Source organism: Pelophylax lessonae, assembly GCF_965119305.1.
Source record: "Pelophylax lessonae genome assembly, chromosome: 5".
NCBI lineage: Eukaryota > Metazoa > Chordata > Amphibia > Anura > Ranidae > Pelophylax > Pelophylax lessonae.
This window is the reverse complement of record NC_138772.1, coordinates 542,728,553-542,800,641: the sequence shown is the minus strand read 5'-3', so window position 1 is coordinate 542,800,641 and position 72,089 is coordinate 542,728,553. Positions and strand designations below refer to the sequence as shown.

The window sequence follows — 72,089 nt, the reverse complement described above, 5'->3', positions numbered from 1 at the left end:
CACCAGTGGCACGGGTAATAGCACTGTCCAGTTTATTACCAAAGAGGGAAGAACCCTCAAAGGGAATTTTTCACCAGGCCTGTTTAGAGGCAGGGTCGGCCAACCAGGGACGCAACCACAAGGCGCGTTTGGCTGTGACAGAGGACAGCTTGACCCGCGCCGCCAAGCGGATGATATCAATGGATGCCTCACCCAAGAAAGCCGTTGCCAGTCTCAACTCCTGAATGGCTGAACTCCTGGCCACCTCTTCGGAGACACTCTGAAGTGTAGCCTCCACGCTGTCTACCCAGGCTTCCATTGCCTTGGATGTGGCTGCCAAAGTCAGAGCCGGCTTACACGCCATACCTGCGGAGAGATAAATCTTCTTAAGATCTGTGTCAATCCGCCTATCAAGAGCATCTTTGAATGAGACTGAGTCTTCCAATGGCAAGGTCATGTGTTTCACCAACCTCATCAAGGCCGCATCCACCGTGGGAGCGGAATCTAGATGTTTCACCTTATCCTTAAAGGGATACATTCTGGAGACCTTAGATGACAAAGAGTTTCTCTCTTTTCAACTCCCTGCCACTCGTCTGTAATAATTTCTCCCAATTCCCCAAGGAGGGGAAAATGGGAACGCTCTTTTTTAAGAAGAAGTATTTCTTCTGTTTGGCTGGGGACTCAGCTGGATCTTCCCATTTTAATGCTTCCTTAAACGCCTTAACTAGCGGTGGGATCATAGCAAGTTCAAAACCCACATTCTGGTCTGCCAAATCATCTTCACTGTCTGTAGAATCTTCTGACAGACGACTTGGTTGTGAAGTACCTGGCTCCACTTCATCCCTTGGGAGAAAACCAGGAGCCTCTGAAGAGTGACCCGAAAGCCTGCTGGGATCCCAATCTCTAAGGGATTTTTGTACAATCCGCCTGACCATAGACTCCACTGGTTGTACAGTGTCTTGCTTTTCCCTTAAAACCCTGGAATAACAGGTATCACATAGGGATCTATCCTCAGGGATACGGGCTCGACAGCCCCAGCATAATTTCCCTGAACTGCGGTCAGAATGGCGGGATTGTCGCGGTGCGACTGAACTGGAAGTGTGCTCATGTTGTTTAGATCTGGAGCTAGACCTATGACCAGACTTAGATGAAGAATGCAGATGGGCTGAAGGAGAACGATCCTTTGATCCAGAAATGGGGCGTTGGTCAGACCTAAAAGGGCTGAATAGGGAAAGAAAGACACACTTAGGCTCCATTCCACCAGCCAACGCAAGCAGGTAAGGGTTAAGAAAACTAGCTTACCTGTTGCGCAGGGACTGGCCACTGGGGGGTGGTGAAGCATCCATTTGCAGATAGAAGCAAAAGCCTGCACAGGAAGAAAGTAAGCATACATGTACTAACTTTCGTTTTCACACCATCCCTTTTACCCCAAATGGCACCTGGTTCAAAGCATGACTCACCGCTGAGGAGCAGAGAAACAGCACGGGGAAGCCACCGCAACGCCCGCAGACATCCCATTGTAAACAGGAATGACAGCTGCTTAAATCTCTCGGGCGCCGCAAAGCCACGCCCCAAACGACGCAATAGCGTCATAGGAGATCGGGAGCGGTGCGCGCGCATGCACAGACGAAACCAGAGCCAAGCCTCATCCTGGACAACCAATTGAAGGTCCAGCGAGGCAGGGGGAGGAGCCTAAGCGACGATCTGGAACGCAGGAGCGCTCCCCTGCACAAACAGGAAATGCAATGAAACCAAAGAAAGTTTTATACTTTACCACCATGACGATAACCGAACAGTCTCAGGCCTGGATGATTTCATGCGTGTGTGACAGTGCATCAGGGCCTATCCGCTCAATAGCAAGGACATATTGGCCATCAATGCAGCCCACCTCTCATTCAGGATTTACGGCATCTTCAGCATTTAAAATAATATTGCCCGGGTCCACCCGATAAATATCGAGATTCCTGGACATAAAACAGGAGGCATCCGACATCAGTAAGGTCCACACGCCACCAGCTCGCCTGAAACCGATAGACGTCCTATAAGGTAAGACTTCCTTCTTGCAGGAGGAGGACAAAAAAGGAACACGGCTCCAGGTATGGAGCAAAGATTTATGGGAGTGGGGTCCTATAGGGTAGGAGAGGAGGCGGAGCCTACCCATACGTGTGCTGCCATGGAGTCTGTCAGGAAATATTTTTTTTTACTTTTTTTGTTTATAGCGCAAAAAATAAAAACCGCAGAGGTGATCAAATACCACCAAAAGAAAGCTCTGTTTGTGGGAAAAAAAGAACATCAATTTTATTTGGGTACAGCGTCGCGCAACCGCGCAATTTTTAGTTAAAGTAACGCAGTGCCGAAACGCAAATAATTGCCTGGTCATTAAGGGGGAAAACCTTACGGGACTGAAGGGGATTCAAACTATTCACAGCAACAGGGATTTTATAATATTCTTAGTTGATACTGGTATTATTATTCTCATCTCTTCTACAGGGATAGCAAAGTAGATCCTGAGCATGTAATAAGCAAATATGGCTGCCCCCGTGTACATCTATAATTAAAGAGGTTGTAAACCCAAAAAAAAAAAAAAAGAAAATACTTATAAAAAATAAAGTAAAAAAATAATGAAATACTTACCTTAGAACGAAGCTCCCGCAGTGCCGCCCCCTCAGCAGAGACATGGACAAAATGTTCGGCCATTCTGATTCCTGGTTTGCGTCCTCCGGTCATCTGATTGGCCGAAGGCGCAATGACATCACTCCCGCACGAGCGTGCCAGAGCCGCCATTCACGGCACAGGGCTCTGAAGGAACGGCACGGGTGGCCGTTCCTTTAGAGCGCATGCGCCGATCACATCATCGGCTGCATTAAAAGTAAATATCTCCTAAACGGTGCAAGTTTAGGAGATATTTACAGTACCTATAGGTAAGGCTTATTAAAGGCTTACCTATAGGTACAAGTTATAAGAGTGGGTTTATAAACCTCTTTAAAACTAGACACAGCAGCAGGGATTTGGTAAAAGATTATTAGGTCATATTGATAATATTATTCTCATAGGCGTGTGCACAGGGTGTTCTAGATGTGTCTGGGCACACCCTAATCACCCGTGTGGCGCATATTCCCCCTGTTAAGACTCCTGATATTTCACCAAAGCTCCTAAAAAAAAAGTGCTAAAAAAATAATAAAAAAAAAAAAAAATGAAATTGTAAAAAAGAATAAAAAATAAAAATAATGAAAATAAAAAATGACTGACACTGCCCTACTGACACCAATCTCTGCCCTACTGACACCATCCATTGCCCTACTGACACTGTCCATTGCTCTACTGACACCATCCACTGCTCTACCTACACCGTCCACCGCCCTACTGACACAGTCCATTGCTCTACTGACACCATCCACTGCTCTACTGACACCGTCCATTGCCCTACTGACACCAATCTCTGCCCTACTGACACCATCCACTGCTCTACTGACACTGTCCATTGCTCTACTGACACCATCCACTGCTCTACTGACACTGTCCATTGCCCTACTGACACCAATCTCTGCCCTACTGACACCATTCACTGCTCTACTGACACTGTCCATTGCCCTACTGACATTGTCCATTGCTCTACTGACACCATCCACTGCTCTACCTACACCATCCACTGCCCTACTGACACAGTCCATTGCTCTACTGACACCATCCACTGCTCTACTGACACTGTCCATTGCTCTACTGACACCATCAACTGCTCTACTGACACTGTCCATTGCCCTACTGACACCAATCTCTGCCCTACTGACACCATCCACTGCTCTACTGACACTGTCCATTGCCCTACTGACATTGTCCATTGCTCTACTGACACCATCCACTGCTCTACTGACACTGTCCACTGCTCTACTGACACCGTCCACTGCTCTACTGACACCGTCCACTGCTCTACTGACACCGTCCATTGCTCTACTGACACCAATCTCTGCCCTACTGACACCATCCACTGCTCTACTGACACTGTCCATTGCCCTACTGACACTGTCCATTGCTCTACTGACACCATCCACTGCTCTACTGACACCGTCCACTGCTCTACTGACACCGTCCACTGCTCTACTGACACCGTCAGTAGATACACACATGCACACGCATCTGTGTTTTCTCTTTGGGGTGCACACCCTAATGCAATAGGCTGCGCACACCTATGATTATTCTGATGTCTTCTACATGTATATCAGAGAAAGAAGTAGATCCTGTGCATGTAATGAGCAAATATGTCTGCTTCAATGTATATCTATAATTAAAATGATTCAAAGATTATTAGCATCTACTAATAATAAAATCTAAATTCTCCTAAATGAAATACCAAAAAAAAAAAGAAGACTACATTTTCCCTTTAAATAAGAAGACCCCCCCCCCCCCCATGGCCTTTTATTTAGCAGAGGTTAGGACCTCTGGCCCCCACCCCCAACAGCCGAGCCCCTGAGAACCAATCGGTGAGAATTGCGCACGGAGCGGGTAGTAAAGAAATTCCTCGGAATGCTGTTACGTTTCGTTCTCCCTGTCCCATGGAACAAGGGGGCTCTGCCAACTTTTAATTAATTACACAAGGATAAAATATTAGAAAACCATTTTCTCTGCGATGATCCATGTTCCCAGACAGCAGCCCGGCTTGTACTGCCTTGTTCTACAAATATAAAAACACGGCCTGCTATATTTTTTTTTCATTCGTTTACATTTAACTTTTTTTTTAATCTTTGCTTCTGTCATTATTCTGATTTCCCATGCTGTACGCCATTTTATAATTATCTTTACGGAATAGATTTTAGTTGAATTGAATATATTACTTGATTGTTTTTTTTATTTATATATATATATATATATATGTTTTTTTATTTATATATATATATATATATATATATATATATATATATATATATATATATATGCTGAACTTTAATTAACCAGTACTGGACCTAAAGGATTTGCCCCCTTAATGACCAGGCCGTTTTTTGCAATTCGGCACTGTGTTACTTTAACTGACAATTGCGCGGTCGTGCGACACTGTACCGAAATAAAATTGATGTCATTAGATTGTAAGCTCACAGGAGCAGGGCCCTCCTAACCCTCTTGTATTGAATTGTATTGTTGCTGTATTGTCTCCCATTATATTGTAAAGGGGTGCCCAGACTGTTGGCGCTTTATAAATCCTGTATAATAATAAAAGTTTATATTTTGATAATTTAAGTTTATATTTTGATAATTTGGTAGTTTCAGTCCAGTCATGATGCTCCATCATTTACCATATGCTCATTAGTGTATTTCTTAACCACTTGTGGACCGGAAGACTTCCCCCCTTGATGACCAGGCCATTTTTTGCGGTTCGGCACTGCGTTATTTTAACAGACAATTGCACAGCCGTGCGACACTGTTTCCAATCAAAATTGATGTCCTTTTTCCCACAAATAGAGATTTCTTATGGTGGTATTTGATCACCTGTGCAATTTTTATTTTTTGTGCTATAAACAAAAAATTAGTGATAATTCTGGAAAAAAAAAAAAAAAAAAACAATATTTTTCATCCTTTTAGGCCAATTTGTTTTCTGCTACTTTTTTTTTGGTAAGAAAAATCGCAATAGGCGTATTTTGATTGGTTTGTGCAAATATTATCGCGTCTACAAACTAGGGGAAAGATTTATGTAATTTTTATTTATTTTTCTTTTAACTAGTAATGGCGGTGATCTGCGATTTTTAGCGGGACTGCGACATTGTGGCGGATAGATTGGACCCCTAACTGACATTTTTGACACTTTTGGGGGTACCAGTGACATAACTACAGTAATCAGTGCTAAAAATATGCACTGTTACTGTAAAAATGACACTGGCAGGGAAGGGGTTAACTGAACTGGTGATCAAGGGCTTAAATGTGACCCTAGGGGCGTGATTATAACTGTAGAGGGGCATGACTTGTGTGATCATCACAGAGACATGCAATCCTATATAGCAGGATCGCATAACCTCTGTGATGATCTAAGGGAGAATGACAGACGGCTGTGTTTACATCAGCCGTCCGTCCTTCTCTGTCAGCTGCGGGAGATTGCAAGTGCCGGCAGCCATCGGAGCCGCCGGTCACACGCACTGGCTCGCTGATGAGCGAGGGCGGTAGTGCACCGCCGGTGGCGCGCGCTCGTCCCCTAGAGTTTCCTGAGCGAGCTACGTAGTACTAAGTCGCTTTGCCCAGGAGCGGCTGCCTGCCGCAGTAAAACTGCGGTGTGCGGTCGCTAAGTGGTTAATTCCAGCCTTTAGTGTGTTGGGATATGTCTCTACTATTTTGCACATCCAGACTTTGCAATATTTGCCCACTCTTCTTTGCAGACTTGCTCAATTACAGTTACATTTGATGGTGACCGTTTGTGGACTGAAGTCTTCAAGTCATTCCACAGATTTTCGATCGGATTTGAGTCTGGGCTCTGACTAGGCCATGCAAGGACATTCACTGCCTTCTCCTTCAACCACTGTGGGCTCATTTTTTGCTGTGTACTTTGGGTCATTGTCTTGTTGGAAGGTAAACCTTCTTCCCATTGACAACTTTCTGGCAGAGGGCAGCAGATTTTCCTCAAGAATTTGACAGTATTTTTCCCCATCCATTTTTCCTTCTATCCTGACAAGTGCTCCAGTCCCTGCTGCAGAGAAACACCCCCATAAAAGGATATTAACAACTCCATGCTTTATTGTAGTAATGGTGTTATTTGGATGGTGAGCTGTATTGGATCAGACATCTCGTTTGTTGTTGAGGCCAAATAATTCAATTTTAGTCTCATCTGACCATGACACCTTTTTCCATGTGGCCTCAGAATCTTCAAGGTGCATTTTGGCAAAGCTCAGTGGTGGCTGCATGTGGCCTATCTTGAGGAGTGGCTTTTTTCTTGCACCCCTCCCATACAAGCCACATTTATAGAGAATTTGTGATATTGTTGTCACATGCACATTGCTTCAGAGTTGCTGTAGGCCTCTTTGGAGCCTCTCTGGTCAGTTTCCTCCTGGCTCTTTCATCCAGTTTGGAGCGGCGTCCTGATCCAGGGAGAGTCTGGTTTGTACCAAATACCTTCCACTTCTTAATAATAGACTTTACTGTGCTTCTAGGCATTGATAAAGCCTTTGACATTTTTTTGTATTCATCTCCTGCCTTGTGTCTGTCCACAACTTCATCCCGGAGATCCCGGTGACAGTGCCTTGCCACCCATAGTTGATTGCACGCTCCAGCTGCACTACCAGGGACTGAAATGCTCCAGGAAAGCTCTTTTCATGCTGAGCTAATCAAAATGACCATTGCTGATCACATTTGAAAGTCAAATGGCTTTGTGTGCCATTGAGAATGTGATAAGGTACACCTGACTGAGTTTACAAGTCTTTTTTAGGAGGGAGGTGATCCTTTTTTCCAACTCAGTGACTTTAATTTTTTTTTTAACCCTTTGATCGCCCTTCCCTGCTAGTGTCATTAGTACAGTAACAGTGCATATTTTTTAGCACTGATTACTGTAGTAATGTCACTGGTCCCCCAAAAGTGTCAAAATGTCAGTTAAGTGTTCGATCTGTCCGCTGCAATGTCGCAGTCCCGCTAAAAATCGCTGATCACCGCCATTACTAGTAAAAAAATTAAAAATAAAAATGACATAAATCTTTCCCCTAGTTAGTAGACGCGATAACTTTTGTGCAAACCAATCAAAATACACTTATTGGGATTTTCTTTAACCAAAAATATGTCGCAGAATACAAATTGGCTTAAAATGTTGAAAAAAATAGATTTTTAATTTTTTTTTTATTGAGAATGTTATATAGCAGAAAGTGAAAAATATTGTTTTTTTTTTTTTTTTCTGAATTGTCGCTCTTTTTTGGTTTATAGAGCGCAAAAAAATAAAAATCGCAGAGTTGATCAAATGCCACCAAAAGAAAAAAAAAAAAAAAAAGGACCTCAATTTTATTTGGGTACAGCGTCGCACGACCACGCAATTGTCCGTTAAGGTAACGCAGTGCCGTATCACAAAAAATGGCCTTCCGGTCCAGAAGTGGTTAAGAAATACACTAATGAGCATATGGTAAAAGATGGAGCCTCATGACTGGACTGAAGCCACAAAACTATTAAAATATAAACTTTTATTATTATACAGGATCTATATAGTGCCAACAGTTTGCGCAGAACTTTACAATATGGTGGGAGACAATACAGCAACAATCCAATTCAATACAATAGGGTTAGGAGGGCCCTGCTCCTGTGAGCTTACAATCTAAGAGGGAGGGGCTGGTGAAACCAAAGGTAATAAATTGTGAGGGATTAACTAATGAGAGAATTTGAAGATTTGGTTGTTAGCTGAAGGCAGGATAGGCCTTCCTGAAGAGATGAGTTTTCAGGGATCGCCTAAATGTGGACAGAGTAGAAGATAACCAAACAGATTGGGGTAGTGACTTCCAGAGGATGGGAGAGCCTCTGGAGAAGTTCTGGAGAGAAGCATGGAAGGAGGAGATAAGGGAGCTAAAGAGCAGGAGGTCTTGGGAGGAGCAAAGAGGATGGTTTGGGTGATATTTGGAGATAAGATTGGTACTGTACAGGTCCGCTGATAGGGGGGACCACCAGTCCTCCTGTAGGGGGCCCTAGCACACAGGGGGGCCCCAACAGCATGGGGAATCGGTGCGGTTGGGCAGGGAGGACAATTACAGAAGGAAGCCCTGTGCGACTCTCTGAAGCAGCTGAAAGTCAATTTCTCCCCCTCCTGCCAGCTTTCAGCTGCTGCAGGGAGAGACACAGACACAGGACATCATTCCTGTACATTGCTTCTCCGACACCAATCCCACTCCCTGTTCTGCCTGCTTCTGATCCCCCCCCCCCTTCTCTCTCAGAGCACTGCAGGCTTCCCTGTCGTGTAAAAAAATAACAAATTCTAAAAAAATAATAATAATTAAACATTGTAATAAATAATGTAAGAAAATTGTAAAATAAAATAATTGTAAACATTTAAAAAAAATATGTGAGTTTTTTTTATATAAGTGATTTATTCTCAGCACTGGCACTTTGTCTTTTTTGCCATCTCTGGGGACACTTCCAACCCCTCCTCCCCTTTTTATAAAGGAGCACTATCACCTTTATTTATTAGTGCACTTAGTCACTTTTATTTGCGATTACACTTATCACAGTTGCACTTTACTATATTACCAATTATGGGGTATCTGTTACACTTTATTTATCAATATATTTGTATATGATTTTTATTGTGCATTTATTGTACATTTTTCCCGCTTTTACTTTTATTGCTTTTAGCACTTTACCATTTGCATATTTTGTTTATTGCCTTTAGCACCTTATCATTTACATACACCACCTTTCATTGGTATTTTGTACACATTCACGTATCTATATTTATTTATTTACACCTATCCACTGTGGCAGCGCCAAGTACCTTCCCCTTTTTCCATTTTCTACTATTAGTATATTGCCCCCTTTAGAGGCATATACTTTTATTGAAGGTAGGCTGCAGCCACCCTCCCCATTTTCCATTAGCGCGGATTTTTTACATTTTCAATTTAAAAAAATATATATATTATTTATTTATTTTTTTAATTTAAAAAACAATTAAAAAAGGATAATTCACACAGGTTCTCTGTTATGTTTGTGTCCGCTAATAATGATTTTAGTGAAAATATTGTCTTGATATATTCAGGTATTCAGGGGGGGGGGGACTGCCAGGGAGGTTGTACAGGGCCCCGTGATTTATAACAGCAGTCCTGGTGATGTAGCTCTGGGTTAAATGTAAATGGCTTTGTATGGTATTGTTAGTGGTATTTGAATTTTATTCGTTGGGCAATAGGAAGCCAGTGGAGCGATGGGCAGAGAGGAGTGGCGGACACTAAATGGTTGGTAAAGTGGATTAGTCTGGCAGCGGCATTTATAATATAAACTTTGTATCTCTTTCATATTCAGGTAATACAATCTTTTACATCCCTCCCCCCCCCCCCAAAATTCTATCACCCTGAAAACAACCTTTTCTCCAGGAAAACCTGCTCAGCTAACCTATATATCGAATACGATTATTTCTCGACCCTTTTCATTTTTTTTTCATCCCTTGCGGACACTTGCTGTGCTATATTTTTGCTTCACGACATGAGAAACAATTTAAAGCTTTCCATCTGGCCTCATCCAATAAAAATAACCATTTATTTTTGGCAGGGACAGCCTGGTACAAATCAAATGTGATTTACCACGGCTGCAGGTCCTCGAGTCCCCACTTCCAGCAGAAGTCTTGTTTATCTAAGTGCGGGCTTTCTCTACAAAAGATTTTATTAGGGAATGATTGTCAAAGTATACAGCAACTGTTCGGCTATGGTGACTTTTGTACTTCCAAGGATTCCCTCTGCTGGCCGTTTCAGGCTAAGGGTTTCACCGGACATGTTTAGTAGCCTAACTGTACCACTAAACACCACAAGCAATAAATCTCTAAGAGTAAATATTGAAGGGGAAAAGGGAACAGCCATTTTTAGTTATAAAGAAAATATATTTTATATAAAATATATTTGTAATGAAGCAGATTGTCTAACATCCTGTATTTCTTGTTTACTGTCTGAGACCACCAGTTTCACACCAGTTGCCCAGCCCTTCATTTGCTATCTCAGCCTTTGAAGACCTGTTCAGCTAATGAGCTTTGGAAGTGACAAACCTATGTGAATGACCATCCGCATATCAAAGAATGTCACCAAAGACTCAAATGGGACTTCAAAAAGAATTTAGTTAGCTAGGTGCCACCCACTTCAGAATGTAAATTGTAATACAAGTCCTTAGGCAGATAGAGCAATTGTTTTCAAACCAACAGAATGTAATGTGACTGAATTGCTCTCCAAACATGTCTGTCTACCTACATTTCTGTAAAATAAATATTTTTCAATCTGGCTTCAACAGTCAAAATGTTACTGAAACCCATGAGTTTTGGGGTTTCCCCTACAATATGAAAAACATTAAAAAGATCGAACAACTGGTTTTGGAGTGACTTAGGCAAGCTACACAAATAGTATGCATTGACCGATCCCGGACAAGCCTCCAACTCTGTGCACTTTATAACTACTAACTATACAAGTACAATGTGCACACAAGTGGAGGCTTGTCCGAGATCAGTCACTACTGCATGCTACTTGTGTAGCTTAAACCATGAACAGCCAACTGTTCTATCTCTTTAAAGATCGATTAATACCCTTAGCAGCTATTTTCAGCTAACTGAAAACTGCTGTTCACAAACGCTCTCCATCCAACCTCACTGAGCTCGAGCTGTTTTGCAAGGAGGAATGGGCAAAAATTTCAGTCTCTCGATGTGCAAAACTGATAGAGACATACCCCAAGCGACTTACAGCTGTAATCGCAGCAAAAGGTGGCGCTACAAAGTATTAACTTAAGGGGGCTGAATAATTTTGCACGCCCAATTTTTCCGTTTTTTATTTGTTAACAAAGTTTGAAATATCCAATAAATTTCGTTCCACTTCATGATTGTGTCCCACTTGTTGATTCTTCACAAAAAATTACAGTTTTATATCTTTATGTTTGAAGCCTGAAATGTGGCAAAAGGTCGCAAAGTTCAAGGGGGCCTAATACTTTCGCAAGGCACTGTATATCGTAGCTAAACATTTAAGTGAATGCAGTGCCAAAATGCAAAAAACTACTAAAGAAATTGCCATAGAGCTATAATTACCTCTGGCTGCTGAGTTTTAAAAATCAGGTACTTACTGGTGTCTTGAGTCCAGCAATGTCTTTCTGCAGCTGGTTCTTCTTACCGCTGCAGTTCCTCATCTTAGATATGGGAGTTGACTATCACTTACTGAGGAAACACAGCCGGCCTCCTTCTGCACATGTGTGATAATGCGGGGCTGGTTCTGCAGTCTCCTGGGACATGTAATGTGTCCCAGGAGGCTTCTGGCGGGGCTTGGGCAGGGGATGTGCCCATTATTCTCCCTTAGGTGAGAATTGAGGAAGTGAGAGCAGGTACCAGTCAAAAAATGTACCCTGTAAAAAGAAAAATTGAAAGTTTTAGGGGCGGGCATGAGGATGAAGAATAGAGGCACTTTAAGTTTTGAATGAAGGTCTGCTTTAAATAAAATAATAAGTAATGTGAGATACCTAGCACATTTGACACCCAGGGTGGATCATTTTGTTACCAATCCCCAACAAAATGTTTTTTGGTAATCTTGAAACAAATTATGACTAGGGAAAATAATAACAGATAATACCAATTATGGTGTCCTCTAAAATTAGTGGTCAGTGTAGAGGTGAACCCTTATTTTGGTGGTTAGCGAAAAATTCTCCTCTTGCATTGGTGGTCAATGTAGGTTTGAGATCAGTCCACAATTGCTTATTGCTCAAGGAATCCCTACCCCAACCTCAGGAGGAACCCTAGTATTCTATGGAACCTCAGCAGGAACGCTAGGATTCTACGCAACCTCATGAAGAACGCTAGGATTCTACCTCAACCTCAGGAGAAACCCTAGGATTCTATGGAACCTTAGGAGGAACCCTAGGATTCTACCTTAACCTCTGGAAGAACCCTATGATTCTATGGAACCTCAGGAGGAACCCTAGGATTCTTCCTCAGCTTCAGGAGGAACCCTAGGATTCTACGGAACCTCATGAGGAACCCTATGATTCTGCACAACATTAGGGGGAACCCTAGGGTCCTAAAGAACTCTGGTTAAAAAAACACTTGTCGAGTTGAGCTTTAAGTGAACCTGTTTATGTGTGTCCCTTGTTTGGTTTGCGTCAGCAGGAAGCCTAGAATGCTTTGCAACCTCAGGAAGCGCCCTAGGATTCTACACAACCTCGAAAGGAACTCAAAGATTCTATGGAACCCTAGGATTCTATGGAACCGCAGATGGAACCCTCAGATTCTTTGAAACCTCAGGACGAACCCTAGGATTCTACCTCAACCTCAGGAGGAACCCTATGATTCTACCTAGGGATGCACCGAATATTCGGCGGCCGAACATTATTCGGCCGAAAATAGAAAAAATAGCACTTTCGGTGTTCGGCCGAATAAGTCAAAAGGCCGAATAATTTTGTGCCGAACAATAGGGCTGAACGATAGTAGATATGATATCGACTATCGTTCTGTGGCCGTAGGCGATATTCATATCGCCGAGGTCACGATATTTACAGGGGGAAGGGACTCGGAGGAGGACATGAGGACTCACAGACTTCCGTGTTAGGCAGGGGAAGCCGGGACACTTCAGCGGTGAGCATACATACATTACTCACTCGTGCACTGCAGCCCGCCCCACACATTCAGCGAGTCTTACTCTCCTCCCTAGTTTTTTCAATGGCACATTCAGGAAGCCAATCACGCCGTGATTAGCTGCACAGCGAACCAATCACGCGTGCCTGCACACCTGATTGGTTCCGCTGTGCCGCTACTCACGGCGTGATTGGCTTCCTAAATGTGCCATTGAAAAAACTAGGGAGGAGAGTAAGACTCACTGAATGTGTGGGGCGGGCTGCAGTGCACGAGTGAGTAATGTATGTATGCGGCTGTGCTCCTTTCCAGGCTCCTACTAGTCCACCTCCAGCCTCCTACTACCACCACTATGAGAGACTGTCTGTCACTGTATAATCTGATCGAGTCCACACTGACACTGACTTACTGTCACTGAGTAATTGATGTTACCACATTAACCCTGACCTGCCCAGTGCCCTGTATCTGCAATTAAAATTTACAAGGCTGCCTGCATGCTTCCTGATTTCCATTCCCAGCATCCTTCCCAATCCCTACAGTGTCACTAACATTAACCCTATGGTACAAGGCTGCAGTGTGCACTGAATCCCATTCCCTACAGTAACATTTAGGGAGAGAGACATGAGAGGACAAGAGAGAGAGAGAGAGAGAGAGAGAGAGAGACATGAGAGGACAAGAGAGAGAGAGACATGAGAGGACAAGAGAGAGGACAAAAAATTGGCAAAATAAATGGAAAAAATGCGAAACACCGCGTTCGGTATTCGGCCTTCGGCCAAACATTTCATTATTATTCGGCTTCGGCCAAGAATTTCATTTCGGTGCATCCCTAATTCTACCTCAACCCTAAGAGGAACCCTAGCATTCTATGCAACCTCAGGAGGAACCTTACGTTTCTACACAACCTCAGAAGGACCCCTACGATTCTATGGAAACTCAGGAGCAACCCTAGGATTTTACCTTAATCTCAGGGGGAATCCTGGAAATATATGGAACCTCAGGAGGAGCCTAAGATTCTACACAACCTCAGAAAAAACCTGAGGAATCTATGGAACCTCAGGAGGAACCCTAGGATTCTATGAAACCTCAAGAGGATCTCTAGGATTCTATGCAACCTCAGGAGGAACCCTAGGATTCTACCTCAACCTCAGGAGGAACCCTAAGATTCTACCTCAACCTTCGGAGGAACCCTAAGATTCTACCTCAACCTTCGGAGGAACCCTAGGATTCTATCAAACCTCAAGAGGAACTCTAGGATTCTATGCAACCTCAGGAGGAAACCTAGGATTCTACCTCAACCTCAGGAGAAACCCTAAGATTCTACCTCAACCTTCGGAGGAACCCTAGGATTCTACGCAACCTCACGAGGAACCCTAGAATTCTACACAACATCAGGGGTATCCCAAGGGTCCTACAGAACTCTGGTTAAGAAACACTTGTCCACGGCTTTGGAAAAAAAAAGTTTTGGTTTTTACGTTGAGCTTTAGGTGAACCTGTTTCCGTGTGTCCCTTTGGTTTTTGTCCTCGGTGGAAAACATATTGCCATATTTGTGTTACTCACTGCAGCCAACCACATTCCCATCTACCTAGAAAGGAAAGTTACTAGTCTGGACTTAATCAGTTACACAGAAAACTGTCTGTGGCGTCAATTTTAAATCTCAGGCTTACAGCCTGTTCATTCTCTGGAGGCTGTGCTTTGCCAAGACTATTCCTGAGGGACATTAATTGGGGACGCACAAAGTAACATGAGATAACCCTAGTTCTGAGTGTCTCATAGAAATTCACTTGGATGCTTCATACTAAATAGGAAGTGACAGATCCTGTGGTGAAATGACAGCGGTCATGAGAGTAATCCAGATTTTTGTCGCTGATAGGGTCAACAGAGATCAGAGGTGTTAGGATGGTATTATTTTATCTCAGCCGGGATGATGTTTCAAGACTTTGACACCCTAAAACTTCACCACAATATTTTCATAGACAATGTAATCATAATCCCTCACTGTACTGGCCCAGACCGGTTGTAAGACATGGGATAATGTACCTAGCCATAAATTACGAGGACATTCCGATCCACGAGGAATTCAGTGTCATACGTTTGTTGCCATGAGCCAAGTGAATTAATGTGGACCTCCCAGAAACTTTGCAACTCTGCATGAATACATTCTGGACATGTCGAATTACAGTATATAGTAACAGTATCATTTTTCAGAAATGCCATACCTGTTATCAATAGAAAGTCATCCTTTTGCTCTTGTCCAATGACTTTGCCTAGGCGGAGATGATGTTATCAATCTGCTGCAGGAAGAAGGAAGCATTTCATCAGTCTCCCCTCTATCAGAAATCAGATCGTACATTGTTACTTTTTTAGGAAGTCACAAGGTGAGATGATGCAGCAGGGGCTGATCTGGGGCAAATTTTTGTGGGCAGCACAGTGACTTAGTGGTTAGTACTCCTGCCTTGCAGCACTGGGGTTCTTAGTTAGAATCCCATCCAGGACTGTGTCTGCATGGAGGTTGCATGTTCTGGGTGTTTATTCCCACATTTTGAAGACATGCTGGCAGAATAATTGTTTCCTGTCTAAACTGGCCCTAGTATGTGAAGGCATGTGAGAAAGGAACTTGAGATTGAAACTCCTTGAGAGCAGGGACTGATGTGAATGTACAAAATGTAAAGCACATAAATAAATACTGTTCATCATTGCCCGCATCCTCCACCAAACAAAATAAATAAATAAATATTGTTCTTCCAAGAACTGCACATACATTAAGATTTACTTGATTGTGTCATCTCTGAGCTATCATCTCATTCTAGTACATAGAAAATACACTATATTGTCAAAAGTATTGGGACACCTGCCTTTACACGTACATTAACCCAGTCTTAGTCCGTAGGGTTCAATATGGAGTTTGCCCACCCTTTGCAGCTATAACAGCTTCAACTCTTCTGGGAAGGCTGTCCACAAGGTTTAGGAGTGTGTCTATGGGAATGTTTGACCATTCTTCTAGAAGCGCAATTGTGTGGTCAGGCACTGATGTTGGACAAGAAGGTAAATTCATCCCAAACGCGTTCTATCGGGTTGAGGTCAGGACTCTGTGCAGGCCAGTCAAGTTCCTCCACCCCAAACTTGCTCATCCATGTCTTTGTGGACCTTGCTTTGTGCACTGGTGTGCAGTCATGTTGGAAGAGGAAGGGGCCATCCCCAAACTGTTCCCACCAAGTTGTGAGCATGAAATTGTCCAGAATGTCTTGGTATGTTTAGTTCCCTTCACTGGAACTAAGGGGCCAAGCCCAACACCTGAAAAACAACCCCATACCATTATCCCCCCTCCACCATATGTGCACAAAGCAAAGTCCATAAAGACATGGATGAGTGAGTTTGGGGTGGAGGAACTTGACTGGCCAGCATCTCAACCCAATAGAACACCTTTGGGATGAATTGGAGTGGAGACTGAGAGCCAGGCCTTCTCGTTCAACATGAGTGCTTAATCTCACAATTGTGCTTCTGGAAGAATGGTCAAACATTCCCATAGGCACACTCCTAAACCTTGTGGACAGCCTTCCCAGAAGAGTTGAAGCTGTTATATGTGTAAAGGGTGGGCCAACCCAATATTGAACCCTACAGACTAAGACTGGGATGCCATTAAAGTTCATGTGCGTGTAAAGGCAGCCGTCCCAATACTTTTGATAATATAGTGTATTTCAGGTCCTTCTGTGGCCATTCCCGGGTTTAGTCTATTTGTGCGTTCGTATTACGTCTTCTCTTGCAGTTGCTTCTCTTAAAATAATTAAAAAGACATCGTAAATTAGAATCTTCCACCTGAGTTTTTCTCGCCTATGTCCCGGAATTTACATTCCGCGTGCCTCCCGCGTGCTCGAGTTTACTTGGCGGATGACAAGGGATTACACTTAACTGTCATTTGTTTCTAATCACGCTGATTCTGCTTCTCAGATCTACGTAAACCAAACTCCTATCATTGTGTAAGCAGATCCCCATGTATATACAATATATATATTGTGTGTGACTGAATTGATTCATATACACTGAGGGCCGCGTGCAAGGCTATAGTATAGGGAGAGGATGTTCCAGCACAGTTTTGCAGGAATTTCTCCTTATAAAGGAAGATTTATCTGTAGAAATAGTATCAGGTGACCAATAAACCTCCAACAAAAGGCCCTTATAATATACAAGAACAATCTAAAATCTAAAAAAACATTTTTCTCATTCTTTGTTACATCTCAGTGCTCTCCTGCAGCCTCTTTGTGGCATGTATTCCAATGATGGCTGGATGGGTAGCTGCCCTGGGCACAATGGTTTATTACAGGGATGGGGGCGCCCTGTGCCAGTTGCTTCTGTTACAAGGCTGACAGCAGGGCCGTCTTTTCGAATGGGCACGCCTTGCAGTTACCCAGGGGCCCCACTTGCCAAGGGGCCCCACACACAGGGTGGCAATTTACACACCGATCTGTCCCCTCCAGGCCAGATTAGTTTACCTGGTGGTCTAGGGTCCCCCCCCCCCCGTTGTCCGGCTGCTTTGGTGTGGCTCTGAGTCTCTGCTGCACTGGTTGCTAGGAAGACCAGCCGACTGGCATCTAGCAACCAGTGACATTCTGAGGAGGACCCATCATGCACAGCGGAGGAGGATCCTCCTCGTCAGCGCGTCCTCCTCTCCTCCGCGCCTAGAAGAATGGCTCCACCCACCTCCTCCCTTCATGTGCTGTGCGGCTGGTGGAAGGTAATCAGACTGCTGCAGGCTGCTTGATTTTCTCTCTCTCTCTCTCTCTCTTCATTGACTGTCTGTGCCATCCTTTTCCTGCCATATACTGTACATCCTCTGTGTGCCATCCTCTGTGTGTGTGCCATCCTCTGTGTGCCATATACATCCTCTGTGTGCCATGTACATCCTCTGTGTGCCAAGTACATCCTCTGTGTGCCATCCTCTGTGTGCCATGTACATCCTCTTTGTGCCATACTCTGTGTGCCATGTACATCCTCTGTGTGCCATCCTCTGTGTGCCTTGTACATCCTCTGTGTGCCATCCTCTGTGTGCCATGTGCATTCTCTGTGTGCCATCCTCTGTGTGCCACCCACTGTGTGCCATCCTCTGTGTGCCATGTACATTATCTGTGTGCCATCCTCTGTGTGCCATGTACATCCTCTGTGTGCCATCCTCTGTGTGCCATGTACATCCTCTGTGTGCCATCCTCTGTGTGCCATGTACATTCTCTGTGTGCCATCCTCTGTGTGCCATGTACATCATCTGTGTGCCATCGTCTGTGTGCCATGTACATCCTCTGTGTGCCATGTACATCCTCTGTGTGCCACCCTCTGTGTGCCACCTTCTGTGTTCCATCCTCTGTGTGCCATGTACATCCTGTGTGTGCCATCCTCTGTGTGCCATCCTATACTTGCCATGAACATCCTCTGTGTGCCATCCTATACTTGCCATAAAAATCCTCTGTGTGCCATCCTCTTTGTGCCATCCTATACTTGCCATGTGCATCCTCTGTGTGCCATCCTCTGTGTGCCATCCTATACCTCCCATGTACATTCTGTGCCATGTGCCCTCCTGTACCTGTCCTGTAAGTCATCTCACTGTGCCATCCTATATCTGTTATGTTCTCTCTCTCTCTCTCTCTCTCTCTCTCTCTCTCTCTTTCTCTCTCTCTCTCTCTCTCTCTCTCTCTCTCTCTCTCTCTCTCTCTCTCTATGAATACCCAAATATACAAATTATATAAAATATATAAATTACAAAAAAATTGATAGTGACATATCAAAGACAGTGCATCTGTGTGAAAAAAGTCCATTGAAGTAATGAATGAATCAATAGAACAAGTCCCAGGATGGGCGATGATAGGTGGAAGACTTTGATCCCAAGTTGGTGGCAAGCAGGAATACACCCGTGAGGAATATAAGGAATGGCTGCTTACCAGAGACTTAGGCCCCCAAATTAATGGATGGGCCACAAGTGCTTAGATGTAAAACTGCAGTATAATCATTCCTTCAGGTATCATGGGAGGAGATGTAAATCTGATATAAACTCTCGTATTCAACTCCAGGGATAGTGAGAACAGAATGTAAAGGGAAATGAAGCGCACATAGCGTAATCCAGTAAAAAGTAAACCAAAAATGTAATAAGAGTTGCACTTACAATATTTCCATTAGAAGCAGGCAAAGCAATAAAATCGCGGCCTCCCGCGTGTGGATACAGAGGCGGCGTCTCAGGGGGCGTGGTAGCGTCACGTCAGGTACCGCCCGACCGGTTTCGTCATACGTAACCACGCCCCAGACGTGGATCACTAGAGCATTCACCAGCAGGTAGAAGGAGGTCCTGATTCCTCTATATAGATCCTTATATCACTAGAGGGATCATCAGCATGAGGAAGGAGGTATCCTGATTCCTCTATATAGATCTTTATATCACTAGAGGGATCACCATCAGGAGGAAGGAGGTCCTGGTTCCTCTATATAGATCTTTAGTTATCCTGATTCCTCTATATAGATCTGTAGTTATCACTGGAAGGTTCATCAGCAGAAGGAAGGAGGTCCTGATTCCTCTATTTAGATCTGCAGTTATCACTAGAGAAGTCACCAGCAGGAGGAATGAGGTCCTGATTCCTCTATATAGATATTCATATCACTAGAGGGGTCACCAGCAGGGGAAGGAGGTCCTGATTCCTCTCTATAGATCTTTATATTTCTAGAGGGATCACCACCAGGAGGAAGGAGGTCCTGATTCCTCCATTTAGATCTTTAGTTATCACTAGAGCAGTGGTTCTTAACCTGGGTTCGATCGAACCCCAGGGGTTCGGTGAGTCAGTCTCGCGGGTTCGGCGGAGGTCAATTCTGAACTGGTCTCTGAAAGACAACAGCAGAAGTCACACTGATTTGCAGTAAATATTCATTATTATGTTTTTGTTTTTTTGTGAAAATCATGTTTTAATGGTTTTGTTCTTTGTTCTTAATGGTTTTGTTCTTTAATGGTTTTGTTCATTTTGTGCACCTATGTATAAATATATACCTAAATATATACCTATGTTTTGAATTTGAAAAAATCATATTTTATTTTTCCAAGTAAGAAGGGTTCGGTGAATGCGCATATGAAACTGGTGGGGTTCAGTACCTCCAACAAGGTTAAGAACCACTGCACTAGAGGGATCAACAGCATGAGAAAGGAGGTCCTGATTCATCTATATAGATCTTTATATCACTAGAGGGGTAACCAGCAGGTGGAAAGAGGTCCAGATTCATCTATATAGATCGATATAATTACCCCATTGCAGCCCCTTGTGGACTGACATATAAGTTATCACTGCATTGGGGATTAACTTCCCTGGCGGTATGATTGTTTCAGATTTTAGGTGCTGAAAGCCGTACCCTTATTTTGCATGTAATTCTTAAGGACGAGCAGCCCAAACCAACTATTTACATATGATTTTTTTTTACTGTGCGTTCTTCTTTATAACATCTCGGGTATGATAAAGTTTGAAACACAAAATCATAAATTATAAAATAATAAATAACTATAAATAAGTTAAAGTGTGTATGTACACACTGTATATATATATATATATATATATATATATATATATATATATATATATACACACACATATATATACAGTATATATATACACACACACACATATATATATATATATATATATATATACACATACGTATATACACACACACACACACATATACATACACCACACACACACACACATACACACATATATATAGATATAGATATACACACACAATAAGACTGAGAAGCAAACCGAGGATACCAGACAAATCTCAATCACCCAGCGCTTCCAAACCTTAGATATAAAAGTTTAAATGGATATAATAATTTAAATGCAGCTGCTGCCTAAAATCATATAACATAAAAACAAAGATGCATATCACCCTTCCATGTATAGTACTAGGAGGCAAATATACACAAGCAGAGCTAATGTAGCTCCTAAATTAGGAACACTAAAGTGAATAAATAGCACACAGTCCAAATGTCCGTAGGAGGTCCAATAGGACCATAAATTGGAATCACAAATCAACAATATCCGTATGGGCAACAAAATTAGCTCATTAGAATAGTGAATTTTGTCGTGAGGTACCACATCCCTAATTGAGTACACAGAAGTATCGAAAGTTGGGGCATAGGTTGGGATTTTAAAGGTACCGTTTTAACATAACATTTTCAGTGTAAATACATTTTTCTGTTATTTATGTAAGTAATCGTGGTAACTACGATCGAATATATGACGTGCAAGTGTCAGAAGGTGGAGGGGCCACGGCCCAATGCTCCATTCTTGACACATACCGATATTCGCAACAACTCAATCATATGATATTAAAGTACGAACTGTATAACTATGATGCTAATGTTTGTTTTCTCCTGTCACCTCTTTAGTTGGTCACTGTTAATTCCTTATACCCCTGAGGAAGCGGTTCACACCGCGAAACATGTCGGGTAGTGGAAGTCGGATACACTAGAGGTTTGCATATCGGCTAGGGTTGCCCAGGCCGTCAGCAACCTCTTGGGGAGTCCACCCACTCAAATAAGGCTGTGACTACATGTTGATACTGTGATGTTCGCCATCATGACACATTTTTATAGTGTATTTTATGATTTTTTGTCTGTCATTATGTCTGTTTGATATATGATCATACATCCCACTGCTGGGATTATTTATATACAATAAAGCTATATTTTTAAGAAAATAATAGATCACACAATTTCCTGTGTCATATTGGTTATGTTAAAACGGTACCTTTAAAATCCCAACCTATGCCCCAACATTCGATACTTCTGAATATCCGTATGGGATCCAAAGATGGGATGATCACCCGTGCTGGAGCAGGTATTTTCAAACCCCTTCACCTCACCAAGTGCACCTCACCCTAAGGAAACTCACTCACCAAAAGATGGCAAAAAACGGGCCCAATTGTTAACCACTACGACTCATCCGGACTCGAACAATCCACAGCTCCACTTGAAATAGGGAATGATATCCTGTTCCTGGTGTTGATCTCATACAAGGGCAGGAGAAAGCAAAGAGGGCACATAGAGCAGTATAGTCGGGACAAATACACTTTATTAATCCTCCGCCCCCCCTCCACATATGCACTTACAACATAAAACCATGTAAAAGCATGGAAAACTATACAGAGTAAAGGCAACCGCAGACATTAGAACAGCCTACCGGGCCTCCATCCCGCTCGTCAGCCTCCGGAAGTCCACGAGTGTTTCAGAGGCTGCCGCTTAGCGTCCCGTTGCCCTGGTGACCGTGTTGCTCACGCCCTTAGCGTTTCGTCATACACAGACTTCTACGGAGGGCATATGTGGAGGGGGGGCGGAGGATTAACCTCAGGGGTTACCGCTAATGGCACTGGAATTTCACCCTGAGCCACACTCGGGAATACCGCTAAGGAGGTTAATGGGTACAAGTATCCAGGAGTATCCCAATATATGAATTAGAGGGGTTAGCATTCTATGCTGAATTTTTTTAGTTTAGGAAACTGTCAGTTCTGTTTACATTTTATTTTAGATTCATTTATTGTATTTATTTAATACAGGTACTTACGTATATAGTGCCGTCAATTTACTCAGCGCTTTACATATTACATACCTCCCAACTGTCCCTGATTTCGAGGGACTGTCCCTGATTTGGAACAAAGTCCTTCTGTCCCTCTTTCCTCCTCATTTGTCCCTCAATTTGGTCTAATCTATACAATTGTTTAAAAAATGCACTATTTATCTTTCAAAAAGTGTTTCACAGAGCTAAACTTTTCATCCTATTTCTAAATTGCTACATTTGTAAATTTCAAAAGCCAATAAAAAGGAATAGTAGTGGTAAAAAAGAAAAACACTTGTGGGTTTGACAATTTTTTTTTTTTTTGTATAATTCTCCTTTAACCACTTCCCGCGAATCGACGTAGGTCTACTTTGGCTGCAAGAAGTGGTTGTACCTTGGTGATGCCTGCAGCTAGAGGCATCAACCCGGTACCATTTTTTAGAGTCGGCAGTCAGCTTTCAGGTGGTAAAGGCCGATGCGGCTTGGGAGCCGCTCGGTCCTTACCCCAGCGAGCGGGAGGGGACGGAGGGGACACCCCCCCTCCCCTCTCGCCACTTTCTGCGGATCTGCCTGGGTCTCCTGTCCCACCGGGAGACCCGAGCAACCAGCCGCCACATCTGTCGGCTGGTTAGAGTCCCGAACGAAGCTGGCGTCCATGACGTCACGTCCGGGTTACTTGGCGGCTAAAGGCACCGAATTTAAAAAGTGACAGTATTTAAAAATTCAGTTTTTAGCATTTTGAATACATTCAAGTGCAGTGGAGGGGTTTGGGGTCTTTTAGACCCCTGATCCCTCCATAAAGAGTACCTGTGACTGCCTATTACTGTCACGAGGGATGTTTACATTGCTTGTGACAGCAATAAAAGTGATCAGATTTTTATTTTTTTCTTAAAAACCTGTGCTAAAATAAAAAAAAAAATAAAATAAATAGAAAAAGAAAATGTTTAAAGGGCCCCCTCATCGCCGTGAGCTGACACACGAAAGAAAATGTACACGGAAGTCGCGCCTGCAAATTAAATCGCTGTTCAAACCACACATCTGAGGTATCGCCGTGATCGCCAGAGTAAGAGCAATAATTTAAAAAGAAGAGCTACTCTGTAACTCTAAACTGGTAACCGTTAAAACCTTTTTAAAGCGTCGCCTATGGAGATTTTTATTGACCAATGTTTGTTGCCATTCCGTGAGTTTGTGCCATTTTAAACTGTAAAATGTTAGGTATCTATTTACTCGGCGTGACATCATCTTTCACAATATACAAAAAAATGGGCTAACTTTACTATTTGTTTTTTTTTTTTAAATACAGTAAAATATATTTTTTACAAAAAAATGATGTTTGAAAGACCACTGCACAAAAAATATTGCAACGACCGCCATTTTATTCTCCAGGGTCTTTGCTAATATATATATATATATATATATATACATATATATTTATTTATAATGTTTGGGGGTTCTAAGTAATTTTCTAGCAAAAAATACTGATTTTTAACTTGTAAACAACAAGTTTCAGAAATGGGCTCGGTCCAGAAGTGGTTAAGGGGGTGTGTCTTATGCCTATATACTTTTGCTAATAGGTGTCCCTCTTTCCCAACTCAAAAAGATGGGAGATATGCAAATATAGTATACATTCACATCAGTCCCTGCTCTCAAGGAGCTTACAATCTAAGGTCCGTAACTCTCATTCATGCATACACATACTAGGGCCAATTTAGACAGGAGCCAATTACCTACCAGCATGTCTTTGGAGTGTGGGAGGAAAACCGGAAAGATTTTTTGTTTTTTTTATAAACAGTTGTTTTTTTTTATTAACTACAGTATATAGGCAAACACCTTCCCATGCATATACTGTAATTACTTCTCATACAGACTGTACAGATGCTGTCCTTGACAAATAGCATTCATCCAGTGTAGCCAGCCTAGAAGTGCCTTACAATAAGATCTTTATCAACCAGATTAGACAAGGAACATCTTAGGTCAGTTGGTACCTTTCCATAATGACACAGAAAGTCTTTCGTAGAGTATTTTTAAGGTAACAGTAGTCCTTGATGACTCACTCTCTGACTTTCATGTGTGACTCATCCGCCGTAGTAATCAAAGAGCATCATCACTGTAAGAAAACTGTTTATCATACCATTTCGGGTGAGCTTTAACTTTGCAAACACTTTCGGCACTGAGTGACGTCTGTGCCACTTCACCGAAACATAAATAGAATCTTCATCAACTCTTCTAATAACAAAACTCTCTAAGTTTCACAGGAAAGATTACGCAGACTTAAAGGATCATTCCTCTTCTAAGGTTCATCTTGGAGCCGTTTTAAAGGAGTAACAAGTGAATGCAATTCATGATTGTGAGCTATAAAAACTACACTACATTACCAAAAGTATTGGGACGCCTGCCTTTACACGCACATGAACTTTAATGGAATCCCAGGCTTAGTCCGTAGGGTTCAATATTGAGTTGGTTCACCCTTTGCAGCTATAACAGCTTCAACTCTTCTGGGAAGGCTGTCCACAAGGGTTAGGAGTGTGTCTATGGGAATGTTTGACTATTCTTCCAGAGGTGCATTTGTGAGGTCAGGCACTAATGTTGGACAAGAAGGGCTGGCTCACAGTCTCTGCTCTAATTCATCCCAAAGGTATTCTATCGGGTTGAAGTCAGGACTCTGTGCACGCCAGTCAAGTTCTCCACCCCAAACTCGCTCATCCATGTCTTTATGGATCATGCTTTGTGCACTGGTCCAAATCATTTGGTGGATGGGGGATTATGGTGTGGGGTTGTTTTAATAGGGGTTGGGCTTGGCCCCTTAGTTCCAGTGAACGGAACACTTAAACCTGTCAACAAACCAAGAGATTTTGGATAATTTCATGCTCCCAACTTTGTGGGAACAGTTTTGGGATGGCCCCTTCCTGTTCCAACATGACTGCACACCAGTGCACAAAGCAAGGTCCATAAGGACACGGATAAGCAAATTTGGGGTGGAGGAACATGACTGGCCTGCACAAAGTCCTGACCTCAACCCGATAGAACAATTTTGGGATGAGTTAGAGTGGAGACTGCGAGATTTCCTCTCACTTCCTAGTGACAATATTTGAGCCCTCAAGAAGAGAGAGTGCTCCAAAATGGATTGGATGTTTTGTCTTCTTGCATGAAATAACTCCAGTGTAAAAATAATTTTTGGATTTTTTGGAGTTCCCTGGTCTGGCATTCTCATCAGACTTTCTATATCTGAAATCCAAAACTCTAAGGAGTACTCTGCTTGTGCCGAGAGCAGCCCGCCAGAGCCATTGCACCCCATATGAATGTAAGTGACCTTCTTCAGCTGTGAATTATTGATGAGCCCAATCCAATACTCCAATCATACATGTTCCAGGAATAAAAACTTAACAGAAGTTGCGTCTACTTGCACCTTTGATAACTAAGCACAAAAATAGTTTGCGTAGAGTTTGGCATTACATGGTAGTGGAAGTATTCTGTTTTGTGTCCTCGGAAGGTTTACTGCTCTTCATCTCGCAGTGCGGTATGAGAAGACGCGGTATGAATCGTACAGGATCTTCCCGGAATCAGCGACGCTTTCTGTTAATTTACAGTACATGTAATCGTCTAAGACCCTGAGAATCTTCCTGCTTGCAGACACCAGGGCTCTGCAGCTTCTCCCTCCTTTGTGCGTCCTTATTAGGTGAACAGTGAAAGATCTGCATGAGAAAACTCTGAATGTTTAACCATCTCCTGGAAGCATGATGAAAATTTGAGAGCAAGACCTTTAGGAGTTCAGGGGTATTATCGCTCCCCATGATACCCTCAAAAAATATAATGCATTGCAGCTCACCAGTTTTATGCTGTGGTGGCCGCATTCGTTTTTTTACAATAAAATTGTCAATGCATTCCAAAACACAGCGCGTTTTTTGAAGAAGCCATAGGCCAGGGGTCTCCAAACTTTCTAAAGAAACAGCCAGTTTACTGTTCTTCAGACTTAAGGGGAGCCAGACTGTGGCCACAGGAGGTAGAAATTGTCCCAGCATTAGCGGTAGTATAAAATACCCCATCTTTGGTGTTGTGACCCATTGTTGGTGTCACTGGAAGGAATTGTGCCCCATCATTGGTGTAATTGGGAAAAATCATGCTGCATTGTTGGTGACACTGGGAGGAATTGTGCCCCATCATTGGTGTCCTTGGGAGGAACTGAAATATCGTAGGGCCAGACAAAGCCAAGCAAAAGTCTGCATCTGGTCCACGGGCCACAGCCTGGAGACCACCACTGTAGGCCATACATGGCCTCTCTCCTAAGCCTATCCAAAAAACTCCTAGGTTGGCAGGCGTCCCCCTTTGTATATAGCTGGCAGGATCCACTTGGCATTGGACACGTCCCTCAGCTTTGCAGGAGGCCATGCACATCCTTTCCCAAGCCTATCCACAAGCTTCTAGATAGCCAACACCCCCACCCCATCCCATCCTGTCTAGATGGCAGGATACACCAGATGTTGGAAGCCCCTCTGCTTCATTCAAAAACCATGCATGTGTAGCGCATGCAATGCTGGGGGCTTGCTTTCCTTAGCAGTTTTTCAGACAGGCATCGGAGAGGCTACACACACCCTACAAGTAAAACTTTAAGAAAAGCTTCAAAACCTGAGCAGTATTTTTTCATGTATTGGAGACGGGCACCATCGCGCATCTGCTAAATGGCAGCATGTTTGCTGTGTGTCGAAAAAGCACATTCCCATAACGCAAGGGTCTAAACCTAGGCTGTGTCTAAGTATATAAGTATAGACAAATACCGGTTAGATCCTAGCAGAAATCTTATGTAACTTCCTTGCACTAACCACTTGAAGACCAGGCCTTTTTCTGACACTTTTTCTTTACAAAAAAAAAATCTGTATTTTTTGCCAGAAAATTACTTATGTAACAGAACCGCAACCTACACTGTACTTATGGACTTCCGTCAGTATACGGCTTCCTCCCAGTTGGGAACATAGATATCAGATTTTCCAGCCGCCCCCATACAAAGTTAGCCGACAACTTAGCTTGTATAAGTTTTGGAACCTATATTGAACAGTGTCACACTCAATATATACAGACATAAGGACATCCCCCTCCTGATCAGATTACCCCATCAGGTCACGTGCCTGATTACATTATCCTATGCAGATGAAATTGCATACATAAATACAATTAACATATCTAAAGAACAACCAACACAAACAGTATACTATTTCCACTCAGCAACTAACAGATGACAATGATTCAATCCACCTGAGCCAATTAACTAGCAGACGGCCGTCCTCGAGCTCCTGAAATACAATACACATTATCATAAATGTAAACACTGAACCTATTGTAGATAATATCTACAATATATCAGCCAGTGAGCATATCAGCATATTCAACGATGTCTGGAAGACAGGTGGTTGAGTAGATGATATTAGCATATTGTCTGACTTTCATTCCCAGTGACGGTGAGTACCATCACAACTTAGAACCCCCAAACATCATGTATTTTTTAGAAGAGACCTTAGGATAAAATGGAGGGTTTTTCAATTTTTTATGTCATACAGTATTTGCGCAGTGGTTTTTCAAAAACAATTTTTTTTTTTTTTTAATAAATGAACTTTAATGAATTGTAGAAATTGGGAAATTCCCCTAGAGTGGGATTTTTTAGGCACAAAAGACTATATATATATATATATTGAAAAATAATTGGGTTTTATTAAACGGATATACAAAAAATGTAAGATTAAAAAGTAACGCAAGCAACAATAAACACAGTGTCCAACCATATAATACAGAAACCAAAACCCAACGCGTTTCGAAGATTTGGACTCTTCTTCCTCAGGGTTGGTTCTGAATAATGCTAAGGTTGACTGTGTGTGAGATTCTTGATGCTTGCAGAGATGTTTAAAAGCAACAGGTTAGCCCCAGTCTAATTGGCAATGTCCCACTTGTCATGAAGGTATAGATTGTCTGCCAAATGATAGAAGTTGGTGGTATAGCAACGGACAAAGCCAGCCACGTGTCTCCTAATATGGACAACCGAAGTCCAATTAAGGTAGATGCTTATGCTGGAATATGGCCACAAAAGTACTTTACAAACAGAGAGCTTTTGCAAACGAGACCCTCATGGCTTCCAACAAGCAGGATATGTGCATATATGCATATGCAATCTGATTAGCTGCTAGGATGTTTGTTTTATAAAAGCTGGCTGCTGGCTGAAAAAAATCCAGTACAAGAATGATGGCTGTAGCTGCAAGCATCATCCCAGGATAATCACTTGAAGTCAACCATGTACATGTAGGCACGAGGTGGCAGCCCAGTTTGGACTGCAGGGTGTCCAACCAGGGCCGTCTTTAACACAGGGCAAAAGGGGCAGCTGCCCCAGGTCCAGTCATTGTTGTGGGGCCCCTTGAGCCCGCACTGCCTGCAAATATTTGATAAGTTGATTCGGGAGGGCCCAAGAAATTATTTGCCCAAGGTCCAATCAATATTAAAGAGGGCCCTGTGTCCAACTTCAGCCCTCGGTATTGGAAGCTTTTCTGTATGATACAGATCATTCTAAATTGGTCACTAGGTATTATTCTCTGTTACTCTATTTGTCTACTACCCGTATGATCAACAGGGATGGGCTCGGGTGTGTTGGATTTCCCACGTGCCCGATCCTGCCAGGAAGCCGACACTGCACTCTGCTAATCACAGGCACTGAGACATTTTCCGATCTGTTTAGCTGCGGATCAGGAAATAGCTCAGTGCCTGTGATTAGCGGACTGCAGTGTCGGCTTCCTGGCGGGAGGCACATGGGAGCTCGAACACGCCCAAGCCCATCCCTAATGATCAAGGTTAAAAATCAATGGCAAACTGATATACTTGTATTGCAAGACAAGGCTTGGGGAGGTATTAAATGCCCAAATAACAGGGGTCATAGCTGCAGGAGACAAGGTAATTCAACTGAACTATCTACATCAAATTTATTTCACCCCGGTTTACTTATGTAAGATGGGCAGATTGGAGTCCCCTGAATGTTATAGGTACCACACTGCTACAGAAAATCCTTTCCAAATGATCAGGGAATGCCTAAAAATTTGTCAGTTCTAGTTGAGTATTACTTCCTTTATGGAAATGAAATTGGCTTTACCTAATATACACTGCCGAGCCAAAAGAAAAAAGTCAACACAAAAAAAAAAAAAAAGGTCACACACGTTGGACCACCTTTAGCTTTGATTACGGCACGCATTTGATGTGGCATTGTTTCAATAAGCTTCTGCAATGTCACAAGATTTATTTCCATCCAGTGTTGCATTCATTTTTCACCAAGATATTGTATTGATGATGGGAGAGTTGGAGCCTTCTCCAGCAAATACCAAAGATTCTCAATGGTGTTAAGTTCTGGACTCTATTGTGGCCAATCCATGTGTGAAAATGATGTCTCGTGCTCCCTGAACCACTCTTTCACATCCTCCTAGATAGGTGCTAGGTAGGGAGTGTAATTTGTTCTGCCTGCTTATCAGGGGGGTAGCAGGTAAAACATAGTTGCTCTGTCTGCTTATCAGGGAGCAGGATTTCTAGTCAGGCCTGTTGCATGTGTCCAGGGTGTGATTCATCTGGGCTGAGGGAGTGTCCCCACTGAATCCAATTGGGAGGCCTGTTGAACAGTGGAGGAAACCCAGCCAGTGACACACAGGCTTTTGTAGCTGTCCCATTGGGTTGGCACAGAGGGTGGTGCATCCTGGGATAGGCTATAAAAGCCAAAGACACATGTGGCAGGAGGTCTATGGGCGGGAAGCCAGGTCCCAGAAGGAGGGTGACGGCTGACTCTCCTTCTGTTTGCTGAGGATGGTGGTCAAAGGCGGTTGGCTTTGTGGACCAGGAGTGTGGTACTGAATCCGGAGGTCCAGGAAAGCTAACTGGTGAAGGTGAAGGCAGAGAAACCTTGGGAAAAACAGTGTCCATGAGTACCGGGAAGCTTGCCAGGGGTCTGCCCAGGAAGGGGACCACTCCAGTGGATAGAGTCAGTGGACAGGTTTAAGCACACAGAGGCAGTGAAAGTAAAGGGGGTGCCAAGTTTAGAACACTGAAGAGGACAATCAAGCAGGAATCTTTAAAACTATCTTCACTTCAGTGGCAGGGTGAAGCAGCGGCCTTGTCGCATTCTACAGTCAGTTGTCCTCAAGATTGTGCATAGTTCATAGTTGGAGTATCCCACTCATCCCTTCTCCCATCCCAGTTCTAAATAAAACCAAAAAAACCAACATCCCCTGGATTAATTATTGACCCAGCCAAGGACTTTCAATGCTGTTTGTCTGCTATCAGTTGCTAAGGGTAACCCAGGGGAATCCAGAAAGTGTAATTCTCAGCAGTCCTCTAGGGGGCAGTGCTACACACAATTTGAGCCCGATGAATCCTGGCATTGTCATCTAGTAAAATGCCGTGGCCTCAGGGAAGAAAAAATCCATTGATGGAATAGCCTGGTCATTCAGTATATTCAGGTAGTCAGTTGACCTCATTCTTTGGGCACATGCAGTAACTATCCAATAGGAGAGTTACTGCATGCTTAGTTTAGTTAGTTGGTAAGTTAATTCCAGGTGGTGACTTTTTTTTTTTTTGGCCAGGCAGTGTATGTACTCCTGCCAGGTGCCTTCTTGGTGACATGGATGAGGAATATTTAGGTGCTGCACAGAAGGTTTTGGTTTGATTTTCATTTTTTTTATGCTAAAAGGGCAATTGCCCTTTGTTGGAAGAAACCGGACCCGCCTACCTTACAGATTTGGGTTGATTTAATCAATCATGCCCTGCCTATGTACAAAATGACCTATACTGCTAAGGCAGTGATGGTGAACCTTGGCACTCCAGATGTTTTGGAACTACATTTCCTATGATGCTCATGCACTCTCCAGTGTAGTTGAGCATCATGGGAAATGTAGTTCCAAAATATCTGGTGTGCCAAGGTTTGCCATCATGGTGCTAGGGGGTGGCCAAAAAAAATTGATAGAATATGGTCTGAGTGGACCACCAAGGTCTCAGGAGAGGTCAAAATCCAACAAGAGTAGGGGATATTATTATATGAGGTTATTAATCTGTGTCCTATAATTACTGCTTCTTCATGTCTACACACTTACGTATGTTGCCTAGAGTGCTATGCTCCTCTTGTTTTAATCACCAGCTGTTTAGTTTTAGTTCTCGTTATATTTTCAGTTATTCTCTTCGTACTACATGGATGTCCAACCTTTTGGCTTCTCTGGGCCACATTGAGTGTAGAGAAATTTTCTCGGGCCCCATATAAAATATATACTATAGTTAAGGTATATAAGTAATAAAATGCCGCTGCGCCCTTCCGGAGCTGCCGCGCCCACCCCCAGCACTAATTTAACACAACTAGTGGATGATCCCCTAGGAGGTAGCCTCTGCCTACAGTTAGTTGGAACCCGCCGTGCCCCTGACTCAACTTCCTTCCTCCCCAGCAAAAAAATAAAAAAAATTGTCAGGGGGCAGTGGGCCGCATTGCCTGTGCTTCCGGGCCGCATGGCCCCCGGGCCACAGGTTTGACATGCCTGGTGTACTACTTGGGTATATATCTATGTGTATATATCCAGTGTCACCACAAGATGGCATTGTGGACACCAATGTGTGACCGTGCCACGTCCTAATCATATGAAAAAAACAAAATGCTAAATGCAAAAAAAGGATGGACTTTACTGGCAGCACAACAGGACATTATGTCGTAAAAAATATTATAAATTTTATTTCAAAAGATTATTTTTTTTCTCTTTTTCACAAAATACAAAGTACAAACAAACATTGTATTTTGTGAAAAAGAGAAAAAAAAAATCTTTTAACTCTTTTGAAATAAAATTTATAATATTTTTTACGACATAATGTCCTGTTGTGGTGCCAGTAAAGTCCATCCTTTTTTTGCATTTAGCATTTTTTTTTTTTTTTTTTTTATATATCTACGGGATTGTGTCTTTATTATTATCAAATAATACTTCAGACCAGATGATATGTTCCCCCTTTTGATGATTGCTTGCTCGCTCTTTCTTGTAAAAAATAATAAAATACCATTTAAAAAAAAAAAAAATCATGTACATGTATGTGATTTGGCGGCAAGTGGCTAAACTGAAAACCCAAACAATGTTATCAGCCGTCCTGGTTCTTTTCTGTGATGATGTAGCAAGACACCTGGAGATGAGGAGAGGGGAAGGTTTTTTTGTAGACTAGCCTATGGTGACAACACTGCTGCTCCTCATTGCAGTAAGTGAGCATAGTCGCCCTAGGATAGGAAGTGGTTTACTGGAAGGACCATCAGGTAAATATAAAGGAAAAAAATCCCAAAAAAGAAAACGAATGCAGCCACTACCATCTATGGCCTAATATTCTGTATTATGTTACATTTTTCTTTTTGAGTTTGGAAACAATATGACAGCAGTTTTTTTTTTTTTTTTAAGTCCCCTCTTTAACTGTATTCTGCCTGTTGATCCTGCCAGTAGATCAGTTTTTTGGGCTGTACAATACCCCCTGCATCTGGGTCTGAGAATGTTCCAGACTCTGAAATGCCTGGAGCAGATTCCAGACTCTCTGCAAAGCCGATGTCTAAAGATACATTCCATACAAAGTCTGGATATCCTTCCATCCATCGTTTTCAAGCCCTGATGAAGGGGGCATTGTAGAGGCGAGCCCCCAATACACATTAGGTAATGAAGGTGGCTATGAAGAAACGGTTTCTGACTTTAGCATTTAGGTGGCACTTCCATTTCTGTTTTTTGGGACACTGTTCTAAAAGTCTTGAAGCTAAATTCGAAGCATACTGTGTATATAAAAGGGGTCTTCAAAAAGTTTCCACACTTTTATACATAAAACTTAAGTTATAAAAAGTGTGGAAACATCTTGAAGAGCTATATATATATATATATATATATATATAAAATATATAATACATATATATATATATATATATATATATATAATACATATATATATATATATATATATATATATATATATATATATATATATATATATATATATATATAAAAATATAAAATATATATTTATAAAAAATATAAAATATGTATATGTGTATGATTAATTAAATATATGTGTGTATATATATATATATATATATATATATATATATATATATACAAAAAAATATATATATAAAAAAAGAAAAAATATATATATATATATATATATATATATATATATATATATATATACACATACAGTATATTTAAATATATATATATATATATATATATATATATATATATATATATATATATATATATATAGTATTTATTAATACATCATTAAAAGGTGTAATTTTTAAATGCAAGCGCTGTGGGGAAGAAGAAACAGAAGAAGGCAATCTGTTCATGCATCATTCTGACACAGGCATGCTGACAGTTGAAAAAAGCAGAGTGACAGAGAGATAAGCTCATCCCTTTGCTGCTTATTCTTTCACTGTGCACTAACAGCCTAGAGGGCAGGCCCAGGGTGACCTGGGCTCAGAGGAAGTGGGTTGAAGGATACTGGATATCATTCACCCCATAAGACTGAAAACATCTAATGGTGGAAAAGGAGAACTGTGGGGGTCAGCTCCAGACTAAAGGAGAGTATTGCAACAAATGCTACTTTTACCTCTCTTTAAGGAGGTTACTCGTTTATTGTTATTATTTCTGACTGGAGCTCTGCTTTAAGGGCATACCTGAGAACAGCCAGGCCTCCTAATTAGGATACCACATCACACTAGGGACCCAGCACTCCCAAACGCTGTTTTTCTAGACTATTTGTAAAAAAATCAATTTTAAAAGAAAACTTTAAGACCCCCCATCCGGGGGTTCCAATATGCAGGTTGGGCATTCGTAAACCACACCATGAAATGTGAGCTCTAGGAAAGTGTATTTGACTATGATGTGTATTGTCAGAGATAACCAGAGGTTCCTTTCTGTCCACAGGTTTAGGCATGTTTGGGTCACCAGCTGATCAACTGACCTCATGAAGTTTCCATGGTGGCCATTATCAATGTTCAGTCCCAACCACAGCTACTGGTCAATGGTTCCGTGATCCACTGGCTCGGACGGTGCCAACTGTCTTCCTCCTGCACGGTATGTTTTTAAGATAACTATTTCAAAATTTTGCATTTCTCATTTTTTTTTATTTATTTTATTTATTTACAGGGAACATATAGCGGTTTTGTATAGTGTTTAAATATTCTATTTTTTCTATTTTCTTTAATCTAGTTAATTTGAAATATTGCATTTGAATTACTGAATTATTTTTCTTTGTATTTCCAGCTAGGTGGTAGATCTCTATGTTTTTTTGAATGTCTATGCTTATCAGCTTTGACTGTAAAAGAGCTCAATAGCTTAAGCTGCAATTTACCGAATGAGTCGGAACATTGACTCCTCTCCCTCCTTGTCTGCCTGTTCAGAGAAAAGGAGAGGGAGTTTCAATCAGAGAGAGAGAGAAAGTCTGAAAGAAAAGAGCTTCCGCTAGGCTTTGACTTTGGAAAACCCATAAGGCTTCGTAACACCAGTGTCATGTCATGTAATAAATGTTTATTTTTAAAACAAAGAAATTATATAAAGATATAAAGCATTAGTTAGAAAATAAGCCTAAAAAGAATACAATTGACTCAAAATTTATCCCAAACTTTTATTTCCCATGTGAAATTGTGAGGCCTTTTTCTTAGATGACCCCCCCCCCCCTTCCTAAAACTAGCATTTTAGGGGGCCAGTAGCTACCTATTAGGGTCTATCTTAATGATAAGATTTGATGCTGCAAACATGTCTCCTGCATCCTGACTGTCTTAAAGGGGGAAATTTACTAGAACTGGCGCACATAGAATCTAGTACAGTTATGCATGGTAACCAATCAGCTTCTAACTTCAGCTTGTTCAATTAAGATTCGACAATAAAACTTAGAAGCTGATTGGTTACTACAGGGGGTGTCAAACTAAATTTCATTGCGGGCCGCATCAGCATTATGTTTACCCTCAAAGGGCTGGTTATATCTATAAGATTAGATGTCCAGAGCACCCCATGCCCCCTTACATGAAATGTCAAGAGCCCCCCCCCCACCATCAGAAGTCAAGAGTCACCCACCCTTACTTACATCACAACGCACCCCCTCACCTTGTGTTGCTGCCAGGAAGAAGGTGCGGATGGATGGGGGAAGGAGTGCAGGGTCTGGAGAAGAACCAGAGGAGGGCTGGAGTCAGCTTCCAGAGTCTGCTAAATGCTGGGACCAGGGGAGGCAGGGGCAAAGAGGTGCCGGATCTGTAGGAGGAGTTCTGCCCTCCTCTCTGCTGTGGACTGCTGAAAAGGGGGTGGGAAGGTGGGCAAGAATGAGCCTTTCTCCAGCTGCACAGGGGAGTGCAGGATCTGGCAAAGGAGTTCTGTCCTCTCTGCTGCCGACTACAGAGACAAGGAGGGTCCTGCAGCTGCGAGGGCCACATGAAATGGCCAGGGGGGCCGCATTCGGCCCGCGGGCCTTGTGTTTGACACCTGTGGGTTACTATGTACAGCTGCACCACACTCTGTGCACACCAGTTTTAGTAAATCTCTCCCATAGTGTCACTAAACCCACATTAAAAAAAAAAACTATCAATAAATGGTGTATTACACGCTGTTCATACTCACTCCGTCACTATGAGATTCGTTTTCTGTATTTTGCAAAAAACCTGGTTGATCCTGTTGTTCTCTGTCTCCACCTTCTGTTCATGTCCCCAATTCAGCTGGGGATATTGCAGAGCAGTGTTGGCAGCTCTGCACATGCTCAGTTTTCAGTGAGTTTCTACCCTGAGCATTTCCTCCCTATCACATCTGAGTAGCCCATGTGACTATAGAGTCACACATGTGGGCGTATACACAGTGCTAAATGCCAGCTCACTCCCTCCCTCCTCCTCCTCCATGCCCACTAACCAGCTAAGCGCAATGGGGTGGAATATTACATGTAGACTGATGGAGGCTTCACCTCCCTCTTATTCTAAGACACAGGCTGGAGGGGCATCAGACAGCCTGTGTCTGGCAGAAATCCGCCCACACAATGTAATTGCCAAAAAATAAGAAAGATTTGGATTTCAAATATATATTTGTGGGTTTGGTATCACTTTAAGCATTACAAAAGAGCACTATAACCAGGAATATTTTATTGAAGGGAACTTTCTTTATTCCTGGCCAACCTAAACCCCTAGAGACAGGTAATAGCACCCTCCAAACAACTTCAGGCTTTTGTATTATACAATTTTGTTTGTAACACATTTTCCATCATTTCTTGTAGGTTGGTTAAGGGAAAAAAACATGGAGTGCTTTCTCAGTCCAAGATATCCAAACACATCCAATGACGTCAGCCTGAACGAATCTGGAGCAAGCGACAAGCAATCCCAAGCTCCCCAACAAGCAAACCCAGACGATGCCTTGCATCAGAGGTTTTATGGTCTTTGGGTGGCGCTGCTAATTATCAACACCCTTATCTTCCTGGTGGGCATAACATTGAACAGTTTGGCCATCTACGTATTCTGTTTCCGAACAAAAGCGAAGACCACCTCTGTTATTTACACCATCAACTTGGTGGTGACGGACCTCTTGGTGGGCCTCTCTCTACCAACACGAATCGTCATGTACTATAGTAACGTAGAGACCTGTCAAACCTGCTACTTCGTTCACAGCTTCACGTACTTTGTAAACATGTACTGTAGTATTCTTTTCCTGACTTGCATCTGCGTTGATCGATACATGGCCATCGTGCAAGTGGAAGCCTCACGCAGGTGGAGAAACCCCAACTATGCCAAATGTATCTGCATTTTAATTTGGATATTCGCTGTGGTTGTAACTTTCACCATACTGACCACAACCATCAACCACAAACATTGTTGTCTTTTTCAGCTTTTCACGCTGACTGCCTTTGAGTACTTTGTTCCTCTGATAATTATCACTTTCTACACCCTGAGGATCATGTGGGCTTTGTCCAGGTCAACGCTAATGAACCAAAGCCGAGAGCGACGGATGAAGGCGGTGCAGCTTCTCATAACGGTGCTGATCATCTTCACGATTTGTTTCACCCCCATCCATGTTAGTCAAGTGGCCTTCTGTGCCGGTAGCGAGGTGTCCCATGATGTCATCCTCATTGTGTACCACATCACAGTAACCTTGAGTAGCCTTAATAGTTGTATGGACCCCATTGTCTACTGTTTTGTCACCAACAACTTCCAATCCACCATGAAAAGTATCTTCAGGAAACAACGGCCGGAGCCAATCAGTACGGATATCTTAGGTCTACACAAGAACTCCAAAAGTTCGGGCACAGCTTTCTCGGCTATTTCAAATGCCATAGTGACCTTACCTTTACAGCACAGTAATCTTATCTAGTAGGATGGTCACCCTCATTCATTGTTGGACATAGTGATGGCCTGAGCATTGACCAGGCTAGAACAAACGTTCCTTAGCTTTGGCCACAAAACTCTTCATAGGGAATCTAAAGTGTTACCAGGCCTAGTAAGAGGTAATTTGAACATTAACATTAAAAACTGTAATCTATGAAAAGTTCAACGGAGGGCGCACCATAGAAATGACTGGTTTTTTCAAGTAAAAAAAAAAGGGATTTTCAGTTCAATAAAGTGGAAAAGATGCATTCCTACATAGAGGTGTAAAAGGTGAAATGTAGTTCTTTTAATGTGTTTGTCTTTTTTATTTTATTTCATATTGGTTAATAATTATGATATATGCACATGATACCCCTAAACATTTAAAAGAAAAAAAACTTCAATAAATTATTTTGTCCTTACTGAAAGATTTGGTGGTGCATTTTTTTTTTTAATAAAAGAAAAGCAAACTTTACCAGTCCATGCGCAGATCCTAAACTTCAATTTCCAGGCTGGGGAACCATTTTTTTTTTTTTTTAATCACTGTCTGGCTTTAGAAAAAATAAAAATAAGGAATTTTTGTTTAGCCATTCTCAGCCAGTGTTTCTCCAGAGGTTGCTAGAGGTTCTTTGAGCTGTGGCTAATTTGCATAATTCTGGGGGTCAACATCATTCGGGAAATTCAGCTGCATGAAACTTAAGATGTCTGTAAAGCTCCATGCACACTAGATTATATTTAAAGCGGAGTTCCACCCTGGATTTTTTTTTTTTTTTTTTTAATACCCCCGGGACAGTCAGGGCTAGTACATTCCACAATGGCTAGCCTCTGATCTGTCCCGGGTTGCACTTAACTGTTAGGACAAATACTTACCTTGCAAACGTCTTGTCCAGCGCTGCCATCTCAGATGTGGGCAGCTTGAAGCCAGCGAGATCCCCTTCGGCGTCTTCTTCCGCCTTCTTTGGTCCCACGATGCTCTGCGCCGGCCCCGACGTCACTTCCGGGTCGCGCGCGTCATCCCTCTACAGCTTCTGGGCATGCCCAGAAGCTGTTTAGAAGGGGATGACGCGCGCGACCCGGAACTGACGTCGGGGCCGGTGCAGGCGCAATGATTCCTGGGAGCTATGACGTTCAGCTCCCAGGAATCATTGCAGAGCCAGGAAGTGACGACGGGCCGCGGCCGAGGAAGGAGGAAGAAGGAAGTAAGGTAAGTATTTTTTCTTCGCTACGAGGTAAGTAAAAAAAAAAAAAATATGCGATTATCCATTTCTTTTTCAGGTGACCCGGAGCGAGAAGATGGAAGTATAAAAATAGGGTGGAACTCCACTTTAAGCCTCTAGCAGCACCTAGCAGTTACTTTGAGCATTTTATTTTTTTTCTTTTCTGCCCCCAGAAGCAAATAGTGGTATCTATGTGTCAATGCACACTATTGTAGTCTAGAAGCTTTTTTTTTTTCTAGAAGCAGAAAAAAAAGCTGACTGCTCCTAAAAGCTCCTAAACGCTGTTAACTGCTGCTAAGCACTGGTTTCCAGACATTTTTTTTGTTAGTCAGCAGCCCGCCTGCGTCCGTAACAACCAGTATATAGTTGGTTGTTAACCACTTAAGCCCCGGAAGATTTTACCCCCTTCCTGACAAGGGCCTATTTTGCGATTCGGCACTGCGTGACTTTAACGGACAATTGCGCGGTCGTGCGACGCTGTACCTAAACGAATTTGACGTCCTTTTTTTCCCACAAACAGAGCTTTCTTTTGGTGGTATTTGAATACATGTGCGATTTTTTTGATCATGCGCTATAAACAAAAAATTTTGCAAAAATAACAATATTTTCCATATTTTTTTTATATGAAATTCCCCCAAAAAAAAGTAAAAATCAAAATTTTTTAACATTTTAGGCCAATTTGTTTTCTGCTACATATGTTTGGTAAAAAAAAAAAAAAAAAAAAATCGCGAAAAAGCGTATTTTGATTGGTTTGCGCAAAAGTTATTGTGTTTACTAACTAAGGGAAAGATTTTTGTCATTTTTGTTGTTTTTTTTTTTAACAAGTGATGGCGGCGATCTGCGATTTCTTTGGCGGGACTGCGACATTGCGGCGGACAGATCGGACCCTTGACTGACATTTTTGACACTTTTGGGGTTACCAGTGACATTACTACAGTAATCAGTGATATACATATGCACTGTTACTGTAAAAATGACACTGGCAGTGAAGGGGCTAACTTTTTTTGACAGGGAGGGGTTATGTGTGTCCCTAGGGGCGTGATTCTTACTGTGATTGGATGTGGCTACTGGTGTAAGAACAGAGATCAACGGTCCAACAGAGCAGAACCGTATGATCTCAATACTTACACAGGGAAGAATGACAGGCGGCTTTGTTTACATCAGCCGCCTGCCTTTCTCCCGGTGTAACGGACGATCGCGGGTCCGCCGGGCACACGCGTGGGGGGGATCCGTGACCGAGTGGAAGCGCGCCTCCGGCGGCGCACGCTCGCTCCCTAGACCCTTACAGGCTAGCGACGAAGACCTACGTCGCTTTGCCTGTGAGGGGCTGACCGCCGCCGTAAATAGTCGTGCGGCGGTCGGCAAGTGGTTAAGGAGCGGACCGGCAAGCCGGCCACCTTGTCCCTAACAACAGATGATTTAAACGTAGACAAAACAATTGCAGGCAATAAAAATTGAGGGAAAAAAAAAACAGTGTGGGGGTCCACCCCCAATCTATACCAGGCCAAAAATGTAAAAAGAAAACGGCGTGGGACCCTCCCCCAAATCCATACTTACCCCTGGCAGGCCAGAATTAGGGGGGTGATACCAGGCCACATGCCTTCAACATGGGGGGGCCAAAAAGGCCTGGTATGCATTGGGGGGGCCCCCCACGTGTTTTTTTTTCAATTGTTATTGCCAGGAATTGTTTTGCTTACATTTTAGCTGTCAGTGGGGAAGCCCGCTGACAGCTGATGAGCCATTCGCTGTTAAGGACGCAACTAGCTTGCCGGCCCGCTCCTTAGCAACCATCTATTCACTGGTTGTTAAGGATACTGGCGGCCGGCCACTCCTTAACTTAAATGATACTGCTTCTAAACACTTTTGAAAACATTCCTAAACAATGCAAATACGCTGGCAAAAAATGCTTTATAATGAATAGAGATAACACTGCTCAGGCTAGTCAAAGTCCACGATTCAATGTGGAGGCTGAACCTCAGCTCGCCACTAGTAGTGAACAAGCACGTAGCAGTCGTGTGAAACCCGTCTAATGTCCTACCCTGCTGTACCTTGTAGAGATCGACAGATTATCGGCAAAGCTGATATATCGAGGGCCGATATGCACTCTCTCTGATATATCGGAATCGGCCTTTTGATTTACCGATATTGCCGATATTTCCGGAAAGTGCTTTTACCGTAGTGATAGCTGCAGCTAGAGGCATCACCCCGGTACAGGTGTCCATAGCCGACGGCCGGCTGTCATGTAATGACAACCGATGCGGCTGAGAAGCCGCTCGGCTGTCATTCCAAGGAGCGGGAGGGGACGTCCCCCCTCCCTCCGCCTACCTTCACTGCCGCCATCTGACCGGGTCTCCATTTCTCTGAATTTGGCGCCGCCGAGTACCCGGAAGTGATGTCATGAAATGACATCACTTCCGGGTACTGGCGGTGCCGAATCAATAAACTTACAGCATTCAAAACAGCCAAACTTGGCATTTTGAATGCTTTTAGAGGAGATGTTTGACCCCCAGATCACTCCACCACAGTACCTGTAGACATTAAAAAAAAAATATATATTTTTTTTTAATATCCGAAAATATCGGCCAATACCGATATCCGATGACCAAAAAAATCGGTATCGGCGGTAAAAAAAACAATATCGGTCGATCACTAGTACCTTGTACCACTTATGTGAATAAAGGAATTTTTCTTCATTGGATTCCGTGGTGGTGTGTGACCATTTTCTAGAAAAATGCTATATATTAGCGTTTTTTATCTAGCGTTTTCTTTTTTAGCGTCTTGTATGCATGGAGCCTTAGGCCTCGTTCGCACCATGGTGCTGAGACGACAGTTTTTCTGCACACATTCTGCAAGGGCACAAAAAAAACAATTGTTCTCTATGTGCCCTGTTCACACCACACCACTGGTGTCACCTGCAGATTGTTTCTGCATGGGAAAAAACTGACAAGACATCAACATTGGTGTAAATAGGGCACATAACTGACATGCATGAAAACTGATGTGAGCGTGCATGAAAACTGATATAAACTGATATGAACCGATGTCTCTGCAAGTGAAATTTGCACGGTTTTCCCATCAGTTTCAAGTACGTATGGCGTGAACGGGCCCTTAAGGTGGTATTTTGACTACCACTTCATGGGAGAACCTTCGTCCCACTTGCCAACAATGTAAGGGAGAATTTTTTTTTTCCCCCACTGACAACCAATTATTTGATTTTTGCAAGAGTTCTCTGAGACCTGAAAATTATTTCAAGGGTTCCTCTGCTGTAAAATGGTAAGAAAATGCTAAATTTCTGCAATTATGTGGGTCAGTTTGACTGCAAGTGAGTGAGAATAAAAGTGAATGACCCCCCTGTTGGTTTTTCCTTTTGCAGTCTGACTCTGCTGGGTGGATTTACCCCCTCTATTTGTCCTGGTGGCCATTTCTAATATGTTATAGCAGGGGTGTCCAAACTTTTTTTCAAAGAGGGCCAGATTTGATGAAGTGAACATGCGTGAGGGCCGACCATTTTGCCTGACATTCTTTGGACCATTAAAATTAAATGCAAAATTAAAGCAGTAGTATACTCCGCTTTTTAATTTTTACCTACAGGTAAGCCTATAATGCGGCCTATAATAAGACTTACCTGTAAGTACAATTAATATCTCCTAAACCTGCACGGTATAGGAGATATTCACCCTGCATGCAGCTGGTGACACCAACGGTGCATTTGCTCTGAAAGGTACGGTGTATCTTGCTGGACCTTCAGAGCTCCTTGCCGGAAAGTGAACTCCCGCCCATGTGACGTCAACGCGGCTCCGGCCACTCACAGCGCCTGAGTCGCCGAACCCAGAAAAGACGCAGAGGGAACATGTCAGCTCCCTCAGCGGTGTCCGGGCGACCATGTGGGGGCTTCATTCTAAGGTAAGTATTTCATAATGTGCTAGTATGCGATGCATACTAGCACATTATGCCATTGGCCTGCAGGTTTTTTTTTTTTTGGTTACACAGGGGGGATACAACCGCTTTAACTATTTTATGCAAAGTTTACTGCAAACGGCATAGTTTTCATTTCGTCGCACGGATGACAAATCTAAGCAGGTGTTAAATCACTCTGCCTTTCATATCTGAAGGCCAGATGAAAAAAAAAAATCTAGGAAGCTGAAATATATGTCAGGAACAATGTATGCTAGAAATCATTACAGTGTAAAAAAAAATGAATCAAAGTTTATAACACTTTTTTTTAACAACTTGAGTTCCAACCTTCATTACTAGGCCTTTTTTCAGTTTTCAGCACTGTGATAGTTTGACTTACAATTACTCGGTCATGCAACTCTGTACACACTTGCAATATATACAGGAAAAAAAGAAAAAAAATGTGTTTCCTTACATTTACCTTTCATTTCTTTACCTTTAAAAAGCAATCCCACAATCATTGGTGGTCAGCAGCACTTTAACCCCCCCTCCCAAATAACAATTGCACAATCATTGGTGGTCAGTGGCACTTTAACCCCCCCCCCCAATAACAATTGTGGTGAGTGGCACTAACCGCCCCCCCCCCCCATCCCACCTTAAAAATGAACTCCACAATCATTGTTGGTCAGCGGCACTTTAACCCCCCCCCCCAATAACAATTGCACAATCAGTGGTGATGAGTGGCACTAACCCCCCCCCCCCCATCCCACCTTAAAAATAAACTCCACAATCATTGGTGGTCAGCGGCACTTTAACCCCCCCCAATAACAATTGCACAATCAGTGGTGGTGAGTGGCACTAACCCCCCCCCCCCAATAACAATTGCACAATCAGTGGTGATGAGTGGCACTAACCCCCCCCCCCCCATCCCACCTTAAAAATAAACTCCACAATCATTGGTGGTCAGCGGCACTTTAACCCCCCCCCCCCAATAACAATTGCACAATCAGTGGTGGTGAGTGGCACTAACCCCCCCCCCCAATAACAATTGCACAATCAGTGGTGATGAGTGGCACTAACCCCCCCCCCCATCCCACCTTAAAAATAAACTCCACAATCATTGGTGGTCAGCGGCACTTTAACCCCCCCCCCCAATAACAATTGCACAATCAGTGGTGGTGAGTGGCACTAACTCCCCCCCCCCCCCATCCCACCTTAAAAATGAATTCCACATTCATTGGTGGTTAGTGGCACTTTAACTCCCTCCCCCAATACCGATCCAACAATCGTTGGTGGTCAGTGGAACTTTAATGCCCTCCCCCAACACCAGTCTTAGAATCATTGGTGATAAGTCGCACTTTAACCCCGCAATACCAGTTGTACAACCATTGGTGGTCAGTGACACTGCACTATAACCCTCTGCATAAAAATCTTACAATCACTGAATGTCAGTGGCACTTTACCCCCCCCCCCTCCCTCCCTTTCATGTTTATCTTTGTGATGGCTATGATTAGTTCACAGTGATCACAAGGTACAGAGTCAATCTGCTTGACTCTGTACATTGTGTTGATGATTTGAGCTGTCCAATGACAGCTCGATCACAGCCACGATTAGCTCATTGGCCGCCGGAGTGTGTATTCTAAAGCGCCATTATTATTATATACGGCACTCCAGAAATGCAAACCCACCTCCTTAACATTTTTCTTATAATATAGCAGCACAGAGGTGGTAAAAGCTGTTCGGTGTAATATAACAAAGCAGACTTTTTTCACCTCTTTGTCCATTTTTCAGCTTATAAAATCATTAGCAGGGAATATACCAAGACATTGTATGAAATGAAAAGCCTTATAGGTTTAAGCGGAGTTCCGGCCTGAAAAAAATTTAGATTAAAAAAAAAACCCCGGGACAGTAAGGCAGTGCTGTATCCTGGCCTAGGCCAACAAGGCCCAGGCCTAGGGCGGCACTTTGCAGGGGGGCAGCAAAAAATATATTTCATTATTTGTATAATGACTATGGACTTCCTATTTATTATACAAACAAGTGAAATAATCCTATAATTACAATTAGTGGCAGCAAACACAAGTCCAAATATCTTAAAAGAGTAATCTTACTTAACCCGTGACATGGGGCTGTACTAATGGGCACTGATAAGGCTGCACTGGTGGCCACTGATGGGGCTGCACTGGTGACCACTGATGAGGCCACACTGATATGCTGCACTGACGTGCAGTAAAGAGGCGGCACTGATAACGCTGCACTGATGAGGCTGAACGTGTGGGAACTGATGAAGCTATGCTGATGGGCACTGATAGACTGTGGTTATGGTCTGTGGTTTACAGATGACAGGGTGGGTCATAAACAGGAAGGGGTGTGGCCTTTACAGGAAGGGGTGGGTCATATTTAAATTAGGGGGTGCACAAGTTTAGTCAGGCCTAGGGCAGCACAAAACCTAAATACACCACTGCAGTCAGGGCTAGTGCATTTCAGAATGGATAGCCTCTGAACTGACCCCAGGTTCATTTACCTTTTAGAAGAAATACTTACCTTGACAATGTCTTGTCCAGCGCTGCCATCTCAGGTGTGGGCAGCTGAAGCCAAAGAGTCCTCTTTGGTCCCAGAATGCCCTGCACCGGCCACGCTCGTCAGTTCCGGCGCAGGCTCGTCATCCCTGCAGGCGCGGCATGCCCAGAAGCTGTTTAGCAGGGAATGCCGCGCCTGCGCCGGAACTGACGAGCGGGGCCGGTGCAGGCGCATTGACTCCTGGGAGCGATGACGTTCATCTCCCAGGAGTCAACGCAAGCAGGAAGTGACGGCGCGGGCGGAGGGAGGAATAGGAAGTAAGGTAAGTATATTTTCTTTAAAAACAAGGTAAGTGAATAAAAAAAAAATGTAATTATCCAATTGTTTTACAGGTAATTTAGAGCAAGTGGACAGTGAAAAAAAATTTTTTTCAGGGAGGAACTCCGCTTCAAGAAAACACACAATGGAAGAGTTTAGGTAAACTAGTCTTAGAGGTATTGGTCCACTCAACCAACAAACATTGACACTGCTGAATCGGTCTGGGCACCTAGGTCTCTGTGACTTCTGGTCATGAATGGGTTAATAGTATAAGATACTTCTTATACAAATTATCGCTATGCTGTACATTGTAACATTTTGGCAAACAATTTATACAGACTTGAAAAGTTGCTATTGGGTCCTCTCCTTGGTACCGCCCTTGAAAATAAAGACATCCTATTGGAGCTTGTACCAGACAGGCAGGCGGGATCTGTCTCAAGCTTAATGATAGGTGGAGAGAGGAAAATGGGTCACATGACTGAACCTCTTCTCTAACCACTTTACCGCTGCTCACTGAGCCTCTACTGCGGCCAAGTGGCTCGATAACGTCTGACGACGTAGACCTACGTCGCCAGACATTCCCCTCTCTCGGCGGGGCGCGCACACCGCCGGAGGCTCGCTCCCGCTGTATTCAGTCACAGCGGGAGTCAGGCCAGGGGAGGAGCGGCGGTGATCACCACCGCTCTTCCCCGATCGTCGAGGAATCGAGTGTGGAGATCCGCCCGCTTTGTTTACAGGCAGGGACAGATTGCAGGGTTCAGCATAGCTGAACATGCGATCTGTCCCTGTGTCACTCAGTCACCTCCCCCCACACACATTAGTAAGCACCAGGCATACATTAACCCCTTGATCACCAATAAAAATTAACCCCTTCCCTGCCAATGTCATTTTTACAGTAACAGTGCATATTTATAGCACTGATTACTGTAGTAATGTCACTGATACCCCCAGGGCTGGCCCAAGACATCGTGCTGCCTGGGTCCGAGAATGAAATGCTGCCCCCCCCAAAAAAAAAAAAAATTCACGCCCTCCAAGAGGCCCCCATTCTATAGGACTATGAAAGCAGTCAGAGAGGTGTGAGTGTGTACGGAGGGACAGCAATGAGCGCACCAGGCTTTCTACTGTCTATATTGCCACAGTGCCCTGCAGGGCTGGGGGCATGGTACAGAAGAACGTAGGGTGGCGGACATGGTACAGGAGAATGCAGGGCTGCGGGCATAGTACAGGAGAATGCAGGGTCTGCGGGCATAGTACAGGAGAATGCAGGGTCTGTGGGCATAGTACAGGAGAATGCAGGGTCTGCGGGCATAGTACAGGAGAATGCAGGGTCTGCGGGCATAGTACAGGAGAATGCAGGGTCTGCGGGCATAGTACAGGAGAATGCAGGGTCTGTGGGCATGGTGCAGGAGAATTCAGGGTCTGCGAGCATGGTGCAGGAGAATGCAGGGTCTGCAGGCATGGTGCAGGAGAATGCAGGGTCTGCAGGCATGGTGCAGGAGAATGCAGGGTCTGCGGGCATAGTACAGGAGAATGCAGGGTCTGCGGGCATAGTACAGGAGAATGCAGGGTCTGCGGGCATGGTGCAGGAGAATGCAGGGTCTGCGGGCATAGTACAGGAGAATGCAGGGTCTGCAGGCATGGTGCAGGAGAATGCGGGGCTGCGGGCATAGTATAGGAGAATGCAGGGTCTGTGGGCATGGTGCAGGAGAATGCAGGGTCTGCGGGCATGGTGCAGGAGAATGCAGGGTCTGCGGGCATGGTGCAGGAGAATGCAGGGTCTGCGGGCATGGTGCAGGAGAGTGCGGGGCTGCGGGCATAGTACAGGAGAATGCAGGGTCTGCGGGCATAGTACAGGAGAATGCAGGGTCTGCAGGCATGATGCAGGAGAATGCGGGGCTGCGGGCATAGTACAGGAGAATGCAGGGTCTGTGGGCATGGTGCAGGAGAATGCAGGGTCTGCGGGCATGGTGCAGGAGAATGCAGGGTCTGCGGGCATGGTGCAGGAGAATACGGGGCTGCGGGCATAGTACAGGAGAATGCAGGGTCTGTGGGCATGGTGCAGGATCTGTGGGCATGGTGCAGGAGAATGCAGGGTCTGCGGGCATGGTGCATGAGAATGCAGGGTCTGCGGGCATGGTGCAGGAGAATGCGGGGCTGCGGACATAGTACAGGAGAATGCAGGGTCTGCGGGCATGGTGCAGGAGAATGCAGGGTCTGCGGGCATGGTGCAGGAGAATGCAGGGTCTGCGGGCATGGTGCAGGAGAATGCAGGGTCTGTGGGCATGGTGCAGGAGAATGCAGGGTCTGTGGGCATGGTGCTGGTGCAGGAGACGGACTTGGTACAAGAGAATGCGGGGCTGTGGGCACACTACAGGAGATGCAGTGCTGTGGGCATGTACCATGTGCAGTCTCACTTACCCGTTCCTAAAGGGCGCCTTAGGATTTAAAAATGGCGCCGCCCGGCGCCACACGTCAACACGTCCGCGGCCGGCCTGACATGCACACTGCGCATGCGCCACCGCCTCTCGGGAGAGCTAATACATGTTCGGCTATTTCCGGAAATAGCCGAACGTTTACGGGCTTTGCCGAACCGCGGTGCATGCGCAGTGTGCATGTCGGGTCAGCCGCTGACTTTTTTTTTTTTTTTGCGATGCCGCCTGGGACCCATGGTAGGGCCGGCCCTGGGTACCCCCAAAAGTGTCAAAAATGTCAGTCAAGGGTCCGATCTGTCCGCCGGACTGCAAAAAAAAAAAAAAAAAACGCAGATCGCCGCCATTACTCGTTAAAAAAAAAAAAACACCAAAAATGACAGAAATCTTTCCCTTAGTTATTAAACGCAATAACTTTTGCGCAAGCAATCAAAATACGCTTATTGCAATTTTTTTACCAAAAATATGTAGCAGAAAACAAATTGGCCTAAAATGATAAAAAATTTTGATTTTTACATTTTTTTTGGGGGGGGGGATTTCATATAAAAAAATGTGAAAAATATTGTTATTTTTTCAAAATTGTCGATGTTTTTGTTTATAGTGCAAAAAGTAAAAATCGCACAGGTGATCAAATACCACCAAAAGAAAGCTCTGTTTGTGAGAAAAAAAATGACGTAAATTTCGTTTGGGTACGGCGTTGCATGACCGCACAATTGTCAGTTAAATTCGCACAGTGCCGAATCGCAAAAAGTGGCCTGGACGTAAGACAGCAAAATGGTAAAGTGGTTAAGAAAAACACACAATGGAAGAGTTTAGGTAAACCAGTCATAAAGATATTGGTCCACTCAATCAACAAACATTGACACTGCTGAATCGGTCTGGGCACCTAGGTCTCTGTGACTTCTGGTCATGAATGGGTTAATAATATAAGATACTTCTTATACAAATTATCGCTATGCTGTACATTGTAACATATTGGCAAACAATTTATACAGACTTGAAAAGTTGCTATTGGGTCCTCTCCTTGGTACCGCCCTTGAAAATAAAGACATCCTATTGGAGCTTGTACCAGACAGGTAGGCGGGATCTGCCTCAAGCTTAATGATAGGTGGAGAGAGGAAAATGGGTCACATGACTGAACCTCTTCTCTAAATAAGCCGGCTGTCTGATATACAGGTCGCCACTAGAGGGATAATCTGCAAATGCTATAAAAATATGGAACAGCAAGAAAACACATAAAAAACCTTTTAGCTTCCAGGTAACAATTTTTAATAGCAGCTCAAAAAATGTCCCAAAAGAAAATATGGCATGATTTGCCCTGAAGAGACGCAATTACCAGGAAAACACAAGTTTTTCTGAGCACAATACAATCCCCTCCATGTGAACTATATATAAAGAAAGGAGCTTAGCAAATGTTATTCCTTCACTCTGTTTTTAGAGAATGATGTAAAACCTTCTACACTGCTCAAATAAAGGAACACTTTTTAATCAGTATAGCATGAAGTCAAATAAACTCCTTGGATATCTGGTCAGTTAAGTAGCAGAGGGGGTTGTTAATTAGTTTCAGCTGCTTTGCTGTTAATGAAATTCACGACAGGTGCACTAGATGGGCAACAATGAGACGACTTCCAAAACAGGAATGGTTTTACAGGTGGAGGCCACTGACAATTTTTTCCCCCTACTCATTTTTTCTGACTGTTTTTCACTAGTTTTGCATTTGGCTAGGGTCAGTGTCACTACTGGTAGCATGAGGCCATACCTGGACCCTATAGAGGTTGCACAGGCCTTCCAACTCCTCCAGGATGGAGGAGTTGGAAACATCAAAATATGCCATTGCCAGAAGGTTTGCTGTGTCTCCCAGCACGGTCTCAGGAGCATGGAGGAGATTCCAGGAGACCGGCAGTTACTCTAGGAGAGCTGGACAGGGCCGTAGAAGATCCTTAATCCATCAGCAGGACCGGTATCTGCTCCTTTGTGCAAGGAGGAACAGGATGAGCACTGCCAGAGCCCTACAAAATGACCTCCAGCAGGTCACTGGTGTGAATGTCTCTGACCAAACAATCAGAAACAGACTTCATGAGGATGGCCTGAGCACCCGACATCCTCTAGTGGGCCCTGTGTTCACTGCCTGGCACTGTGGAGCTTGAATGCCATTGAACACCAGAATTGTCAGGTCTGGCGCTCTGTGCTTTTCACAGATGAGAGCAGGTTCACCATGAGCACATGTGACAGATGTGAAAGGGTCTGGAGAAGCCATGGAGAACATTATGTTGCCCATAACATCGTTCAGCATGACCGGTTTGGTGGTGGGTCAGTGATGGTCTGGGGAGGCAAATCCATGGAGGAACACACAGACCTCTACAGGCTAGACAATGGCACCCTGACTGCCATTAGGTATCAGGATGAAATCCTTGGACCCATTGTCAGACCCTACACTGGTGCAGTGGGTCCTGGGTTCCTCCTGGTGCACGACAATGCCCAGCCTCATGTGGGGAGAGTATACAGCCAGTTCCTGAAGGAATTGATACCATTGAATGGCCCCCACACTCGCCTGACCTAAATCCAATAGAACACCTCTGGGACATTATGTTTCGGTCCATCGGACACCATCAGGTTGCACCTCAGTCTGTTCAGGAGCTCAGTGATGCCCTGGTCCAGATCTGGGAGGAAATACCCCAGGACATCACCTGTCCTCTCATTAGGAGCATGTCCCAACATTGTCAGACATGCATACAAGCACGTGGGGGCCATAAAAACGATTGAGGACCATTCTGAGTTGCTGCAATGAAATTTCAGCAAAATGAACTAACCTGCTGCATCATTTTTTCACTTTGATTTTTGGGGTGTCTTTGAATTCAGCCCTCTGTAAGGTGATAATTTTCATTTCCATCAAACGATGTGGCATCCTTTCATTCCTAACACATTAGCCAGTCCATACCAGTATAGATCCTAACACATTAGCCAGTCCATACCAGTATAGATCCCAACACATTACCCAGTCCATACCAGTATAGATCCCAACACATTACCCAGTCCATACCAGTATAGATCCTACCACATTACCCAGTCCATACCAGTATAGATCCTAACACATTACCCAGTCTGTACCAGTATAGATCCTAACACATTACCCAGTCCATATCGGTATATATTCCAACACATTACCCAGTCCATATCGGTATATATTCCAACACATTACCCAGTCCATACCAGTACAGATCCTAACACATTACCCAGTCCATACCAGTACAGATCCTAACACATTACCCAGTCCATACCAGTACAGATCCTAACACATTACCCAGTCCATACCAGTACAGATCCTAACACATTACCCAGTCCATATTAGTATTGTAATGTTTGGGGGGGGGATTGTGGCTCCACAGGGCCGAGTGCAAAAACCGTTAAAGTTTAAACAAAAAGGCTTTTATTCAGCAGGTCAAACAAAATAAGGCTTCCAGCAGCACGCAAGCACAAAAATACAAAATAAAGTCCACTTATCTTCAGCACAAAGTAAAAGCAAAAACACATAACGTTTGTAGGTGGATCTTCACCCCCAAGGTTTAACAGTCCTTGTTAAATCCTACTTTTGCAGCTCTCCATACAGGTGTGTTCACCAACTCCTCCTCACCACCACACCTATCACTACTTCCTGTCTTTTAAGAGCTGCTTCCTGGAGGTTCTTAACCCTGTGTGTGCTGGAATCCTTGTAGTCAGAGGTGGAGACCCTTTCCCACCCGAATATCACTTCAGGGTCTCCGAAATCCCAGGTTCCAAATATCTCTCTATTAAACACAGAGAGAACAGCGAGTCAGCCCTCTCCTGATTCAGGCTTTTCCCAGGAATTCCTCACCCATCCTGGGTGACCCAGAGTACTGCCACACTTAAATTAAAGGGACCATAACCCAAATAATGGTGCTATATAGCACCCATCCAGGACCTAACCTTGGCGTCCTGTACATATCTCCCCCTTTGCCTCAGCGCGGAGGTGTTGGAGGCACCAATTGACACCATACAATGGACTCGGTAGAGGGCATCGGCATTCTGATGTTGTCGGGTCTGTGCTCCACCACAAAATTGAACTCCTGGAGATATAGTCTGACACCAGGCGAAACCTCGTACCCAGGAGAAAATACAGTAGAGAGTCCAAAGCCCACTTAGTAGTTTCTCTCCGCTGTCGTCAGCTTCCTAAAACCACGGGGTGCTCTTCCCCATTGATCTCTTGAGACAGGACTGCCCCCAACCCTTCACTTGAAGCATCTGTCTGCACTATAAAATCCTTATCAAAATACGGAGCTATGAGCACCATGCGGTCTTAAGCTTCTGAAAAGCTTCTTCGGCATCGGCATTCCATTTTATCATCACTGACTTTCTGCCTTTAGTCAAGTCAGTCAACGGTGCAGCAACGGTGGCAAAGTTGGGGACAAACCTCCGGTAGAAGCCACATATGCCCAAAAATGCTCTGACCTGTTTTTTGGTTAGGGGACGGGGCCAGTCCTGTATGGCTTCTACCTTACTCCTTTGAGGCTTCACCAGCCCTCTAACCACAATGTACCCTAGGTACTTGGCTTCCTCCATCCCAATTGCACACTTCTCTGGATTGATAGTGAACCCTGCTCTTCTCAAGGAATCTATGACTGCCTGAACCCGGGGAAGATGAGGCTCCCAATCAGTGCTGAAAATGACTATGTCATCTAGATAGACAAAAGCATATCATAGATGTGGGTGCAAAGTTTTATCCATGGTCCATTGGAATGTGGAAGGGGCAGAGTGTAGACCAAATGGTATCCTCTTGTATTGGAAGTGGCCTTCTGGGGTGGAAAAGGCTGTTTTCTCCCTGGCTTCCCTGGTTAGGGGAATCTACCAGTACCCTTTTGTAAGGTCCAGCGTGGTGATATACCTGGCTGGACCCAACCTCTCAATTAGCTCCTCTACCTGGGTCATGGGATATGCATCGAACTTGGAGACTTCATTACGTTTTCTAAAGTCATTACAGAAGCGAAGAGTGCCGTTGGGTTTAGGTACCAACACGATTGGACTCGACCACTCGCTCTGCGACTCTTCAATGACCTCAAGCTCATGCATTCTTTTCACCTCTTCCGATACTGCCACCCTATGAGCTTCCACCTATGAGCTTCTGGAATACGATAATACGATTTTTACATTGGGCTCGGTTACAATGTCATGCTCGATGACGTTGGTGAGACCAGGCAACCCTGAAAACATGTCCCTATTTATTTGCAGAAACTCTTTTGCTTGTTGGGATTGGGACCTAGACAGGGTAGCAGCAACCTGCACCAAGTCAATCCCTGCAGGGTCTCCTGACTGGACACCTACCACGGCAGATACCTGTTCCCTGTCGCTCCAGGGTTTTAACAAATTTATATGATAGATCTGGTATGGTTTTCTTTTCCCGGGTGGGTGTACCTTGTAGTTCACCTCCCCCACTTTTTCTACTACCTCAAACGGACCCTGCCACTTGGCCAAGAACTTGTTCTCCAACGTGAGTATTAGAACAGCCACCCGGTCCCCTTTTTGAAACTGTCTGACTTTTGCCGACCGGTTGGACACACTTTTTTGGGCATCCTGAGCCCTCTGTAGATGCTCCCTCACTAATGGCATCACCTTAGCTACCCTCTCCCACATCTGGGAGATATGCTCTACCACGGTTTTGTGCGGTGAGGACTCACTTTCCCATGTTTCCTTTACCAGATTGAGCAAGCCCCGGGGCCTTCCTCCATACATTAGCTCAAACGGTGAGAAACCCATGGATGCTTGTGAAACCTCCCGGATGGCAAACAACAGGGCAGGGAATAACATATCCCAATCCCTCCCATCTTTCTGGACCACTCTTTATAACATGGACTTTAGAGTTTTATTAAACCACTCAACTAGGCCATCGGTCTGTGGGTGATAGATGGACGTCCACAACTGCTTAATCTGAAATAGTTTGCACAGGTCTGCCATCACCTTTGACATGAAAGGGGTGCCTTGGTTCGTCAGTATCTCTTTAAGGAACCCAGTTCATGAAAACATCTGACACAATTCCCGGGAAATGGTCTTAGAGGAAATTTTCCTTAAAGGGACTGCTTCTGGATACCTAGTTGCGTAATCTAGAATGACTAATATAGATTGGTGCCTCCTTGCTAACTTCACCAGGGGTCCTACGAGATCCATAGCGATCCGTTCAAATGGTACCTCAATGATTGGTAAGGGTACCAGGGGATTTCTGTAGTGGGACACGACGCACAATACCTTCTAACCTTGGCCTTCACCCGTGGCCAGAAAAACCTGTCAGTTATCCTGGCCTCTGTTTTTTCCACCCCCAGGTGTCCTCCCAGGGCATCATTGTGGGCTAGATCGAGGAGCATCCGCCTATATGGCTGGGGAACCAGCAACTGCTCTACAATTTCCCCTCAGCGTTCAGCCACTCGATAAACCAAGTCCCCCTTCAACGCAAAATGAGGAAACCTCTGGTCTGCACCTGGCAGTTGTGGAACCCCATCAATAACAGAAACCTGCTCTCGTGCATTGACCAAGGTAGCATCCCGTAATTGGGCGGTGTCGAACGCATCCCTGGATACATCCAGGTCTGGGTGCACTGGCCTTGAGAATGTTTCCCCTTCAACCTCCTCAACCGGGAACTGCAACGGGGAGAGTTCCTCTTCATCCTCCCCTAACATAACCTGTAATGGGGAGACCCCCCCCCCCCCCTCAGAGGTCAACTCGGCTTTGAGACCCGGAGCATTATCACCATTCTCTGTGATGTCACTATTAAGGACAGGCATTTCCACGTTAGGGGGGTGTGTTTTGGGGGTTTCAGGCCTGGACCCCTCAGACTCTGTCCCTTCGAGGCCCTGTGTCCCCAGTCCTCTTAGCTGTCCAGGCAGCTCACATTATACCTGGTTCCACAGTTCAAAAAACAGCAGACAGTCCCGCCCCACTATGATGTCATGTATCAGGTTTCGTACCACCCCAACCTCTTTTGTCACTGAGGTATGGCCATAGGCAACAGTCACCGGCACCAGGGGCTACTCCCTGGTGTCCCCATGGATACACGCTACCCGTAGAGCTTTACTTACTGGGCTGAATCATCCTGGCATGTACAAGTGTCACCATGCTACCGGAGTCCAGTAGAGCCTTGGCAAGACACTCACACTCAAATTGTCCTGCAGCCAGATCAAGATGAGTGGCACATGCTCTTTGCACATAGAAGGAGCTTCTCCGACCCGTCCTGCAATCCATTAACTCCTCCTGAAGTGGGCAGTGGGCCCGGGTATGCCCCCAGGACCGACTTTGCCAACACTGTATGTCCCCCATCATTGGGACAGGAACCAACTTTTGTGGTTCTGCAGAAGGTGATGCAGGTTTGTGAGTTCCAATATCTGGCAGGGCTTCTCTCCTAGGTGCTGTGGCTGGCCTGGTTGCCCTTGGTGTGGGTTCCGCGACGCTTGGCAGGTCCGAGCAGATCCTCCACCACGGTGTACCTTTCGAACAACTCTACCAGCTGGTCATTGGTTGTAGGGTCTCCATGGCTTACCCAGCACTGTAGGTCATCTGGCAGGGACTGCAGATACCAGTCCATCACCACCCGTTCTACCATTTGTGGGCCTGTTAACTTTTCTGGTTGCAGCCATTTTTTGACCAGCTGTACCAGTTCATGTATTTGGGACCTGGGTGGTTGGTTAGGTTTTGTTCTGGACATTTTATAGATAGGCAACTCCTTTCCTCATATTGGTTAGTGGTTCCAAATGAATAATTACTGCAGTAGGGAACTGACACAAAAAGATACACTCCGCGTCTTTCCAAAATAACTGTTCTGCTTTATTTGACGCAATTGAAGGTTTTTATACACATGATTATGTAGGTATCACATTATTATTACAATTGTACTTTTATGGCAACAAGGGGCATAACATAGGCAGGCTAATTCTAATCAGGACTCAAAAGAATGCAAACATGTAATGAAAACATTATTAGTGCCGTTTGCAATACATACAAAATATAATACAATAATATACAGGATGTACAAATTTCCTTTACAATCTCCTCTCTTTTGATCAAAATTTTGATCACTAACCATACCTGCTATCACCATTAACCTGGAACCTCCACACGCTTAGGTGGAGGTAATCCCGGCCAAAGAGGCAAACTCCATTGTGGAGAATAATAGCTGAGAGAGCTTTTTCATTACAAAATGAATTTTCAGTGTAAAAAACAATTGATAAAAAATATTTACAATGTAATTGGCTGTACACTCCTGTGGCCAGAATGGCCTTCTAGCTTAACCACATCCATACCGGCGCATAGTAATATGACGCCGACAGGATGGCTTTACCGTTCCGGGCGGCCGTCATATGATGTCCGCCCGCTCTAGCTGCTACTGCGCGCCCCCGGGGGCGTGCAGCGCAGCGATCAGGGATGAGGCTCGTCCCTCGGACATAGCCCATCCCTGATCAAGGTAAACAGCCAATAGAAATTGGCTGTTTACCATGTGATCGGCTGTGTCAATCACAGCCGATCACATGAGCGGCTCCAGCACGAGCCGCTCGTTCTCTCTGCAATGCGCGCCCCCGGGGGCGCGCAGAGCAGCGATCGGGGACGAGGCTCGTCCCTCGGACAGAGTCGATCCCCGATCTAGGTAAAGAGCCAATGAAATTGGCTCTTTACCACGTGACCGGCTGTGTCCAATCACAGCCGGTCACAAATGTCAACAGAGAACATGGTAACCAGCTGTCACCGTGTTCTCCTCCTCACACACTGATCCTGTGTGAGGAAGAGATTGTGGTAACAGCTAGTTACCGATTACAGTGCACGCTAAACACACTGATTGCCCCCCCCCCCCCAATAAAGAGCACCTGTCACTAGCCCATCAAAGTACCCGAGTACCTGTCACCAGCCCATCAGGTAGTCTGATGACAGGTACTCGGGTACTCTGATGGGCTGGTGACAGGTATTCGGGTACTCTGATGACAGGTACTCTGATGACAGGTACTCAGGTACTCTGATGGGCTGGTGACAGGTACTCGGGTACTCTGATGACAGGTACTCAGGTACTCTGATGATAGGTACTCGGGTACTCTGATGACGGGTACTCGGATACTCTGATGATGGGTACTCGGGTACTCTGATGACAGGTACTCGGGTACTCTGATGACAGGTACTCGGGTACTCTGATGACGGATACTCGGGTACTCTGATGACAGGTACTCGGGTACTCTGATGACAGGTACGCAGGTACTCTGATGATGGGTACTCGGATACTCTGATGATGGGTACTCGGGTACTCTGATGACAGGTACTCGGGTACGCTGATGACAGGTACTCGGGTACTCTGATGACAGGTACTCGGGTACTCTGATGACAGGTACGCAGGTACTCTGATGACGGGTACTCGGATACTCTGATGATGGGTACTCGGGTACTCTGATGACAGGTACTCGGGTACTCTGATGACAGGTACTCGGGTACTCTGATGACGGATACTCGGGTACTCTGATGACAGGTACTCGGGTACGCTGATGACAGGTACTCGGGTACTTTGAGTACCTGTCAACGGAGTACCCGTCATCAGAGTACCTGAGTACCTGTCACCTACCCATCAGAGTACCCGAGTACCTGTCACCTACCCATCAGAGTACCCGAGTACCTTCCACCTGCTCATCAGAGTACCTGACGCCTGAAGTACCCGAGTACTTGCCGCCTGCTCATCAGTACCCATCAGTACTCATCAGTACCTATCACGTATCAGTACTGATCATCAGTACCCATCAGTACAGTATCACCTATCAGTATCAGTACTACTCATCAGTACCTATCACCTGCCTGTCACCTGCCCATCAGAGTACCCGAGTACCTGTCACCTGCCTATCGGAGTACCCGAGTACCTGCCACCTGCTCATCAGTACCAGAGTACCTGTCACCTGCCTGTCACCTGCCCAACAAAGTACCTGAGTACCTGTCACCCTTCATACAGCCACCATGTCCAAGTCCAAAAAGGTTTATATACGTCCTCCGTTTAAACCTAAATACCGGTGTTATGGCAGCAGATAGCTGCCATAACCCTGGTATTTTTTTAAACGGTGGACGGTTGGCTTTCCGATAAGGGTGGTCCCAGCGGCGGATTCGCCGTGGGATCAACCTTCCGGGATGGCGGAAGAGGTGCCCCCCCCTCCCGCCGCGTCCGGTCCTTTTCCCCGCTTACCGGACCCGCCGGCAGCATGATCCAGTCCCGGATCCTCACAGACAGGATGTCGAGTGAGGGCAAGCTTGCCCTCACTTGACTCTATGGTCTTGGAGGAACGGAGCTATGGAAAATGTTGTTGCCTAGCAACCGGTTTAAAGGTCCTTATTTTTTTTTTTCATTTTATATAATAATTTTTTTTTTTTTTCTATGTTTTAGTGTAATTGTGAGATCTGAGGACTTTTTGACCCCAGATCTCACAAAAAAGAGGTCCTGTCGTGCCTTTTTCTATTACAAGTAATGTTTACATTTCTTGTAATAGAAATAAAAATGATCAATTTTTTTTTTTTTTGTTAAACGGTGTAAAAATAAAAAATAATAAATCAAATAAATAGTAAAAAAAAAAAAATTAAAGCACCCCGTCCCCGTTAGCTCGCGCGCAGAAGCGACGCATATGGAAACCCCGCCCACATATGTAAACGGTGTTCAAACCACACATGTGAGGTATCGCCGCGATCGTTAGAGCAAGGGGAATAATTTGAGCCCTAGACCTCCTCTGTAACTCAAAGATGGCTACCTGTAGAAATTTTTAACTTGTCGCCTATGGGGATTTTTAAGTACCAAAGTTTGTCGCCATTCCGTGAGCGTGCGCAATTTTGAAACATGACATGTTGGGTATCTATTTACTCGGCGTAACATTATCTTTCACATTATGGAAAAAAATTGGGCTAACTTTACTGGTTTCTTATTTTTTAATTAAAAAAAGTGATTTTTTTCCAAAAAAAATGCGTTTGGAAGACCGCTGCGCAAATACGGTGTGATAAAAAATATTGCAATAATCTCCATTTTAATTTCTAGGGTCTCTGCTAAAAAAAAATATATAATGTTTGGGGGTTCTAAGCAGTTTTCTAGCAAAACAACTGATTTTAGCTTGTAAACACCAAATGTCAAAAATAGGCCTAGGCAAGTGGCTAGGATGCATGATGATGCTCCTTGGATGTTGGGCCCCTCTATATGGATAGGCTGTGAAAAAGTCTCACACATGTGGTATTGCCATACTCAGGAGGAGTGGCAGAATGTATTTTGGGGTGTCATTTTTGCTGTGTACATGCTATGTGTTAGGAATATCCTATAAATTGACAACTTTGTGTAAAAAAAAAAAAAGTTTTTATTTTTTTCCCACATTTTCCAAAAACTTGTGGAAAAAAATGACATGTTCAAAGGACCCATAATGCCTCATAGAATATACGTTGGAGTGTTTGCTTTCCAAAATGGGGTCATTTTGTGGACTTTTCCATTGTATTGGTGCTCTAGGGCCTTGAAAAGTGTGATAGGTAGTAAGAAAGTTTATTTATGCTCCTAAAATGCCTTATGGTGCTACTTGGACGTGGAGTCTCTTTTTGTGGCCAGGCTGTGTAAAAGTCTCACACATGTGGTATCACCATACTCAGAAGGAGTAGCAGAATGAATTTTGGGGTGTCATTTTTGCTGTGTACATGCTATGTGTTAGAAATAGCTTATAAATTGACAACGTTTTGGGAAAAAAAAGAAAAAAAAATGTTTTTCTTCATTTTCCCAAGAATTGTGGGAAAAAATTATAACTTCAAAAAACTCACCATGCCTCTTACTAAATACCTTGGACTGTCTACTTTACAAAAAGGGGTCATTTTGGGGGGTATTTGTACTGTCCTGACATTTCAGGGCCTCAAGAAAGGAGATAGGCCATCAGTACATCTGGTGTGATCAATTTTCAGTAATTGGTACCATAGCTTCTAGACTCAATAACTTTCACACAGACTAAATAATATACACTAATTTGGGTTAATTTTACCAGAGATATGTAGCAGTATAAATTTTGGCCCAAATGTATGAAGAAAAATTAATTTCTTGCAAAATTGTATAATAGAAACTAAAAAAAAAGTGGTTTTTTTTCAAAATTTTTGCTCTTTTTTTGCTTATATCACGAAGAAAAAAAAAACCCAGTTGTGATCAAATACCACCAAAAGAAAGCTCTATTTGTGTGAAAAAATGATAAAAATTTTGTTTGGTTACAGTGTAGCATGACTGAGCAATTGTCATTCAAAGTGTGAGAGTGCTGAAACCTGAAAATTGGTCTGGGAAGGAAGGGGGTCTAACTGCTCTGTATGGAAGTGGTTAAACTGTGGACATGCTGACTTATAGGCATAGGTAAACAATGAAAATTCTACATAAAATGGAAGACGTATAGAAGACAATATGACTCCAATGTGACTGAACTACTTTTAAATTACATTAAATGTATATATATATATATTTATATTCCTTACAATTAAAGCATTTGAATAAATAGTACCCCAAACTGTGATTTCAAGAGGGAAACAAATAAAACACAGAGATACTTTAATTTACTCATTTTTGTAGTGTCTGGTGTGGATCCAGGTGACTTTTCCTTCAAGTTTTGTAATCTGTACATAAAATAGACGCTGTATTGTCTCCACACATTTCCTTATTTATAAATGTCTGTTAAGAATCCATAAGTCACCTGGCTTTAGTTTATGAGATCCTTCCAAACTTTTAGGATCTGGATTTGGGGGGAAAACACATAAATGAGTTTGTCAAAATCTTAAAAGATCAGCAACATTCTCTGTGGGATCTAAGTGGAGGCCTTCAGCTGCTGAGACAAATATATGCTAGTGAGCAACACACTCCCTACCAGAGGCGTAACTAGAACCTTCAGGGCCCCGGTGCAAGAAACCATGAAGGGCCCCCCGGACCCCTTCCCTTCAAGCCTGGGGCTCTTCCCACTGATCCTGGCGCCCTTTACTCTCTTGCGGGGCCCTTTAATACGGTCCGGCATCGGGACCCTTTCACAAGTTCTGCAGTGGGCCCCCTTCCTGCCATCTTGGGGCCTTCCCACGGTGGTGGAATGCCAGGCCCCGGTCGTAAGTGTGACCTTTGTGATCCTGGAAGTTCCCCCACTGGTGTCAGTAATTTTTTTATTTTTTGGTATTTTAAATGTATTATTTTTCATCATTTTATTTTTTTTACAATGTCACTGACTATGACTCTGTCCATTCAGAAAATGAAGGAGCTGGTAAATTACATAATCACCGACCCCTTCCTGGTTCTCTATTGTGACACATCCCCTGCAGCAGCCAGCAGGAGAGGGGAGGGAGAAAGCCGGAAGCACAGTGTGGGGGGGGGGGGGCAGGGGAGGACACAGGGGCCCAGACACAAGTGAACTGGATAGGAGGGCCGGTGGGGGCAGCATACAGAGGAACCAATTTCCTCCATTTTCCTCCTGCAGCTACAGGAGGAAAAAGGAGGACAGTGATTTCTCTACATGCTGCCCCTCCTATCCAGGTGTACAGGGGAGCCGCACAGGCCTGGAGCATGGGGCCCGGTTGCAATTGCAACCCCTGCAACCCCTGTAGTTACGCCCTTGCTCCCTAACCAAATCTCATAGGGAGAAAGTCCAATATCCCCTTACGGGCTTAATAAAAAATATATATGAAAACATTCAGGCCATAGTTTTCTAGTTTCTTACTCTACTTGTAGATGGTAAGAGGCGTAAAATAAAACCTCAACACTTTTTGTAAGGACTCTCCCATAAAAATAGTTCCTCTGTTACTCGCTCTAGCTTCTTGGACTCTGTACTTACAAACTACTTCTAATAACACTTTTTACTGTGGCCTTTGTAGTAGCATTTGCCACTGGCCAAACTTCTGGCCATTCAGAAAACATGTCCATACAGATAAAATGCATACTCGTAAGATCCTGACTTGGGCATCTTGATATAACTTTTTGTAATCTCTGGAAGGGATTTTCAGCTTTTGGTAACACCTTTGATAACATAAGGTGACATTTGGTAAAATAAGAAACGGTCATTATAAAAACAACTTTGGTGAACCCTGGCACAATCCCACACTCATTTACTAAGATAGCCATAACTGCCTTTGAAATATGACACAGTCCATGTGTCAAGCCAGAGGGAAAGGAGTGGCTGGCAGACATAAAAGGTCACCTTTTACAAAGTCTTGTTTCATAAGAAGTTGACCCATGTGGACCACTTCTTCTTCTCGTTCAGGAGTCCTTAACCACTTAAGCCCCGGAGGATTTGGCTGCTCAAAGACCAGGGCCTATTTTGCGATTCGGCACTGCGTGATTTTAACGGACAATTGCGCGGTCGTGCGACACTGTACTCAAATGAAATTGATGTCCTTTTTTTCCCCACAAACAGGGCTTTCTTTTGGTGGTATTTGATCACCTGTGCAATTTTTACTTTTTGCGATATAAACAAAAAAAGAGCGGCAATTTTGAAAAAATAACAATATTTTTCACATTTTTTATATGAAATTCCCCCCAAAAAAACATTTTAGGCCAATTTATTTTCTGCTACATATTTTTGGTGAAAAAAATCACAATAAGCATATTTTGATTGGTTTGCGCAAAAGTTATTGCGTTTACTAACTACGGGAAAGATTTATGTCATTTTTATTGTTTTTTTTTTTAAACTAGTAATGGCGGCGATCTGCGATATTTTTTGCGGGACTGCGACTTTGCGGCGGACAGATCGGACCCTTGACTGACATTTTTGACACTTTTGGGGGTACCAGTGACATTACTACAGTAATCAGTGCTATACATATGCACTGTTACTGTAAAAATGACACTGGCAGGGAAGGGGTTAACTTTATTAGAGAGCAAGGGGTTAAGTGTGTCCCTAGGGGTGTGCTTCTAACTGTAAAGGGGCGTGGCTTTTGATGTAACAACAGAGACATACGATCCTACATAGCAGGATCGTATGATCTCTGCTGTTACACCAGGAAGAATGATAGACGGCTTTGTTTACATCAGCCGCCTGCCTTTCCCCTCTCCAGCGGGAGATCACGAGTGACGGTGGACATCGGAGCCGCCGGTCACTCGCACGGGGATGACCGTGAACGAGCAGGGGCGGGAGCGCGCCTCCGGCGGCGCGCGCTCGCCCACTATTGGCTCGCAGGCAAGTGACGTACCCATACGTTACTTTGCCTGCACGGGGCTGACCGCCGCAGTATATGTACTTGCAGCGATCGGCAAGTGGTTAACCACTTGCCTACAGTGCACTTTCACCCCCTTCCTGTCCAGACCGATTTTCAGCTTTCAGCGCTCTCACACTTTGACTGAGAATTACTCAGTCATGCAACACTGTACCCATACAAAAATTGTGTCCTTTTTTTCACACAAATAGAGCTTTCTTTTGATGGTATTTGATCAATACTGGGTTTTTTATTTTTTGTGCTATAAATAAAAAAAGACTGAAAATATCGTGAAAAAAACGCATTTTTCTTTGTTTCTGTCATAAAATTTTGCAAATTAGTCATTTTTCTTCACAAATTTTGGCCAAAATTTATACTGCTACTTATCTTTGGTAAAAAAAACCCAAATAAGTGTATATTATTTGGTCTTTGTGAAAGTTATAGAGTCCACAAGTTATGGTGCTATTCATTGAAAATTGATCACACTTGATCACACCTGATGTACTGAGGGCCTATCTCATTTCTTGAGACACTAAAAGGTCAGGAAAGTACAAATACCCCCCAAATGATCCCTTTTTGGAAAGTAGACATTCCAAGGTATTTAATAAGGGGCATGATGAGTTTTTTGAAGTTGTAATTTTTTCCCACAATGCTTTGCAAAATGAAGATTTATTTTTTTTTATTTTTTATTTTTTACAAATTGCCGTATTAACAGGTTATTTCTCTCACACAGCACATGTATACTTGCAACTACACCCCAAAACACATTCTACTACTCCTCCTGAGTATGGCGATACCACATGTGTGAGACTTTTTCACAGCCTGGCCACATACAGAGGCCTAACATCCGAGTAGCAGCGTCCGGCATTCTAGGAGCACAAATTACACATATCATTTCCTGACAACCTATCGCACTTTTGAAGGCCCTGGAGCACCAGGACAATGGAAACCCCCATAAAATGACCCCATTTTGGAAAGCAAACAGCCCAACGTATAATTTTTGAGGCATAATGAGTCTTTTGAATATGTCATTTTTTTCCACAAGTTTTTGGAAAATGTGGAAAGAAAATGAAAACACATTTTTTTTACACAAAGCTGTCCATTTATGCAATATTTCTAACACATCGCATGTACATAGCAAAACTTGCACCCCAAAATACATTCTGCTATTCCTCCTGAGTATGGCGATACCACATGTGTAACACTTTTTCACAGCCTGGCCACATACATAGGCCTAACATCCAAGTAGCGCTTTACACAAAGTTGTCCATTTATCCACTTTAAGACTGGGCCTATTTTTGACACTTGGTGTTTACAAGCTAAAATCATTTTTTTTGCTAGAAAACTACTTTGAACCCCCAAACATTATATATTTTTTTTTAGCAGAGACCCTAGAGAATAAAATGGAGATCGTTGCAATATTTTTTTATCACACCATATTTGCGCAGCAGTCTTCCAAATGCGATTTTTTTGAAAAAAATTCACTTTTTTTAACTAAAAAATAAGAAAACAGTAAATTTAGCCCAATTTTTTTCCATAATGTGAAAGATAATGTTACGCTGAGTAATTAGATACCCAACATGTCATGCTTCAAAATTGCGCATGCTCACAGAATGGCGCCAAACATTGGTACTTAAAAATCCCCATAGGCAACATTTTACAAATTTCTGCAGGTTACTAGCTTAGAGTTACAGAGGAGGTCTAGGGCTCAAATTATTGCACTCGCTCTAACGATCGCGGCGATACCTCACATGTATGGTTTGAACACCGTTTACATATGTGGGCGGGACTTGCGTATGCGTTTGCTTCTGCGCGCGAGCTAACGGGGACAGGGCGCTTTAATTTTTTTTTTTTTTCCTATTTATTTTATTTATTATTTTTTTATTTTTACACAGTTTAAAAAAAAATAATGTTTTGATCATTTTTATTCCTATTACAAGGAATGTAAACATCCCTTGTAATAGAAATAGGCATGACAGGTCCTCTTTATTGTGAGATCTGGGGTCAAAAAGACCTCACACCTCACAACTACACTAAAAAAGGAAAAAAAAAAAAAAATTGTTGAAAGAGGAAAAAAAAAAAAAGCAAAAAAAAAAAGCGGCCCTTTAAACCGGTTGCTAGGCAACGTCTTTTGACGTAGCTCCGGTCCTCCAAGACCATAGAGTTGAGTGAGGGCCATCTTGCCCTCACTCGACTTCCTGTCTCTGAGGATCCGGGACCGGATAGTTTTCCCCGCTGCCGGCGGGTCCGGTAAGCTGGGAAAACGTCTGGGACGCGGCAGGAGGGGGGGGGCACCTCTTCCCCTGCACCGTAAGGGTAATTCCGCGGCGAATCCGCCACTGGGACCACCGTTATCTGAAAGCCAACCGCCCGCCGTTTCAAAAAATACCGGGGTTATGGGGGCTATCTGCTGCCATAACCCCAGTATTTAGCTTTTAATGGCCGACGCATATAGTCGTTAGGCGGTCAGTAAGTGATTGCATGTATATGGCAAACAGGTGACGATGACTGACGGGGTGACAGGTGACGATGACTGATGGGGTGACAGGTGACGATGACTGATGGGGTGACAGGTGACGATGACTGATGGGGTGACAGGTGACGATGATTGATGAGGTGACAGGTGACGATGATTGATGGGGTGACAGGTGACGATGATTGATGGGGTGACAGATGACAGTCACTGACGGGGTGACATATGACGATGATTGATGGGGTGACAAGTGACGATCACTGATGGGGTGTCAAGTGACGATGACTGATGGGGTGACAGGTGACGATGACTGATGGGGTGACAGGTGACGGTGATTGATGGGGTGACAGGTGACGGGCGATGGTCACTGATGGGTGACAGGTGACGGGCGATGGTCACTGATGGGTGACAGGTGACGGCGATGGTGCACGGCGGTACTGATGGCAGTCTCTGGTGACCGGTGAACTTTAGGCTATGTTCACATGTGAGCGTAGCGATCGCGGGCAGAATCACTGCGATTCTGCCCGTGATCCAGAAATCATTGCAAATTGCGGGGCGCCTGTGCGTTGCCTGTGATTTGCAATAGCACCCCAAATGCTGTGCGATGTTGCTGCGATTTCCGCCTGCCGAATCGCGGTAACATCGCGCAAACAACGCATGACGCTCCAAATAAAAACTCTTGTACCTTTTTTGGGCGTCATGCGATGTTTGCGCGATGTTACCGCGATTCGGCAGGCGGAAATGGCGGCAACATCGCACAGCGTTTGGGGTGCTATTGCAAATCAGGGGCAACGCACAGGCGTCCCGCGATTTGCAATGATTTCCGGATCGCGGGCAGAATCGCAGTGATTCTGCCCGCGATCGCTGCGCTCACATGTGAACGTTATGGGTGTCAATTTCTGGGCACTGATGAGGTGACTGTTGGGTGACAGGTGACATTGGGGGGGGCTGAGGACTGTGTGGGGACCTTTATTACTGTGATTTTACTTTTTGCAGGTACACAGAGCAGTAACTCACTATTTCTAGCTCTTCTCCCCTCACACTGGAAACTGTGTGAGGAGAGAAGAGTTAGTAACACTGAGTTACTGCTCTTTGTTTACATTTTGTGATCGGCTGTGAATGGATTCACAGCCGATCACATAGTAAACAGTCACTGTCAGTGACTGTTTACTACCGCCGGTGACAGCTGTGTTCCTACGGAACACAGTGCCACCGACATGACCGCGCTGCGCGCTCCCGATCGCGCATGCGCGGTCATCTGGTGGGCGCCTTCATTGTGATCGGCTGTGTCATTGGAACACAGCCGATCACGTGGGAAACAGCCACGCCCATTGGCTGTTTTCCCCCTGCCGGTGACGGGGGGTGTCCCGGGGACACCCCGACACCGGCAGTGCAGGGCGGCGCGCACGCGATCGCGCGCCTGCCCTGCTTAAAGTGCCGCCGTCATATGACGGCGGCCCAGGATAATGGTCGCTCCGCTCCGCCGTCATATGACGGCGGGCGGGCGGCAAGCGGTTAAAGTTTAAATATTATTCCTAGCTCTACTGGGCCAGAACTAGGGTGGAATCTGTGAGTTGCACAGACCCAGCAAGTGTCTAGGGCTGTAATGCAGCATCCTTAGTTGCCTGGTCTGCTTCCATGTGTGGGTTTTAATGTTATAGTATGGCTACCTCAGCAAGAAGCTGGAAGGCTGAAGACAGCCAATCAATTAACTTAGCATGTTTGATTGGTTTACCTGCCAAAGTAAAAACAAACTTCTGGCCATTCAAATGGAACCAAAAGCTCTCTAAATCTCTACCATCTATATAAATGTATACTCGTTTGATAGCTCACAGGCTTTGCTAAAGCGTGGAGCTCTGCTTCTTGAGCTGGGGAAGAAGGATCCAATGACTCTGAATACAGAGTGTCCTTCTGGGTGATAATTGCATACTCACTATGGGTATTGCCATCCTTGGTATAAAACTGGGATCAAATCTACAAAAAAGAAAATCAATATCTGGGTCTTCAGGGAGTGTGTCCTGCACTGGGCTCACAGTTCCTACGTCAATAGGTTAAAACATGTAGTCTTTCTTTGTCTCCAGCCTCCTCCAATACAGGCAATAAGGTGGCTGGGTTCAATGTACGCACTTTTCATTGTTAGATTTGTACATAAACAACAATACAAATTGATATTTTGTAAACCTTTCATTAAACAAATATTTAGTTTGGCTGTTTGCAATATTTGTGAAAAGAAATCGGGTGCGCTAACCCTACAATTGTGCAGCAGCACTGAAAATGGGGAAAATAAATATGATAAAAGATATAGTGCGCTCAACACAATCATAAATTGTAAACATGTAATATCTGGGTTGTCCCAAATACTATAGTGATCATCATACAGTGTTAAAAACCATGTGTGAAAAAAAAAAAACATATAATCTTTAAAATTTGTGAAAGAATATAAAGTCCTCCAATAGATCCAGATAATCTCAAATAGCCAAAGACCAAGCTTCCATCAATAGTGGATCTTCACACTTGCTAATCTTAGACCGATGTGTGAGGGTCTACTCACACATCAATCTCATTATGTCTCATAATGTCTCATTCTAGTACATTCCTTTCATGAGCAGCAGAAAAGAGAGGGGGGCAAGGGAGAGGATCACGACTGCACAGAGCTAACATGACACACACACAAGATGTAGAACTAAGAGTTCCAGCATTCACACACATACACAATTATCTCTCTAAAATCACTTACATTTTTCCCATTCTTACACAACACATGCATATCATTCTCGCACTTTCTTATACCTTATTTCTGATATCCCTTGCATCCCATGTACTGTACTTAACTTACTCTAGCTCAGGGGTAGGGAACCTATGGCCCGCGAGCCAGACGTGGCTCTTTTGATGGCTGCATCTGGCTCGCAGACCAATCTTTAATAAAGGGGGGCGTGTCCGGACGTGAGCCGCACTGGACGTGTAGTCCCAGTGCCATCCGCGTCTACCCCTCAATCCAGTGCCATCCGCGTAGCTGTGGCTGGTGCCAAGGAGATTTCTACACCCATCGACGGTACACTTTGTGGGCTACCCACCGCTACCCTCAGTTCATCTCTGGGTGACCGGATTGCCACACTACGGACCCCGCGGCCTACTCGCGGTACCGCCACCGGCTCGTGTGCTGTGCATCTGAGGGCCTTGGCAATCACCGCCCGGTAAGGAGACCTGCCATCCACTCCCTGTGCCCCGAAAGACACGACCCCCTTCCCCTCTGACACCCAGGGACCCGCGGGAGCTGCCTCTCACATCCACTTCTGAGGCCTTCAGCGACCGGCCGCCATTTTTTCAGGGCCTATACTCACTTCCATCACTCGCAGGCCTGCAGGCGCTTCACCACTCCGGCCTCATTGCATACCCGCCCGCTCTGCTCTCTTCCCGACCGGACTCCAGGCACTTTCACACGGCTCCATCTACTCACTGTATAGCTGCGGCCCATTAATATGAATATTAAATAAAGGTTCCCACCCCCTGAAATATAGTGTATGGCTCTCATGGAATTACATTTGAAAATATGTGGTGTTCATGGCTCTCTCAGCCAAAAAGGCTCCCGACCCCGCTCTAGCTCCTATGATCAGATGGGCAGCCATAATGCTCATCCCATCTACCCACTCTGACAACATATAAAGTATTTTGTTTTGAGCCAGGGCCAAAAAATTTTATTCCTATACAGTTTGACTCTCATTTGTCTATTTTGGCTTTTTCTCATGTTTTGGAATTTACTAGTTGTAGTGCGTGACCCTAAATGCATCACACAACTTAACATCAAAATTTCCCTTTATGTCTAGTGTTAATTTGTCTGTCACCCTTCATCCATCCTGCTCAAATAGATAGTGGTTCCTCTAGCTGTTTAATCTGCATGATTCTTAGTCCCCATGGACCTTTTGGTAACCCTGTTACCCAATGTGGATCCCTGTCCACTTTACCCTTTTATCTAGGGGCTCAGTATAGGCGGAAACGCAACTTTGGTTCATACGTTTTCTACCGCTCCTGTTGCGCAGGGCATTTCTGAGGGTCTCTTACCCTTCATTCCCTTACTTAATTTAATGCCCATAATGACTGGCCAGTGTCAGGTCACCTGTGGCCAGGTGACAATTGCACCCTGTTGGAGGCAGGGGCGCAGCGCAAGGTAGTGAACCCGATAGCAGACTGCTGCGAATGGACCAGAACGTGAGCCCAAGATTCCCCAGGGCGCGGAGTCTAAGACTCAGCAGGTGTTCACCAGAGCCTCTAGTGGTGAGGATGGACTTGGCTGCAGCTGGGCCCAGGTCGCTGCCCCTGGGGTCCCCCAGGTCACGCTCCGTAGGGAGAGAAGGGCAGCAGCCACTCAGGACACACGGAATGGTGATGGGTAAGCCGAGGTCGGAGTAACAAGCAGACAAGGGTAACCAAGGGACAGGCCAAAGGTCAGGGTAACAGGCAAACAGGAATAGTCAGAGACAAGCCAAAGTCGGTACACAGAAAAGTAGATCAAGCACTCGGCAAACAGGAAACAGGAACAAACACTGTTGAACAGCAAAGCAGACCTGCAGTGCACTGGTTAATATAGACTTCCTGTGGTAGGGCAGGAGCAGGAAGTAGAGGTGATAAAAAGGAGCCAGAAGTGCAGTCTGACCTCTAATACAGACATGAAGGGACAGGTAAGCTTGTCAAACCTTATTGCAAGTCCATGACAGCCAGTCTTCTTCTCTTCTCTACATGTGCCTATACCCTCTTGCCTCTAACCTACTATCACAGCAGATGTGTGCTTCATATAAACTTTGACCAGCACTATTCTACCCCTTCTTATCTTTAACACTCTGATGGACAGTGGACAGTAGACAGTGACAACAAAACATAACCACCAATCAATACAGTTTGATTAAGGGGAGTAAAATAGGTACCTTTTGTCCCGAAAATGCCTTACCAATCAAGGAGGTCTGATAGCCCAAATGTAAGCCACAGGCTTACCTCAGCCGGCTGATTATCAGAAATTCCCAGACCTTCTCAAGCTCCTCGTTTTGGATTCTCAGGGTCACCTGAATATTCCGTCCTTGGCAAGGCTCGCCATCTGTTCTGGACATTTTATAGATAGGCAACTCCTATCCTCATATTGATTAGTGGTTCCAAATGAATAACTACTGCAGTAGGAAACAGACACAAAAAGATACACTCCGCAACATTCCAAACTGTTCTGCTTTATTTGACGAAATTGAAGGTTTTTATACACATGATTACGTAGGTATCACATTAATATTACAATTGTACTTTTATGGCAACAAGGGGTGTAACATAGGCAGGCTAATTCTAATCAAGACTCGAAAGAATGCAAACTTGTAATGAAAACATTATTAGTGCCGTGTGCACAATGAGTGCAGTGTGCAATACATACAAAATATAATGCAATAATATACAGGATGTACAAATTTCCTTTACAATATTTTTCTACATACCGTATATACTCGAGTATAAGCCGACCCGAATATAAGCCGAGACCCCTAATTTTACCACAAAAAAGTGGGAAAACGTATTGACTCGAGTATAAGCCTAGGGTGGGAAATGCAGCAGCTACTGGACCCAACTGGACCACTACAAGACACAAAACAGGGGCTGCGGGCATGGTACAGGAGATGGCGCAGGTCATAGTATAGGCATTGCACAGGTCATGGTAAGGGCATGGCACAGGTCAGGGCACAGGTGATGGTATAGGCATGGTACAGGCATGGCATAGGTCATGGTACAGGCATGGCACAGGTCATGGTACAGGAGATGGTATAGGCATGGCACAGGTGATGGTATAGGCATAGCACAGGTGATGGTAAAGGCATGGCACAGTAAGTACAGGCATGGCACAGTATTTACAGGCATTGCACAGTACGTACAGGCATGGCACAGTATGTACAGG

The 72,089-nt window shown here is 44.1% G+C and overlaps 1 protein-coding gene across 1 annotated transcript; it reads left to right on the top strand.

Annotated features, from left to right (window-relative positions):
• The first annotated feature begins 34,745 nt into the window (after window positions 1-34,745).
• Window positions 34,746-38,364, top strand: GPR20 (G protein-coupled receptor 20). Its single transcript, XM_082258016.1, has 2 exons — window positions 34,746-34,885; window positions 37,058-38,364. Exons 1-2 carry the CDS (start codon window positions 34,783-34,785, stop codon window positions 38,143-38,145), a joined length of 1,191 nt encoding a protein of 396 aa, XP_082114142.1. The 5' UTR covers window positions 34,746-34,782; the 3' UTR covers window positions 38,146-38,364.
• The last annotated feature ends 33,725 nt before the right edge of the window (window positions 38,365-72,089 follow it).

Coding starts and splice junctions, on each gene's coding strand:
- GPR20 (XM_082258016.1), top strand. CDS start 34,783: ATGGTGGCCATTATCAATGTTCAGTCCCAACCACAGCTACTGGTCAAT. Junction 34,886..37,057: donor GTCTTCCTCCTGCACGGTAT/GTTTTTAAGATA, acceptor CATTTCTTGTAG/GTTGGTTAAGGGAAAAAAAC.